The sequence below is a fragment of the Saccostrea echinata genome, unplaced genomic scaffold (genome assembly GCF_033153115.1).
Source record: "Saccostrea echinata isolate AGI-Se365-2 ecotype Australia unplaced genomic scaffold, CSIRO_AGI_Sech_v1 ptg000002l, whole genome shotgun sequence".
Lineage (NCBI taxonomy): Eukaryota > Metazoa > Mollusca > Bivalvia > Ostreida > Ostreidae > Saccostrea > Saccostrea echinata.
Genome location: NW_026889751.1, coordinates 11,106,456 through 11,178,544, shown reverse-complemented (window position 1 = coordinate 11,178,544; position 72,089 = coordinate 11,106,456). Strand labels below are relative to the sequence as shown.

Below are 72,089 nucleotides of genomic sequence, written 5' to 3'. Positions count from 1 at the left end.
CTTCAAATAGAAGTGATAGGTTGTACAGTTTATCAGAAGAGCGATTCAAGGCCCATGGGCCTCTTGTTGAAAAATAACACAAACCACCATATCAATAGAGTTTAAACTTGACTGAAGTCATAATATGTCTTGTTGGTAATAAAACTAGAAAAAAGTGTATATCTATACTTATGAATACAACAATCTGAAACTTCTAATGAGAATTAATTAATATAAAATTCAAATCTGGACATCATTTGATAGCATTATCTCTAAGGTGCCTTAATTCTTCTTCTTTTTTAATAAATAAAGAAATAGAAAACAAGTAGATAAAAAAACTAAGAAATCATAGTCTAAGAATAAAAATAGAATATAACTGAATATTATAGTAAAAGATGTAAATTTTTTTTATCTGGAAAATTGTGAATAAAAATGAAAAAAATGTTAAATGAAAATTTACTTTTCTGTTGTACAGTAGAAATTTTGTATAGTATTTTGACCTTGTTAATATCCTAGATCTGTAAGAAATTTGATCAAAAATAATTTATATACCTGAAGAAAATTTTGTATGAACATTTATCACAGTAATACCGGTACACAGAACTACCTATTGCAATCTTTACTGTAGCACTACTTGTATACATGTATAAGACTATTATAAATAAAATAGTAGGTTAGAATAATTGAATGGTGATTTATAGTATTCATTTCAGCTTCAGACCTAAAGTATCATAGAAATAAGTTGTTTTTTTTTTTTAAAAAGTGCTAGTGCCAAGATATTTTGTTTTTGGATACTGGATAATAGGATTATGTAGTCAGATAAGTGACTTTTTTTCAAATAAATGTCATCCAGAATGAACCATGCTTTATAGAATGTCTCCTTTTAATGATGTTTATAATTCTTCATCTTTAGAAGTTATTTTGCTTGAGAAATTATTGAAAATGTGATACCTGGTATACTTTTTTTGGTAGCTTTAACATGGGACCTATGCATGTCATTTCCATTAGCACCGAGTATTTCTTCTTCATCAATTATGGAATCATGCAGCCTATCCACATGTATGAATGGCTAGAGAAGGATCTCCAGGTTTGTTCTGCGTTTTACCTTACTAATCAGTTCCAGTCTCTTATAGTGTGCATTAACTTTTCTCATTTTTTAAAAACTTTTTCTCTAGAACTACTTGGCCATAAATGATATAAATCTTTGATTAAACTTTTTTTGAAACTATGCATCCCTGGAGCCAGGTGAGGACATGGAATCTTTAAGTTTTTAAGTCATAGGTACATTTATAAAATCTTCTCAGGTGATTATTCTTTGACTGTTTGAATGTCCTCTATCTGCTAGTTGAGTTTTATAATCCTGTAAGTTTTCCAACAATCTGTCGGAATTCCCGGGTACTAATTATGCTCCTTTATTATAGACCTATTTTTATATTCATGTGAAGCAGAATTTATTCAATATATTGTTAGGCCATTATTTACACACTAAAATGTCTGCTGTTTTTTTTCCATTTGCTCAATCATGACAAGGAACACATGGTGGGTGTGAACGGTCAACAGGGGATGCTTACTCCTCCATGGCACCTGATCCCACCTCTGATGCTTTTAGAGGTCCTTGTTTGCTCTGCTCCTGATTTGTATTGTTTCAATGGACTTATGAGCTTGATTACTGTTTTTCTATTTTCTAGATTTCTTTACACCCCCCCCCCCCCCCCCTTCCATCAAAAGTTCGATAGATGGAGTCTTAATGACTTTAAATGTCTTTTGTAAACCTATAGGGTTTAGAACAGACATTTTATTTGAACATTTTAGACTTGGACTATATTCATATCCGAATCATTTTAGTTATTAATAGTGAACTTAGTAGTTACAGTAAAATAAAATAAAAGGTTATTAAACAAGGATATACATTATTAGTGTGCCACATACAGTGACTTTATAATTGGATAAGGGACTTTATGTTCATGAACTATAATTATCTTGTTAGAACAAATTGGATTTTTTTGTTGGTACAATGAACTATTATTTTGTAAATCATTTTGTAATGGAATTGATCAGAATAGACCAGTCAAGTCCATCGATACTAAGTAATAAAATTTGAATGGGAATGCAAATTTACTGTCAAGATTCTTGACCAAGAGTAATAAAATGGGAACTTTGAAATAGATAAGTAAAAGAGCTTAGGGCTAGAACTCCTGTGGTGCAGAGATGGGGACGGAGTTCATAAATATTATTAAAGTAGGTATACCTGGATTGGAGGGTGGTGCCATGTTGGGGTTCATAGGTCAATGGACAGACCTACGGACAAAGCGTAGGTGGCATGGCAATGAGCCAATGAAAAGTATTTTTATATCTGGGACCATGAATACTCTATGAGCACAATATACCCTGTTTTGCCGAAAAATGTCTCTCTATTCTTTGACTCTTTTGGAATTTTTTTTGGACTCTAATTTTTTGGACCTCACCTTACTTATTACTTTTGGAGTTTTAATTCTATGCTCTTCTTAAATATTTGGGACGGATCTTTAAAACATTTGCTACAACCAGCTTATTGGTCTATTCTGGTGAAATTTCAGAAACAAGCATTTAAAAATCTATACGATCACGGTAGTTTAATAAACTTTTTTAAAAAACTTACAAAGTTTGTCATTGGCTTACACTTTCTATTTGTCTCTTTTAGACGTTTGGGAATTTATATTAATTTGGAATTACTTGTATTGAATATGGCCTACTATTCAATACATCTTGAATCTTACATTTTGATAAGTAGTACATACTTTAAATGTACATGTTGTGATAAGTACTTTTGTATTACAGGAAGCCAGCAAACCTGAAAACCGAGCCAAGCAGCCCTGGATCATGGCCATGGGACACAGGCCAATGTACTGCTCCAATAATGACCATGATGACTGTACCCACCATGAATCACTGGTAGGTTCACCATGAGAAGTGGTAACCATGCACTGTAACTTTATCATGAATCACTGGTAGGTTCACAATGAGAAGTGGTAACCATGCATTGTAACTTTATTTACCATGAATCACTGGTAGGTTCACAATGAGAAGTGGTAACCATGCATTGTAACTTTATTTATCATGAATCACTGGTAGGTTCACAATGAGAAGTGGTAAACCATGCACTGTAACTTTATTTATCATGAATCACTGGTAGGTTCACAATGAGAAGTGGTAAACCATGCACTGTAACTTTATTTATCATGAATCACTGGTAGGTTCACAATGAGAAGTGGTAAACCATGCACTGTAACTTTATCATGAATCACTGGTAGGTTTACAATGAGAAGTGGTAAACCATGCACTGTAACTTTATCATGAAGTAGGTTTACAATGAGAAGTGGTAACCATGCTCTGTAACATCACTGATACATGTAGGCCAACAATGTAAACTTGTTTGACCAGTAGATACATGTACATGTAGGCCCAGAGCTCCAGATAATTTTTTTGCCCAAAGTGTATTTACTCCCTGATTTTCAAATCAATGAAGATTTTATTATTCAGCAAAATGATTTAAGAGTATTTTGTTAATTTATTAATGTTTTGACATCCATTGTAATTTTGAGATTGTTACCGAAATCAAGGTATTTTAAAAGAGGAAAGATAAAACAAAAACAGTTCCTGGATTAATTTAAATAAAATTTTAAAAATGCCAACAAGATTTTTGCTATGTCTGAGAAACTTTTTTTTTTGACATGGAAGATCATACAGTAGGTAAAGTAACCATAGACACATAAATTTTTTCTCCATTTAAGATGATATCGTAGCAAGTCAAGAGTAAACCGAGAAAAAAAATAACGAGAGAAATCAGAAATTGTCAAAAGCCATCATAATAATAGAGACCTCAAGAGAATCTAAGAGAACTCTTAATCATTAAATTCAAATACATATTATGCCTAATGTCTCTCTACAGCAGTGTATTTAATTGGTCTTGAATTTAAACAGAGCTCGTTTTTTTTTTTTTCGATATGATTTTAATATGGTCTTCACTGTTTTTTTACACATAGTGTACTCTTTGATAACATTGCAGTATAAACTTTTTTTCTCCGGCAAAGACTCTTTTTTTCTCCAATATAAGCCATTGTTTTCTAACATTGTTTTCTATTACTTATACGCTTGTTACAATATCGTCTTACATAGACGACACAAGCTTTTGTGTGCTTCAAAGTAACTATGCCTAGTGCATAGTCTTTCTATATAAGAAATCAATTTTGATTAAAATCATTGAATTCTTTCTTCCGAACTGAAATCCGTCGTCGCCATAACTTAGAATAGTCCTAGTTATTGAAAAGCTTTTAAATCATTATTTCGTTACGAAAAAAAAATAAACACTGAGCTAACCTCAATTCATCAATCTCCTTTGCAGAGTTGTCGTTCGTTTCTCTCTCAGACACCTCTGCGATGGGCTCACGTCAAGATTTTTGACATAACGTAAAAAACATGACATTCCAAGGATTATTTCAAATTAAACTAATAGTTCTAGATATACTTAGTAAATATCTACATTAAAAGAGAAACATTAGTACAGGCATTTAATTATAATGAATTTAATTAAACGCACTATTTCTCGTGCTTATCACTGTGATATAAGAGGTGAATGTATGAGCCGATGGTAGTGTCAATTCATATCATTAGCTGAGTCGTACTTGTATTATTCAATCCGCCATACGCAGTATTTTCGTAGTGTAATGCTTATTTACGATTGCTAATGCGTAACTGTATGCCCAGTTTTAATTTTCAATGCATATTTTGTAAAATTCAATGCGTATTTCTGCAAATACGCACCTTATCTGGAGCTCTGAGGCCAACAGTGTAAACTTGTTTGACCACTAGAACTGCATTCACCATAGATATCTGGTAGGCTCACATGTAAACTTTTGGTACCACACTAACTGTATTTACCACAATTCACTAGTAAGCTGACAATGTAGACATGTGCAAACTGCTGTAACAGTACTGACTAGGGTTATGTCCAGTTTAAAATTGTAGTGACCCCCATTATTGCATTTGCTATGAATCATAAATGGGCTTTCAATGTAGTCTGGTTTTAATCCTTATTAAACAGAGTAAAAAAACTGGTAGATGTTGCAATTTGTCCAAAAAAAAAATTAAAAAACAAACAAACAAACAAAAACAGCATGCAAAAAAAAACCCAAACAAATAAAATCCACTGATTTCATCTTGTAGGAATATCTTTAAGTTCATTTTGAAGCAAACTTTCTTATTTTGCCAATTTAGAAGGCTTTGATGATGAAAAAAATATTTATGGTATCATGCATTGTACATGTAGGTGCGTATAGGGATTCCTTTCATTCATGTCCTTGGTATGGAGAAAGTCATGTACAAGTACGGGGTGGACATCATGTTCTGGGCGCATGAACACTCTTATGAACGCCTCTGGCCGGTATACAACAGAAAAGTGAGTAGAACAGATCAATAGACTCCATGTAATGTAAATGTTTAAATTATTTACATTTTGCTTTGCGACATGTTTTTTTGAAGATCAAGTGACCCATTTCATTAAACTTAGCATAGGCAGGTGATGAAACTAATAATTTATTGCTGCAACATAGATTTAATATATTTGCTTCAAAATGAGATTATAAACATTCAGAAGGGATATATGAGCAGTTTACAAGTATTTTTACTTAGTTTAACAGAATTTTGTTTAAAGTGTGCAATAGAATTTACAAATTGTGTAGTTAAAGATTACACTTGCTAAGTGTGTAAGTATTTTGTTTGAAGGTTTACAATGGAAGTTTAGCAGCACCATACACAAACCCAAAGGCACCGGTGCATGTCATTACAGGATCTGCGGTAAGTATTCCAACAGCCGTTACAGATCTTGAATTTCTTATCTGACAAATACCGTATACAGGGAAATTTTCGCTCCTTAAGTTCTTGTCATCAGTGGGCAAATTCAAAACAAGATTTATTCAAAAACAAAGTTATCTCTCTTTTAACACTTCTGTGTCTGCGAGAATTTAAAGGAGGTGAAATAATTCATGTGGGAAAGGGGGAAATTAACTTGGGGCAAATGGCCAAAAAAAAAAAAAAAAAAAAAAAAATGGGGCGAAAATAACCCTGTATACAGTATGCTGAAACTAATATTTAAATGAATTTTAATGGTTCTGCAAACAGGGATGCAGTGAGAAGCATGATCCTTTCCGAAACAATACAGCCGAGTGGTCTGCCTTTAGGAGTACAGATTATGGCTACACTCGTATGAATGTGTACAATGCTACTCATTTGTATGTGGAACAGGTGTCAGATGATAAGGTCAGTTTATCTTTTTTAAAGATACTGATGAACTGGACTCTCCCTCTCTCTCTCTCTCTCTCTCTCTATATATATATTTATACATGTATGTATATGTATATATTGATATATATTTTTATTTACTTGGTTTCTAGTATTTCTTCTTAAATATGTTGTTGTTTTATTTTCAGGATGGAAAAATTATAGATAGTTTTATGCTGATCAAAGATAAACATGGACCATACGTATAAACCTTTACCCATTTAACACAGTCAAGCAAACAGATGAAACATTCACATTGTTATTCAGATAGATTTTAGAGATTCAAAGGAGATTATGGCTGTGATAAGGGCATTTGTTGCCATATAGATATCACTTCTTATGAAATATTTGCAATGTTAGTTATTTTGTACTTTTTGAACTTTTCATTGCAAGTCTGGAGATTTCACACATTCCACTGCAGTGTGTTTAATATGTATATCATATATGTCTCATTTACAATTTCTGATGTGTAGATTTTGATAAGAAAGTCATAAACGATAGGTGTCATAGATCGGGGTTGATATAGATCAATGGTCACATTTCTAGACAGTCTTTCAGTAAAATGTCAGATCCTGTAATGAAATTAAATGTCATGATTTATGTTTCAGATTTATAAGTGGGGATGTTACCTATGAGAAAAAATTACAATCATGGAAAAAGCACTTTTGGCAGAGATAGATACGTGTCACTTCCTGTAGAAATGTCTGTCTGACCCCTTATACTGACCCCTCTCTTGGGTAAACACATTGATATTTTCCTCTCATATTATATTTGCTCTGAAATATATCCTGCTTAGTACATTTGTATTATTCATGTCTGCTTTGTTAATCCAGAAAAAAAATCACCCCAATTATAGGAGGTATTTGTTCATTCAGAAATGGAGAATGTTATTTCCTGGATTTACAATTCTCATATATACAATTAAAGGCCAAGTTAAATGTACAATAGATAAGGAATTGTAAATCCAGCAGATCACTGTATCTCCATCAACTTGTTTGTTACTTAAGTCCATCAACTTGTTTGTTACTTAAGTCCAACTTGTTTATACTTAAGACACCCTAAATTTATGCAAGAGTTTTCTTCCATATTGATCCTGCAGTGTTAATTATTTCATAATGTTTTTTGTCAATGATTTTCTGCTAAGCATGTAACTTAAATTGAAGCTTTTGTACAGTTTTGTTGATTTGTATGAAATTTTTGAAAATAGACAGGGAATGATGAATGATACAGTATTACAGTATTTTGTGCTTTCTTCATTGCATCCTGACTTCACTGTATGATAACATCTGTTGACTGAACACAGGCTCTAGTTTTAATAGTGAACTTAAGTCAAAGTCTTATGGTGCTCAATTTTTGCTGGTAAAATAAGATATTGCAGGAGATGAAGAAGGTTTACTTCACAATGGACTTAATTTTTAGTCATTTACAACTTGTCATTGTGAATGTTGTAATCAATCTTAAGATTGTTTTATGTATATACTATTAATTTATCATACTACTTGAAATAATTGTGATATTTTTTTTTTTGGGGGGGGGGGTAATAAATAGACTTGTTCTCAGAAACAAAACCAATAATGAATGTTATGTAAAAATATGTACACAAGCCACTGTATTCTTTTTTTAATCAAATTTTTTTTTAAAAATTGTCGAGATAATGCCGTAAATACATGTATTTGAAGGAGCCAGCATGAAAATGTGTAATATGTGTGAGCCGTTTAATAATTGTAAAATATGTCTCTTCATCTATCAGTTTAGCTGTTCTGCTTTTTGAACACTTTTATGTGACCCAATTAATTGAGTATCTTTCAACTTTAAGACTTTAAATGGAAAAGGATTAAAGGAAAACACTTACTTTGTTTTGGGTCACTAGGTCAAAGGCAAAGGTCAAAAAGACAATTGCATTGACCATTTCATGTTTACCTTGTGCAATATATGTGATTTGAATCATTCTTCTAACTCACTGACTTTTTACTTTACATTTTATACTACAAAGAAAAATGTTACCTTTAGATTTTGGAACATTAATTTGGTTAAAGGCCAAGGCCAAAAGTAAAAAAAAAGTTATTTTTTTTTTGTGACTGAGATACATCCTGCATACATTATAAATTGTCTTCCTACTTAATATACAGATCAAGGCTATTTTATTCAACATCACTTCAACAAAGATCCATTACAAAGGGTGATGACTATTTTAATATGGCCATTATATGTAGTTAATGCAATATATAAGTCAGTGTTAGAGTTAATACTTCATTCTCATCAAGATTCGTTTAGAATGTTAAGGTCGTAAGTCAAAGGTCAAGGTCAAAGTTCATGTAAATTGTAGGGGAGCAAAAAAATTGTTGTGCATACTGCAACATGAAATCTTCACGTTCACAAAACTCTGAGACCCTTTCTCAAATGTCAAACTGATGAAGATTACTTAATTAAGTACACTGTGGGACCCTCTTTGACCTTGTTAGTGTCCCAGCAAAAATGAAAATGGATGTCAAACTGTAATTTAAAAATATTTTCTTTGTTTGTTATTGTTTCTTTATGATTCAATATCTCAAGAATTATTTTTCCTAAATTTGCTGCTGTCAAATTATATTAGTGAGAAGTAATAAATGAAAAAAAATTCTCTGATTTTATTAAAATTGAATTAGATGAGATCATGGAGATGCAATGCTATAGTAATATGCGGTTTTTTTTCCAAAGGTCAAGCGGCGCATGGAATGGGGTGATTTCATTTTTCTCAGATAAGCGTGCGCCGAATTGCGCCGGTCTTATATTCCCAATAATGATCAATTAATTTAGATCTACGACTAACATTATTTGCGTTGTATCTAAGCAAAATAAAGTAAATAATCTCTGTCGTTGATCAACTTTGAAAATAAATAATCTGTCCTTGAATTGCATGAAAATACTAGTGTATAATCTGACTCGAGAAATTTTGTGCCCCCCCCCCATCAGCATCAAATTGTATTCCCCTTAGATGCAAACAAAGAAGATGCCGATTTATAAATAAATATATCTTCCCCGACTTATTTCTAAAACCGGCGAATTCTTCGCATTTTATTCCAAACCGGCGAGATCGGCATACACCGGTGAACCCATCCGGTTAAGGTAGTCCGATCCTCAGGTTCTGAAAATCAGGCATTGGATAATTGAAAATGCTCACAAAAATGTCTCCGAATTTTCAAAGTAATGTGAATTTACCCACAGTAGTTGTTCAAACTTCATCATTAAAGTAAATCATATTATATAGAAAAAATTAGTAAATCTCAAATAAATTTTCAGGAAATGCGAATAAAGACACCTACTATGCATTTTCTAATTGGAAAGTGATCAACAAAACATTTTAGGATGAAAAAAACTATAGGTATCCAGCCATATGAAGAAAATTGCATGATTTTTATACTTATACAGTACTTTAGTTTTTTCTGTGTACTTCAATTATTTTATAATGCATAGTTTATAAAGTGTTTCCTATCATTGCAAAACACCATAAATCATTTCTAATTCCATATCATGCTAATTAGCATCTGGTATCTAAGGCTAAATTAAAGGAAAAGTGGATTTCTTTAAATCTGTATTTTTAACATACCATAATAGGGTAAATATATCAACGTTTTAAGAGACTGTTTCTAAAACTTCAAAGAACCTTGAATCGCATGAAGATTGTTGTATGCAAAGATTTCATATTTAAGCTTCATTTTGACACTTTTTGAATTTAATTATAAAATAAAGAGTTATCCTTCTTGGCCGAGGATCGGATATCCTTAAATGAAGCGACAGTCTCGGTTACCAAAGATTGGCGGCGCATTCGGAGTACGCTGGCTTGACAAATGAAATCTGACCAATTAATGCCACCTAGATTTTGGTGAGTAAATTTCTACATAGTATGATTATCATTATGTCAAAGTCCCATGATTTTGTATTTAGTAAACAATTGAAGGTTACTGTTTTTTTGCCAAATGTGATTTTTAAATTTTTTTTAAAATTAATTTTTTACCACACACACACATAGTCGATTATCGACACGGATGGTTAGATACTATTTTTTCTTCGTACATGTAATTGGGAGGTTTTAATTAATTTTTGGATAATTGTGTCGTTCTGTGAGAGGTATCGAGAATATCAAGTCTTTAAATTGAGTTGTGGAACATAGCCTGTTATATTTTCGATATTTTGTTGTATAAAGATGACAGGAAAAATGAATTTTGATCATTCTGTTGCAGGGCTATAGACTTCATTAGATTTAGATACCGAGAAGTCAAAACGGTTGCCATGATAGTGTGAAGCAATTCGAAACTAAGTCGAAACCTATAAAACTAAAATAAACTGATACTGAATTGTCCTGAAGGGTTTTGGATTTGGTGGCGAAAATTTTTGGGAAAAGAACAATTTTTTATGAAAATTTCAACTCATTCCTAAATCAGGACAATTTCATGTATATCTTCGTGTCTTTCACAATATTCACATATATTTGTCTTAAAACCCTGGCTTATCAGTTGTAACAGCTGTGTAAGCAAATTATTGTGGGATTTACCAAGGCAGCAAACATGAAGTTAATAATTCCACTGATATTCTCAGGTTTGTAATTTGCACAATTTAAGGATCAATGATTGTCTAGACCAACGTCAGAGCTTTAAAAAATGTGCTAACAAGATGATAAACAAATCATATTACATAACTCTTATACAAGAAATTGTGGCTATTAACGGTGTCTGAGAGGGGGTGCCAGCAGACGCCTGACCCCCACATTCTGACAATATCTATGTACGTGTCTTACAGAATGTATGATGATAATTCAGAAAATGGAAAGATATATATATATATATATATATATATATATATATATATATATATATATATATATATATATATATATATATATATATATATATGTGTGTGTGTGTGTATGTATGTATGTATGTATGTATGTATTGAATCAATATAATTAGTATAAATCCCGCACCCAATAAAAGACTTCAGATGAAAAATAATTTCCTGACACTCCAACCCACTTCCAAATTTCTGTATCTACTTCTTAAAAATATTATCTATCCATTAAATATGTTCATGTGCGTCTTGATCATTAATTCTATGTAGTTATTTTACATTTAGTGTTTACAGTATGCACTATTATGGCGGCCCCTAAAACCAGAGGGATGTGTCTTAGTCTCTGTGGCAAGTATGGGGTGGACTGTCCCTCGGGGTACGAGTGTCGAAGCAATGGATGTGGTCACGAATGTTACAGACCTGCTAACTATGTCGTTCCCGAGGGTAATCATCTGTTTGGTCTTCATTTTTATTCCCCAGCCTTTAAATATTTTGAGACACCTTTCTTTTTTTCTTAGTAACACAAGGTATTTTGAAGATTTGATATGCATTTGCACTACGTGATCAACTAAAAATTCTACTTTGATGCTTAAAAATGTAACAATATCAAACAGCTGAGGAATTATTTTATATATGTCGGCTTTTTCTGTCGCTAAAGCTTTTTTTGTGTCGATTTTTAACGTAATGTAATAGTCCTTTTTTTTCTAAGAAATATTTATTGATGGGACACAGAGATAGACCTCGACAATCCAATAAAACTCGATCATTGCCGTATGGCGTTAAGGTTCATCATCCATCTCCTCGCTCATATTTTTTTCCCTTAACGCATTTTCAACATACCTTGCGGAACAAAATACGACAAGAATAGCCTTATAACTCGACACATTACATAGGAATAATACACAGGTACTTGGGTCTTGGTTTGTAAATATTTATACCTTATTAATATGTCGGAGGTCAATATTGTTAATTTTTCTGGTGAATATCAAGCCATATTCACACCCAAAACAGTCCATATAATCACTCTTTTTACATATCAATAAGATATACATATTTATAAACCAAAACCATGCCAAAACCCAAGTATCTGTGGAATAAAGTATGAGTTATCTCTCATATCAGAGGGTCAGTGAACCTTAAACAGTTTTCATTGCATTGTACATTTTAAGTCGAGATCGAATCATTATATATGTACTGATGTAATAACATTTTAGTTCTTACTTTGAACTACATGTATATTTATTTTAAATCTATAGGCGTTATTTAATATACAATTATAGCCTTTTGATGAGGTCAATCCCTAGATATATAGACCTTAGAGAAAGCATATCGATCGAGCACGAAGTGCGAGGTCAATATGCTTTCTCTAAGGTCTAAATATTTGGGGATTGTACCGAATCAAAAGGCTACAATTGTTTTATTATTTTTTTTAATCAGTAAAATCCATGTTTTTAATGCTCAATACTTTCTCATATAAGCCATTGTAATGTCATTCGCATTATGACGTCACAGTTAAGAGCAGCTGCAGTATTTGTTTTAGAAACATCCATTTTATAAAGACTTTTGTGACGTCAGCACTATTGTTGCTTCATAGAAGAACGTTTCCAATTTTAGAAACAGCAGGTTTATAATTTTTTTTTAGAAGCTTAAAATAGAAACACCCAGTTTATAACACTTTTTATATTATATCATGTGATCTAGTTTGAGCCAATCAGATAGCTGGCAATAATACAGAAAAATCAAAAAATATTTTAACGAGACTATCTTTTATTATATGATTGAATAATTCCTTTCTCTCTGATTGGCTGAGATCCAACAATGTAGAAAAAATACTATATTATATTCACCTGCACGTGACCTTCCAGGTGAATATATAAGGATTTATTTTTTCCACACTAGACTAAAAATAGATTGGGAAATTCCAAAATTGATGAAAATAGTTTTGGAAAGTTATTTCATGTGCCACTGACTTCCACTCATGATATGAACATAACATTTATTGGCACAGATTCTTGGATGAGGGTCGAGTATGGGAGGGTAGGGCAGTGCCCTTCGGGCTCGGTGAATATTGTATCTTATGTGTCTAAATCATCGTATTGACCTCTAAAACCAGCAATAATTGTATACTGTCTTCTGCTCTAGGTTGTACTCCACTTCATTGTGACCATCACTGTCCACTCGGTTACCAGGTTGATGATTCCGGATGTGACGTCTGCGCATGCGATTATTCCGCTCTCTCGCACTCCATGTAATTTTAATATTCAATTGATGCTATGATCATATGAATAAATAACTCATATATCTTCAGAATTGTATTTCCACACATGAATGGCTAATTCATGTTTTCAGGTAAAGTTTTTGTTGTTTAATTCTATCATGCCTGGATAGAAATGAATCATTAATTGAAATATTACATGTACCATGGTCCCAGACTTTATCATATTTAATTTGCATATTTTTAATTACAGTATTTAGAGGACCGTATTCCAGGAGCTTCTAAATCATTCATGAGAAAAATAATAAGTCATCGATGTTTGTAGATGATCCAAATAAATTTGATGATCGAAAAGGGATGTTATTTTCCGTATAAGTGGTGTCTTCTTCTTGTTTTTACACGTGAACTATGAATAATTAAAGCCGGTGTTCACTTTAATCATTTCTCTGTAGTCTTATGTAATCCGCGCGCTGATTCTTGATTTGCGTGACATTGACTTTACAGAAATGATGATCCTAAACTTCAGTGTTCCTGATAGAATTTTCTATATTTGATGTATTTGCATGGAAATTGAAACCATACAAGCCTTTCTCTGCAGATTTCGTTTTACAGTAATTTTCAAATAGGTCTACAGATCAGTTTTGAAGGAAGCGTAGTAGATTACTATCTATAGGAGTATGAATATTGGGTAGTAGTTGATGTGCGAATGGAATTGGTATCTTTTTTTTTAATTCAGTATTGAAAATCGATATCAGTTCAAAATTATTGTATTTTTTTTTAGGGAAAATAAAAAAAATGTTATGGATTCAAATAAGACATTTTAGAGTTTAAAAGAGCTAGAGTCACAAACCATCGAAATGTGCCTTCACTCAAAAATTAACGAGGATTTCAATATAGATAGTGAAGACTTTTAGCTTTACATTACTGTTTTTCTTTTTTAAATATTATTATTTTCAAGAAGAGATTTTTCAGTAGGGTATTGTTTTGATTGAAATTTGCGTAAGAAACGTCATTATTTGTAACGTATTTTAGTCATTACGTTACATCGCAACGTCGTTAAAAATTTATATGAATACATTTATATATTTAAAATTGAAATAGACAAGTATCTTTTAATTCAGGGACGTATTATAGTTTTTTTTCAAAATTAAGGGGGGGGGGGGCAAAAGTCAAAAAACGAACGAACAAACAAACTACAACAAAAGAAAACTACCAAAACTAGGAAACCTATTTCCGTATATGAAAGTTTTCTGTTTATAAAAATCTGCAGCGAAAGTCAAGTATGGTTTTAATTTCCATGCAAATAGATCTAATAAAGAAAATATATCGGGAACAATAAAGTTTCTGTGCTGTCCGATCAATGTCACGCGAATGAAGAATCAAAAGATTGCATAAGACTATAGAATTTAGTGAACACCAGCTTCAATAAATTAGAGTTAAAAAAAAAAAAGGAGGAGCCAAGCGCCCACTCCCTGAGTTGTTAGATAAGCCACCTGATGTGAAAATTATTAAATACACTAATCACATTCTAACTTTTTCCTGACGGTTTTTAGTTTGAAACGCATGTATAGTGGCGCTAAAACCCAGGAGTCAGGAAAACGACACCGAGATCCGAAATTTATAGAACACTGCCTATCTCTCGCAGTAGCAGAGATATAATGTTTACCTTTCCAGTACGTCCCATAGGATCAGGATTTAATTAAAACTATACCACAAAAAATAGGAAAGCAGAAAACTAATTAAGAACAATCCCAGCAAGAACCCTTGACACAAAGTCAACCATACTGATCATGGCGGAGGTATCGTAAGACATCCAATTATCTCTTAGTGCATAAACCTTTTATAGTGATATATGCTAATCTTTTTATGAAGACTTTATTGAAATAACGTTGAAAGAAAAACCATGTCAGCACTATTTGCCATACCTTTAGTATTTGTTCTTGAATAATTATGATGTTCCGTTGGGGACACTCGCACCTTAGAACTTTCGCCTTTAGGGCGAAGATGCGAGAGTGCGAAGTAGCAAAGGCGAAAGTGCGAAGTTGCGAATTAAGTTTTTAAGTTTCTAATTGAAGCTGTAAAGCCATGTGCTTTTTTTTTATTTGCAAATTAAAATGTATATATAAAAGAGTAGACTCTGATTTTGGATATGCTAAAAATAAATGCAATATACACAATTTAAGCGAGTTTTCAATGATGGGCGATTTTTATTCGAGTAGGGCGATTTCTTATTCGAGTACAGCGAATTTTCCTAAAGGCAAATTGTCCTAAGAGTGAACTCTGCATTCTGAAGTATGCGCACATCGCATCCGGTTTAACCTCGCTTATATATTTTCTGCGTGTATCTCACGATCTACGCAGACTGACTCACAGACAAGGAGGCGGACGGACAGACGGAGAGGAAACCTGTAGTCCCATCCGGTTTAAAAACATTTTTTTTAAAAAGGGGGGTCTGAGCACAAATCAATGAGAGGAAAAGAAAAGTGTCCTGTCTTCGATGGCTAGGGTCTGTGTAATGGGGTTGGGATGGGGGCTCATGTAACAGCAAATAAGGTGATATGTTCAATCAATCAGATAAGAACATGTAGTTGTCAAAGCGTCAAACTTTATCCTATCCAAATTTGTTGCTTTAAACTGCAGCAAAAAAAAGGGATGGGCAGAGGCCCTCTGGGTCTCTTTTTTTTAATTTCATCTTTAGAAGTGGAAGAGTGTTTCTTCTGCTCCTTGATTTATAAATATGATGAACGCGGTTCATTCATAAAATCACAAACTTTCACATGATAATGTCCATGTTACACTCCTGGTCGTCCGGTATTTAGTACATGTCGTGTAGATATATAATGTATCTATTATTTTCCTGGTTTTAAGTACGCTCACGTTATACAAACAGGATACGAGGATTCTCTGACTTCCTGATGGTAAACTTATATCGCCATAATGAAACAAAAAAATGTACCTCGTATGTCAACAAAAGTAAGGTTGTAGATATGAGGTGAAATCTAGGAAAGTGGAGATTATCATGAATACTAGAGGTTCCTCGGCTAAGTATCAAGTCTTGGAATCCTCTAGTCTAAAATGTTGCATTGTGGGAGATACAAAGTCTGGCAAGACAGCCCTCGCCTTTCGTATCCAGGCTCAGGAATTCAGGGCCGACTACTCTGCCACTTCTTTTGATAACTATTCAGGTAAACTCTTTTATTTTCTTAATTATTTAACGCCAAAAAATTGATATATTTTATTTTTTTTTAAATTTGAATGCAGTAATGGGCATGGCGAGAGGTTGGACTTTTATTTCCGCAATTCATTGTCGGGCCTAGTGTACACTACAAATAAAAAACCGGCATATTTAATCATTAAGGGGGAAAAGTTTGTTAAACATACGTCGATTTATAAAAATACATGATTAATATTGCAGAAAAGATGTTAGCTGTGAAGGCGAAACACAAACGATCATCGGTGATTGACTTTAATTAAAGCCTTTTCTCTTCCTGAAATATCGTCCTCCACATCCCCCCTTTCCCCCGAGATTTATAAAAACGATTTAGTGGTGGTGTCTTGAAAGTGTTTATATAAAAAGAAAGATTTTAATTTTCTTGTATAACAAAGACTCTGTGATGTATTAATTTGGTAACATCGACTGACTTGCTATGAATTAAAAGTGCCCCGTCCCCGTGTGTGTGTGTTCTCGATTTTAGCTCATATCTTCTCAGATATAAGATAAGATATATAAAATAAAAAATAAATATTAGCCAATGTTCTAAACAAAAAATATGAACTATGATATTTATTTGCCATATTTTGCAAAATTGGAGAATTTGATAAATTGGACATTTGGAAGCTTACACTTTGAATATGTTCATTTCAGCTATTCATGTACCTTTGATTTCATTGTCTAATCTTTTGATTCTTTTATACCTGGTATGAACCTGATATTTGGAGACATGTATAAGTAAAGTCTTCAATCTTTTTTTAACAACGAAGGTCATGGTCAAACTTTAAAGACCATCGAATTTTTCTTAGAACGCAAAAATATCTGAAACACACATGTAGATTTTCTTCACACAATAGTTCAATAGTTCAATTTCTAAATCATTACAAGTATTCTGTTAAATTTTTCTAAAAATTTGAATTAAATATCTTTTTTTCCTAACAAAGAAGATGGGTGAACAAGGCGTGCTGAATGCCATTAGCTTCAGATATTAAAAAAATCATATTCAATTTGTGAATAAAGTATTTAAAGTAAAGTTCTCATCATTGAAATTTATGAAATTATGATCAACAATTTTTTTCTGAGAAAAAAAAATTCTTTTATTTAAAAGAATAAAATGGTATTCGTGGGATTTGAACCCCTAACAATACATCCGGAGTATCATATTGCTTTGAGACTAAGACACTAACCACTACGCTACACAGCTCCTGAGGAATAGTGGTATTTAATCATGTTTATGATATGACCCTTGACTTTATCGACTTCAAGTATTTCTCGGAAAGATGAGAATGCTTTGTCATAAAAGTGTACTTTCAAGGTATAGTGAGTCTCTGCTCCATTTTTTTGTTAGCTAAAAAATGTATATTTTTATGCAAACTTTTAGGATTAACTTTCAAAAAAATGGAGCAAAGACGCACTCATATCGAAAAATTTTGTTAAAGTATGAGAAAATGATCCTTTTTGCTCTCTTTAGTGTGTGTATGCTATTTCGTAGGCAAATAATTTCAGTCTTTGTGAGATTTTTGTAAATTGTAGAGATTTTACATAAAGTATACTTTAATTTTAGATGAAATATCAAAGAAAATTTTGATATTATTGAGATTTTATTTTTCACTTCATGTTTGTCGCACTATAGGCACTTCGCCCGCCTTGTTCACCCATCTTCTTTTATAGTATAGCACAAAGCTATGTATATTCCATTTTTATATCATAGTGCACACAAATACATGTATATTCAACTGAGTTTTAGTAACAAATAGCCCCCCTTTATAATCAAATAGCACCACAAACATTTGTAATATAACAGATTAAAGATAATTTTGAAGCACATCTAATTTTGAATGTCTGATTTCACCATCCTCTTTCTGAGGTTTGAAATGCTGTTTTTGAAAAACTTTGTCGACAAAAAAGACTGCGCAGTAATTTTGTTTGCGAGATTTTCCACAACATTTAAGAATAATAATCATCAGAGTTTTCCACATTGTTGTCCAGAATGACTAATTAAGCTGTTAATCTTTTTATAAAATTGATAATTAATGCTGAAAATGATTAATAGCCTTTAGCTGCATGTACATCAATGAAATATTAATGTTACAATTTATTTTAAGGACACGTCCCTTTTCCTTCCAAATCCCCAGTCCACCAATTATACCGGCAAAGCTAAAACTGATAGCATTCCAGAAAAAATGTTAATTTCACACTTGATTTCCTATGTTAGTTGATAAACATACTCAAACAAAAATTGTTTTGTTTGAAAAAAATAATTACATCTTACAGTTTTAAGTGAAGCTCTTGAATTTCCAGTTTCCTTATACGATGCTGAATGCTCTTTGATCCGGTTTTGTTGCTATATCAAAACTTGGCTGTACGATGGCGATCAACAAATGATTTTCATAATTGAATTAAAAATCTAGTATTTTCTTCATTTTTATATAGATTTTCTGACAATTTATTTGCATGAATTAATTGTGACAGTTCCTTATAGAATCATCAGTTTGGTCTGAGTTGCCGAAGACATGTCTGCTTTGGTGGACTTGCCTTCTATCGTGGCAATATTTCACTTACTGTACATGTTTCTAGAACGCTTCTGGAAATTTATACGTAATATTTCATCATTTAGTAAACCATTTTTAATCAAACGGCATTTTTAGAAATATATTTATTATAAATGTGTAGGCAACATAGAAGCTAGGGCAGAGAATATAGGTGTGATCTTAAAACTCGTTTTTCATTTTATTTATTCTGACACTATAATCATCGGCGTAATTTTCTTATCGTCCACTCGGTGCCAAAAACCCCGACAGAGTATCAAGGAATATAGTATTTTATCGTTTTATGAACACGATTTGAAACCAATTTCTAAATAGGAAAGGGAGTATGGTGTTACATAGAAAATCTGACAAAAATATATATATATATTTTGGAATTACTCATGATTATGATAAAAAACGACAACTTGTGTCTATTCTTTCCATATTTTTTATATTTTGCAGTCACATCAATGGTTGATGGTACGCCATATCATCTTAGTTTATTTGACACAGCTGGAAATGTAAGTCAATTTGATAAAATCAAGCAGTTCTTTACGACAAGATTCCGTTGGATTCCCCATGTTAATTAACGTTTATTCTTTGATTTACAATAGCACGATATGGTCCAGCTTCGATCTCTATCTTATGACAAATCAGATGTTGTGCTTGTATGTTTCTCGTTGGCGGATCCTGTCATGTTTGTGAATGTGGAGAAATTCTGGGTGAATGAGATCCGCTCCTATCTTCCACATACCCCCTTTCTGCTTGTTGGTACTCACTTGGATCTAAGGGACCAACGATCTAGTGTAAGCTTTCCTTTTGAATTATATATAATAGACATAAACATATTAAAATATTAGTAATGGTCACAATCACTTCATAATGCGACAGAGTAATGATCTTTTTTTTCAAGTATCAATTTCAAATTTTCCCTTTAAACTACAGCAGAAAGTACTTTAAGTTTACCATAATACCGCACACGGAATTATATACTTTTGATATACTTTTAGACAGCAGGAGACAATCTCGTTGTTTCAGACATTGTGATTCCAAGAACACGTGTTTCGGATATGGCAACTCGTCTTGGCACTGCTGGGTATGTAGAATGTTCCTCTAAAACTGGCGAGGGGATCGAAGAATTAATAAAAGAACTTGTAGTGGCTGCCCACTTCCGGCCAAAAGAAAATACGACAAATGAATGTTGCTGCTCTGTGATGTGAACTTAAATGTTAAATAGTGTATGACTTTATCAAACTTGTAAATAAATAAATAATTTATGTGAATAGATAACCAGAAACTGGTCAACACAAATGTGATTTTTTTTGTAATTATACAATTTCAGGATATTCTGAACACAAATGTATACAAGCAAATTGCTACCGAGTATGCTGATCAGTGAGAAAAGAAAAGAGGCTTTGATAGCGTTTGATTACCGATAATATGTTCGGCGGTCTTAGAATGTGTAGTAATGAGTCCATTTAGAAATTTGCGCCTAAATAAGGCGAGATGATGAATGTTATAAAACATTTTGTCAAGATATTCACAACAGAGATGATTAAGCATGGATTTTCATTCCACTCTATAGAGAATGGAATGGTGAAGGTGTTACAATGTGTCATCGTAAAAGGTCGCCAGCTTCACATCTAGCGATATTTAGAATGCATGCGACTTGATAAATGTGTCAATATAGTACTTAGTTCGAGTATTCTGCATTAATTTCGCGTGTTATTCTCAAAATTTGTTCAATAATAAAAAAAATTGAACATAATCAAACGAATTTTGAGAAAACGAAGTACATTTGTATTACATGTATATCAAATTACAAGGTTCGTGAAATTTAATATTATACCCCACCCCACCCCGCCCCATCCCACCCTTGTGCAATAGATTAAGTTCAGTAACTAAATTAATAACAAATAAAATGCAGTCAAATAAAGCCCACAAGAAGATGAAGTTTACTAAAAGTGATTTTTTTTTCAGTTATGCATTTAACCCCACCACATCAGTCAGATATCATGCATGTCCATAATAAGCACATTTGACACACGGTTTCTGAGTGTTATCATTATTTTTTATTTTACAAGGATCTTTCAGTAATGTTTGTTCCAGGTAAAGGACGTTTTTTTTAATTTCTTAACGATTTTATAGTCAAATCAGCTGATAAATGAACATTGTGATGCATCAAAAAACCGCTTACTGCACTGGTGTTCATTCATAATTATGATAGATCCAATTTGGTACTTTAACAATAAAAGGTAGCTCATTCTCCATAGAATGAGAAACGACATATCGCTAGGAAACAATTTTTAAGGGTTTAACAGAGTACTTCATTTTCAAAAGAACTTACGGCTAAAGCCCCTATTTCGCTGTTGCAAAATTAATTATACAGTTAAAAATTTCCTGCATACGAATACCTTTTAAAATTCATGTATTTCATATATATTTTTTTTTCGCAAAATTACTTTTTGGTCTTAGTCGTACGTTAATTTGCAAAACGGAACCCTCGCACTTTGAAATACGAAAAGACAAAATTAACAACGAAACACGGACATACGTAGGCAGATTCCGGCATTTTTAAAACCACTGTTGTTGCTACTTGATAGAAATATTGTTAAAACGATTGAAGTGCTTCTGGAGATAAACATTGATTCTGAATCATACAGTGTATAGTTTTGTAAAACTGTGTTCGTGACTATCAACATCAGACACCATATTAACATGCTTCATCTAACTTCAAAGTCCACTAAAAAAGGACTATCTCTGGTATATGTCTGGGAGATCTTCAGGTCCGGGGCTAGAAAAAAAAAAATCAAAAATCTCCAAAGAGAGAAGAAAAATTGAATGATGATGAGACTTAGTGTTAAGAATGCTGTCGTTCTATTCCCAGTAATTTCACCCCCCCCCCTCCGCACCTCCCGCAAAGACATTAGACGAATGGATATTCAACTTTAATATGCATGGTTTAATGATTTGGGGATTATTTTGAAGAGATGAATTAATGAAGAATTACAAATTAGGACTATGGACTAAAATAGCGAACATCCCTACGCAGAGAATTTTGATCAGTAATTAATCTGACTTTCATTTATAAGTGGTGCCTATTTCCCGGATACTTCTGACGTTTTCTCCGTGAGTAACCCGTCCCTGTAGGAGAAACCCAGTGAAGGTCGGCAGATTGTTCTGGTAATGTATTTTTTAAAATTACTTCACGAGTTTCACTGCACATCAGTAGCGAGAAAGCACTTCAAACACTTCCCATAGAAGGACTTTATTTAGCATGTGCAGGGTTTGAACGTATGTGTAATTGTAATTATCAAAATGTATTTCCCCCGTGTTTACAATGTTTATTTGACTAGATGATAATAATTATAGATGTACTGATTTGACATCAAAGAAGGTAGAATGATGTCGTGTTTTGATATCTTTATTGCTGTCTCCAGCGCAATGCAGGAGTCAGCATTCTCTACAGAGACGACGAATATTTACTCAAATTTCCACTGTGAGTACAAGCTACGCTTCGCTCACAAAAAAAATGAAATTGAAGCCAATCGGTTATGATGAACTGTTTGCAATTGAAACTGAATATAACGAATGTTTATTTATAAATTTAATACAAATGGTAATAAAATTTATAGACATCTAATGCTCATTTATTTTACAGAATTAGAGCGGTGGTAAAATTCTGTGGATTTGAAAATACATGAACACCTTGCTATATTTTATGTTTGCAAACAAACTGAGTATCGCGTTAGCACATCTTGAAAATGTTTAGACATCTATGCAAAAAAGATATTTATTTATTTTCATTCTTTTATCACTAAGTGTTTTGAAAGATACGTTGAAAATCTGTTTTCTCAAACAGTTTATAATTTTATTTCATGTTTGGGTTTAAAGCATATACATCCATTGAATATTTTCTCTTTTCATTTCTTAGGAAAACCGATGGTTGTTTATTTGAAGCAATGAACACAATTTACGTCTGTAGAAGCCACCTGTATAAAAAGACTTTTTAGAAGTTCAATGGTCGTTCTTCCATCAATGTAACGTACGGATCTATTATACAGTTTACGTACTTTTATATGTTTAATAAAAAGACATATAAATATAAACAATAAAAATGCCTTGCTTTCTTTATTTATACCGGCAAGGATAAACAGTTCAAGATTGCAGAACAAATATACATTAGCCGGCTATGTAATTTTGCTGCAATGTTGCAACCGTTTGTTTATGCACTGGATTACTAGAATTATTTTTGGATGTCGTCAGTCGTATAACAGCTCCTGGCCGTGCCGACAAATTGTTTGTTTGTTTGTTTATTTTTTGTTTTTTTGTTTAACGTCCCTTTTGAGAATTTTTTCGCTCATATTGAGACGCCACCACTCGCCGGTGGAGGACTGCAAACTTATACTAAGCACCGAGGGCCATTGAGCAGTGAGGGATCTTTTTTGTACCAGCACCTACTGCGACACGGGACCTCGGTTTAAACGGTCTCATCCGAAGGACCGGTCTTTATCTCCGACAGTGGGATTCGAACCCGCGACGTGAGGATCAACTGCTATAACCACTGCGCCACGCGGGCGACGCCGACAATTGGAATACAATAACATAATAATATGTATGATACAGTATGAACAGACAGACTATCAAAATACCAGGAAGAGTTTTGGAAAATAGTTTGTCATAATCAAAGCCACCAATCCAGGATAGAAATACTTGTATTTTTTTTTCAAGAAATGATATAGAGATCGTCTCTTATTTTGTCAAATATCGATTATAAAAATGAAGTTTATTTGGTGCAAACTAAATGGGTGTTTAATGATACCATTTTTTATTGAGCATTATGTAAGGCAGGCATTATCGTTTTAAGAGCTTACATTGTAACTGTGTTTGACACATCATGTCATTCGAATATAAATATTAAGTTCTGAACAGTTATGACAAATTTGATGCAGCAGATGTAAATACAGTTTATGTAATGCTTTTAAACTAGCGGGGGAGTTGACTGAAGGGAATTAAAGCTGTCAAAATTCAGCAAGTGTAAATAGTGTGGGGGACCGTAGAAATGTCAAGACCAATATAGGTAATATGTTGACAAATCAAGGATAAGGAATTCGATAGAGAATTCTTTTAAAAAAAATCATTGTATTTTTATCTATTAGAATACGTGACAGAAAAACAGCTTTCTGGTTAGACCGAGATAAAATACGAATAGCTACACATTTACATGACTTTTGGGAGTATACTGTATAGCTTTATACATCACGATAGAATGAATTCCGGGAAAAAAAGGACCTACATTTAAATTTTATGAGGCAGTACTTATAATACATATATACACACACAAACGCGCACATGTTTGGATTTGTCAATGTCGAGCAGGTGCAGGTACTTTGAAATCATAACCAGCCGAAGGTCGGGCATTGGGATTTTTTTTTACATATAAGTATTCATTCTCTGTATTTTCCTGTATTAAAAGAATTGAAAACTTTTGCAGTCTGATCAGGCCGAGATTCAACTACATTAATGATGATGAATTGCTTATCAAGCTAAGTACGTTATCTCAGCGAAAATTTCCTCGGCATTGAAAAATCAGAGCAGTGATTATATAAGAAGGCTCAAAGCACAATGACCGAAATACATATTTCTATATATATATATATACATGTAGTCTATATGCATGTTTGAATAGGATTTTATCAGTGTTTTACAGACTTCATGTTTTCTCATGGAATTGTACATGTGCTGAAAAAAGCCATAATGTATCTTCACGTCCATATCCCTGTTCCAATCCAATAAGATCGCCAGATTTTTGAACTGCATGCACAGTACTAGTGTATGTATTGCTGTTTAAATGTCCTGCTCATTTTTGAATGCCATATTTTGTTTTGTCTTTTTTTCTTTAAATTTTTACTTTTTATTCTCATAATTTGATTTGTTTTCTTTTATTTTTATTATCCTAATTTATTTATTTGAGAGTTTAAACCACGGGCATTTTGTTGTTTTCTTTCAATTGTTCCGTATTACATGAAGCTTTGACCTAAAATCTAACTGTAAATCTAAGGTTGTTATCAATATATATATATATATATATATATATATATATATATATATATATATATATATATATATATATATATATATATATATATATATATATATATATATATTTAGCATGCTTATCATTCTGTATTCTTTTAGATCTATTCTGACCAAAACATGATAGTTAATATTTAAATTTTCTGTGTTTGGGAGTTTGTGTTTGCTTCATATGGTTACAGGAAGAAAATATACAAATAACCTTGTGAAGATATTAAATTTGTATTTTCTGTCATATTTTTGTCGAACATATCTAAAAGTCCTTGATTTACAATAACGTAAGGTGTATCATCTGCAAGAATTCTTACCAAATTTGATTTAGTCCTAGACAAGACAACTCAATCTTAATTTGTGAAATCCATATGTCATTTCGTAACGGCATTTGTCGTAGCAAGGCTTGAAAATACAAATTTTTGATGATCTTAATTTGATCCAATATTTAAATACTCCAAGATTAATTGGAGAATGCCGAATTCAGAATATATCAAGTTGCTTGGATTTTCTTCCGAACACCAAGAATATTCTTGCAAAAGTTTAAATGTACCTTTTTTTCTGAAGTAGAAATGATTACATTTCATTTATAACTGTCATGTACTAGTAATCATTTTCAACTAAAAAAGGACAATATACATGTAGTAACGAATTGATTTAAGTATATACATATCTCAACAATTGGTAAATATTTTTTAAAAAGGTTATTCTTTTTACTGCATTAGAAATAAAACGTATTTTCATTATTCAGTATATTATTCACGTTGAATATTTCTCGTGCAATTCAAAACCTTCAAAAGATTTACCCAAATTACTAAACTTAATTTGCTCAATAACAGCTGAGACTCAAAATCCAATAGAAAACATCATGGCACGTAACACTGAAATACCGAGGCTGAACCCAAAGATGCGAGGATGAAGAATATAGGCACGAATAGTTCTTTGACAATCTTGTTTCCAAATGAATATACTGTGTTGTAGTTATAGGACAAAGCGCGCAAAAATCGGTTAATATATGTAAAAGGTGCTGGCATGTAGTATGGATGTGCTTCCCTTGTTGCTTTGATGTATTTCAAATCATTGCACGGATATTTTTCATTCTTTTCTCCTGTCTTTTTCGTAATTAAACACTGCAGCACTAATCAGGAAAAATGTATCTTTTATTTGTATACAAGCATTTTATGCACAAAATGTTTGTATGAGATTGTGTTCAAGTAATTAAAAAAAAGGTAATAATGTACATTTGCATTTACTAATATTTGTCACGCAATTCCGTAGAAATTATGACGAACATCACTCCTCTCAAACAAGCTTCTGTAACCATAACATTAAAAAGACCATAGAGGGATGAACAAATTCCGGGATGTCCATCAATGCTTTCAAATTTATGAAACATTATTCCCATCTACGAAAAAAATTTAGTAGATTTTTTCAATTATTCTAAATGATTTGTTGCTTCATGGTTGGAATGAGTGCCTTTTATGGTATTATAATCAAATGATCCACGTTCAGTACACTTTATATACCAAACCCACCTTAAATTTTACTGTTAAATATCTACAAACTGAATAATCAATTGACACAATATAGGAAAATATTTATGGTAGGGGTAAGTTTTAATGTTAGATAAGAGATTGATATTATAATCACAGTGTTTGCATTTCACACTCCGCCCTGACACTCTACAATATAAACAGGCTAGTATATGTAGAAAATCTTGAGATAAATAAATCACTAACGAACTTAATCAACGTTTAAATTCAATTTCCTTTGTATTTCCTCTCGACCAACCAACCATCTAAAAGTTTCCAGTAAAGTAGAATATTGTCTTTTGACAACAATTAAAATGGTGATCGAATGAAGGGAAAACAAGTTTTAAATTTAAATGTTATGAATATTAATTAAATACTAAACAGAGTGAAGTGAAGCAAAGCAGACTTGTCTGAAACTACTGTGGAGCTATAAGGTTAATCCTAGACTCCCGAAGACACCGTCTAACTCCATATTGTTTTTTAAAAAAGCATTTAAAACTTTGAGTTGGGACAAAGAGCTAAGTTCACTTTATCCATAAAATTGCCCTGCCCATTTACAAATTAAGTGACCAAGACCCAGTGTTTCAAATATCAGTATGAAGTAGAGACTTAATGACTCATTTCCTGTTAAGAAAAATTCCTCTAGGAGTCCAAGTATTAAACAAGAGGCCCAAGGGCCACATCCCTCACCTGAGTACTTTGGCTAAAAAAAAGAGAATTAATCAGTTCGGTATTGAAAAGTATAAATATGACCAATCACAGCTCTGCTGTTCTCGAGAATAAGATTTTTACAGATTTTCCCATGTTTTCCAATGTTAAACTTTGATCACCCATTGTGGCCCCACCCTACCCTCGGGGTCATGATTTAAACAAACTTGAATCTACACTACCCGAGGATGCTTGGAAATAAATATGACCAATCACAGCTTTGATGTTCTTGAGAAGATTTTTCCTTTGTTTTCCTATGCAAAACTTTGATCACCCATTGTGGCCCCATCCTACCCCCTGGGGTCATGATTTGAAGAAGCTTGAATCTACACTACCTGAGGATGCTGCCATATAGATATGAATAATCATGGCTTTGCTGTTCTTGAGAAGATTTTTTAAAGGTTGTCCCAATGTATTCATATGTAAAACTTTGATCGCCAAATGTGGCCTTACCCTACCTCCGGGGTCATGATTTGAACAAACTTGAATCTACACTACTTGAGGATGCCTCCATATTAATATGACCAATCATGGCTTTGCTGTTATCGAGAAGAAGATTTTTAAAGGTTTTCCCTTTGTATTCATACGTAAAACTTTGATCGCCGATTGTAGCCCAACCCTACCGCCGGGGGTCATGATTTGAAAGAATTTGAATCTACACTACCTGAGGATGTTTCCATATAAATATGATCAATCACAGCTTTGCTATTCTCGAGAAGAATATTTTGAAGATTTTTACTATGTTTTATGTAAAACTTTGATCATCCATTGTGGCCCGACCCTTGAACAACAAACTTGAATCTACACTACCTGAGGATGCTTCCATATAAATATGACCAATCACAGCTTTGATGTTCTTGAGAAGAATATTTTTAAAGATTTTTCTTATGTATTCCTATGATCGCCCATTGTGGCTCCACTCTACCTCCGGGGTCATAATTTGAGCAAATTTAATTGAATCTACACTATCTCAAAATGATTCCACAAAAGTTTCATATTTTCAAGCACAGTGTTTCTTGAGAAGAAGATTTTTTAAATGATACCATTAATTGTTCATGAAATCTTAATTACCTCTCCTTGGAAGAAGGCGAGGCCCTTCATTTGAGCAAATTTGAATTCCCTTTACCCCAAGGATACTTTGTGGCAAGTTTGGTTGAAATTGGTCCAATGTTTCTTGAGAAGAAGCTTAAAATGTGAAAAGTAAACGACGACGGCGAAGACGACAGACAACGGACAAAAACTCACTTGAGCCTTCGGCTCAGGTGAGCTAAAAACGGACTTCAGTGAAATTGCAAAAATGTTCTTGAATTTTGTAGAAAACGTATGTATTTAAGTAAAGAATTGAAATATGAGTCCACCCTTCGATCCAAAAAATAAATTCATTTAAACATGTATTACATTTATTTAAAGTTTTAAAATTAAAGAAATTCAAAACTTTGTAATAGATATAGTTTTGAGTTTCTTAAATTGCAAAACTTTAATGTAACACAAGTGTAGTGTAATTCTCTTGATCAAGTTAATTATATATATGCAACATAGATAATCAGGATTAAATAAGTCCTGTCCATCTCCTGTAATCTCCTGTGATCGGACAATGTTTCAAACAATCTGACTCAGCAGATCTAGGGAAAGTGTAAGCGGCTTCATTCAAGGCCCAGGATTCATTTGATGAGACGTGTTGCAAGGAAAGGTATTTGTGTTTTCTCATTATGTGTGTCTCAAATTACTGCAGACGGACCATCTGAGTGTCATTATTTAAACAATAAAATGCTTTCTTTGGTTGTTAGTACAGGAATTAATGTTGCATCTGTTGCAGAAAAAATGCTTAACCCGCGTAAGCGGGTTCTGTATTTTTTTCTGTAATAGCAACAACGTTAATTCCCCTACTAACATAAAAAGAAAGACATTTAATTTATATCTGTACAAATAATCAATTAAAGTAGGATTGAGTAGATGAAATACTGTATTATTGATATGTACGCCATTGTAAGTTTCAGTGATGGAACAGCCACTGCTCAAGAAATCTGTACAGGTGATATGCTTATTGCTGTTTTCTGACTGATAAACGGCTGTGGTTTTCTTCAGATATAAAGGAGATAATATTCAGTGGATGTAAAATATAAAGGAATAAATAATATTAAACGGGTGTTTGAAACCCAGTGTTTAGAAATAGGTCAAGCATAGTAAAATTAACATATTTATGCAAGATTCGATTTCTGTGAAACTGATTTTTTTTTCTTTTATAGAAACAGTTTTGTAAAAGTTGACATTTGTAAGACTTCAAAAACATTGAACATGTTGAAATGCATAAAATGAAAATTGTTGCACGAAAAGATTTCAACCTCATACCCTTCGGGCTTTATGGGATTTGATCACATGACCAACCCCTATTTACATCCCGATAAAAGTTTTAAAATATTTTATTTCTTAATTAGATGCGCCTTGCTTGGACGGTGTTATATAAGGGGGGGGGGGTTGCAAATGAATTATATTTAATAAAGTATCATTTTTTAAACTCTATCGACTAAAAATGAGAAGTTCTGATTTTTCAGAAATTCCCAGGGCCAAAGAAAACCCTTAGTGAACCTTGTTCTTTACGTAATACATTGATATTTCGTGAATTCGTAGAATACTAGTAACTGCTAAAGTAAAAATACTAGTAACTGCTAAAAATAAAAATACTAGTAACTGCTTAAAATAAAAGTACTAGTAACTGCTAAAATGATTTTAAGAAAGCCCCTTTATCATTTTGCTAAATTTGAGATATTTAAAATTGATTAATGGATAGGCAGATTACAGATATCTGTTATCATTTTAAAAATTCAATATTTATTATTTATTTTTCATACAACAAATTATGTCATTCCAATGTCCATTGCGTAAATAAACATGAGATAAAGATTGATCCATGTACGTACTACACTGTGTATGTAATCAACTATACTCTTTTGTTGTGCGTTACAACGGACAAAGAATTAGATTAGTCTTCTAAAGGACTTTCTTATCTTAGCATCCTTATTATAACCATAACTACAGCTGTATTTTGGCTCTCTCTAATACTAATTCAGAAAAAGGGCAGATAATATTGATAATTTCAAAATACAGGGATAAGCATTAGATTCATATGGAATTAATGTATGTCCTTGGGAGTCTAAGCTTGTTGAGTTCTGGTTTAAATAAAGAGATGGAGCTCATTTTACCATGTCATGACAGTGCAGCAAGACTTTTTTCCCGTATAAAGAAAATTGATTTTTCATCACAGTTCACCAGAGACACAAGTCAATTTCCGCCACCATCAACTAATTTAATTCTTGCAGTAATTATAGACTGTATTGCCGAGTTACATCAACGATTTGGCAAACCCCAAATATCAGCTAAGAGTAGACAGACGTATTGCGTTTCACCAGAGCAATGCTGTGAATAAATCCCGGTACATTATCACTCTGATCTCAAGCTATGACGAAAATGCTCGTAATGTCGTTTTTTTTTTTTTTTTTTTTTTATATACAGTTATTCATGAAACAATACTCAAAGTTTGAAATGCCTGTAATGGAAGTATATAATTTATTTAGAATATTACTACATGTACTTTTGTTTGTTTAGCAAAATGCTTTAACCAATTTTTCCAGTAAATGCAGGCCAGTAGAATTGGAAGAACCAAATATTTTCAGTTTCATTGGGGGTTATTTGGTTAATATCCAAAACTGCTTCCGTTGCCATGGAACTAAAAATAGGTTTTTTTTCTAAAAAGAATTGAAATTTTACAAAAACTCTTGGAGAGTGTTTGCTCTCTGCTTTTCATTCAAATCCAATATTACAACGCTGGGGTCGAGGAGACATACTTATCCAACGGCTTCCAAAAGTCAGTTTTCCTTGTTTTGTTTCGTTTTTGGTTTTAGCATCCCCCTTTTTCCCCTTTGAAGAACAACTCGATTCATATACTAGTACTCACAAAATAGTATGTGGAACCTATCAAAAATATAAATTTTATAATTTTTTCGCACTCTTTGTAAAAAGCACAGATCCAAAGATAAAATACTAGGCCGGTAGTTGAGTCGAAACACTCATATTTCCATTAAAAATCTGTTGATTCTCATATAAATTTTTAGCCAAAATATTGTCGATATGCATGGTTTCGGCATCGATAAAATTGGGGAAATCGTACTCTGAGAACGAAAGAGGAGAAATTTGACTCTAGTGTGAGACTTCCGCTCGAGGTGGAGGGAAGTCCTGGAGTACAGATTCCGGGGGAAAGCTGGCTATGGGAGAAAACCTACTCTACAACTTCGGTACTCAAGAAGTTTAATTCCTGACTACTACAAAAACGAAACAAGGATGGAAAGCCATTTCAACAAGCATTCTGAGAGTATTACATTAGCAATACTAGTCCTTTACCGGCAAGTGTAATCTGGTTCCCATTAAAAATTGAATTGCCATAATTCCGTCAAAAATCATTGAAGCGGGACGAAATGCAAAGTTGGTCTATAACTCATCAAGGTTAAGTCACATACCAAAAATCAGCTCAATATCTGCAAGCGTTTATAAGAAAATCACGGAAACCCCTTAAAAATTAAAAAGGTCCTAATTCCGTCAAAAATCAATGAAGCGGAACGAAATGCAAACTTGATCTGTAACTCATCAAGATACACTCACATACCAAAACTGCGTTTAGGGAAAAATGCGGAAAACCAAGTGAGACAGACGGACGGACGGACAGACTCAGAGGAAACCTATAGTCCCCTCCGGTTTCACCGGTAGGGGACTAACAATAGACATCAACAAACTCCGTACTGTTTTTAAAGCAAACAACTGTCGTAGAATGCGGGAATGCGCATTCCACGTAGGAATCTGGAAGACTTTCACAAGATATCCAACGGATGACACAGGTACTTGTGGACAGGACCCCCCTCCCCCCCCCCCCCCGATATTCAACCTCGGGGCTTGTTGGGCATTTTTTTTCACAAATTATATTTATTGAACTTATTCATCATGTGTACCATAGGAAAAAATCGTAAAAACACCAAAATAATCGTTCCACACAAAAATACCCTACTATATACATTATAAGAGAGAAAGGTATGCCACTCCGGTTTGTTTCCGTTGTACCCCCACTGGTCTTTCTGGGTTTAAAAACATGTATTTATTTTATTTTAACCTAAAATGTCGGTTCACACTGTCTCTACATATATTTCTGTCTTAGTTCATGCTATCGGATTGACTCTGCATCTCGTAAGAATCCCACAATAAATCCTTAAACAGCATTGCAGTCACTGCGTTGAAAAATCCTTAGGTAAACGCAACGGAAATGCATAGAGAATATATTACCTATTATGATAACACCCGAGAGAGATTATTACGTCAGGCCAAAACTCTCTCGGACGTTATCCTGTTTTAAGTGACACATTCTTGGTGTACTTCCGTTGCGTTTACCTAAGGATTTTTATGTAGAGACAGTGTAAACCGACATTTTAGGTTAAAATAAAATAAATACATGTTTTTAAACTCAGAAAGACCAGTGGGGGTACAACGGAAACAAACCGGAGTGGCATACCTTTCTCTCTTATAATGTATATAGTAGGGTATTTTTGTGTGGAACGATTATTTTGGTGTCTTTACGATTTTTTCCTATGGTACAAATGATGAATAAGTGCAATAAATCTAATTTGTGAAAAAAAAATGCCCAACAAGCCCCGGGGTTGAATATCGGGGGAGGGGTGGGGGTGGGGGTGGGTGTCCTGTCCACAAGTACCTGTGACGGATGATAAACTGCAGAAAAGACATTCTGAGTATTAATGAGTGAAGTGAATTTTCTCTTGATATAGGAAGTGCCGTATATTACTATTTAAGAAGAGACGATGCAATATATCATGTAAGAGTTATAATAGTTATGAGTAAAACAGCAAGTACATGTAATTCTTTGTGGAATTGCGACAACATCTGTCACAGAAATTTTTACGCAGAACAACATACAGCTTGTGTCACTAATTCAGTATTATGTAACCGCAAATGATGATAATGATGAAGAAAAAGACGAAATATATTGCCTGGGATTAAATAAGGCATTCCAACACATAAAGTCATTGTTGTTATGGGTGATAGAAAGGTGGCTCACGACAATTTAGGAGCATAGGATTTTATGGAAAGAATGAACAACAACAGAGAAACGGACTGCAATGTATATAACAGCATGGCTGCGAGAGGATCATTCTTTCACCACTAGAAAAACACACCTTAAAATCGGCCTCTCCAGTTGCAGAGTATACTGTTAAAAATTCACATCATGCATATGATTAAAGAAAGTATATATAGAGAACGTCTAAGTTAGACGAGTGCCATATGTAAATAGTGAACACTGCTTTGTATTGAAAATATTAAACGAAAGTTGAAGCATTCCAAAATGGAATTCGATAGGAAAAGAGACTAAGAAATAGAAATGTGGAGAAAGACTTCTAATTAGAAATGAAAAACAGATTTTCCGGCTCTGAATAACATCAGGACATTTAAGAAGATCAGTGGAGTAGCAACCGAATCACAATGAAAAACAGTACGTTATTTAAAAAAAAGTTTTAAAAAACACACAAACAAAATACAACACATGAGAACTTGCAAAAGAGAAACAAGAAGATTTAAAAAAAAAACAAAAAACAAACAAAACAAAACAAAACCAAAAAAAAAAAAAAAAAAAAAAAAAAACTGAGTGCAAATCGAGTCATCAGAAGAGAAGACCAGAAGGCCGTCTGTTGAAATAAACAAAAAAGTTTAAAGTTATTGTAAAGAAGTTGTCGGCGAAAAGCCAAGATTGCCAATAAAAAAAGCCAAGAACCGATGGAAATACCAACTTTTAAAGTTAGAATTTTAAGTAGAAAAAAATCAAACATGGCATTAATCCGCTTCCGTATTCGTCAAGAACCGACGAAAGATTACTTAGAAAAACAGGCAAAAATAGCACCAAAAGACCCAAGGACTCTACACATCATAATAAAAAAATTATATGGCAGGCATGAATATCAGAGATAAGAATGGTTCGAAGAACAAGTTAAGAGATGACAGGAACACTTCTGATCTCAACAGAGAACACTGAAAACACAGCAGAAAATGAAAAGGGACAGTCTTCAGAATTAGATTTTGTTTAGAAATAACCGAGGATAGGATCAGAAACTGAAGAACAACAAAGCAGCCTGGCTAGAAAAAAAACGGGATTGAACTGATAAAGCAATGAAATAAGTGTTCTCTTTAGAAACCCTGAGAAAATTTACTATAATTAACTATAATTTACTATAAAGATAACTATAGTTTACTATAGTACATAATTAAATACTTTGATACTTTTATTTACTATGATACTTTAAAACTTAACTTTGATGCTTTGATTTATTATGAAACTTTATTCTTGAACCTTTATGAGATTAAAGGCCTTCATTAATACATATACATATCTAAAATTCCAAAACAATAATGTAACTTTTGGAAATAATATGTGACTATACAATATTTCATTATACTATAAAAAATCGCTTAAAAGAATGGGAGAAAATGAAATATTATTACAGGAAAACAACTTTAAATTCCTAGTGAAAGTTCTTTGATTTACCAGAGTAAAAATTATGATACTTTGATTTACCATAGCTTACTCTAGTACTTTTTTGTTAAGGTTAAGCTTTTGGAGGAAGAGTATGTGCAAGAATAGCGGAAAAATACTTTCGAACAAAGAGGATCTAACACAACACAACAACTAGAGGGGATCACACTACTATCTGTATCAGGGAAAATTCTGTCTATGGTTATACATAATACACTGAAAGAGAAAGCGGATACCATCTTAAGGAAAGAATAGAGTGAAAGAATAGAGTGGTTTAGAAAGAATAGATTTTGTGTTGAAAACATATTCTTCTAACAACATCGAACAAAGTCTAGAAATGAGGTCATCCTTGAGTATAAACTATGTTAACTTTGAAAGGAGTTTGACTGTATCATTCACACATTCTGATTATAATGGATAAATAGAATATACTGTCAATATTCATTCAAATAGCAATGAGAAATGTATGAAGGGTTCAAATATTCATTTTGGAGAAGAATTCTTGAAAGAAAAACTTCTGGTAACAACAGGTGTACGTCAGGGATATATCTTATCACCGTTCATGTTCTTTATGGGTAATAACAGGTTGATGAAGAATGTGACAATGGAAATTCCAATTAAGCACTGAATATTATGACTTCATTGGAAGGCATCAAATGACATGATAAGTAAGCCATGCACAACAAAATATTCAAAAAAGTTAAATGAGTAAAGCAAGCTAGGACTATAGATCAATCAAAAGAAATGAAAGGTTATAAGCATTAACCATAAAAGCAAAGAATTCAAAACAACAACAAAGATCTCAAAGAGACAGATTATATATGTTTTATTAGCTCGTGAGTGTTGTATTGTTGAGATTTTAGAGATATGGAAGAAAAAGTAAAAATCAGGCAAAGCAGCAACAACAAAAACTGGAAATCAAGGAAAGCATCAAGGAAACCTAATATATACTTCGTATTATATTAAGTAATATAAGAATGGTTCATTTGTGTGCTTCTGAATTCTGGAGATCAATCTCACAAATTCTGTGAACAATACGAAGTGTAAACAGGACAAAACATGGATCCCTGGAAACACGAAAGGTAGGACCAGGTCCCTACGAGGAGTAAGAATCCCCTGTCGACCCATCACACCCACCGTGAGCAAACAAGGAAAAAGAAAGCAGATCTCATAGGAGTATAAAAGAAATAAATGACAAGATTGGATTTGCAAAAAGGCTGTGGTAGAAAGAACTTGGATAATAGATACTGCTTGGTGCCATGTCTAAGTTTAGGTAAAGAGAGTATAGCAAAAACGAGAGATGAAATAGACACATTACCTTGAAAGAGAAAACCAGGAATACCAAAGGCCACATAGTGGACCATCGAAACGGGAATGAAAGGGACAGGCTACGACTGGAATGTAATTACCAGAGAGTACCAGTGGATATACTCGGCAGTACCCTATTGCCATTTTATGTGTAGTAATGCTCTAGGAAAATAAAGGTAAGGATACCAGTCAGATTTAATTTTTACATTTTTGACAATCTAATTAAAATTAGATCTTCCATTCGCTCCCCGATTTTTTATATGTCGCTCGCGACATATAAAAAGTCGGGGAGCGAATGGAAGATCTAATTTTAATTAGATTGCATTTTTGATGTCATGTTTAAATTTACACCAATCAGGTTTGATTACTGAGATACTGTGCTGTGTTCATTTTCCACCAGTCATTAGCGGATACCGTCTTTTTTAATATTTCACTTCAGTCAGCTACAATTAAAATACTCATATTCTACTGATTACCAGTACATTTTAAGCCTTCCAGATACTTTTGTAAAAGGCGCTAGTACTGATTCGTTTACATTTCTTGTAATCAAACACAATGAATGCAGTGATGCTCTCATATTTTTTCAGAAACATTCAATGCAAAAGAATTGACATCTGAACATTTTATAGCAGTCAGATACATTTATTACTCCGTTTCTGTCTCCTTTACATTTTCTACCAGTCAGATATAATGATTTTACAAGTACTGGCAAACTTACAATTTCTACAATTTAGACACAATCAATTCACGAATGCTGTCATGTTTATATTTTATACCAATCAGATATATTAATGGTAATTTACATTTTACTTTTATCAGTCAATCAAATCATCAAATCGTAAATCACGTCACTGCCCGTGTAACTGTAAGATTCTGGGGAGTGCAGAGTCAGGGTGACATACAGTCCATCCAAGCGATGTAAACCCCGACCTTTCTAACTGTAAATTATTGTGTCTCTAGCTGTCTTTCTAGCTGTTCGTTTCTCTAGCTGTTACTTTGTACTGACTGTTCAATGACCAGATATACATAGAATTCATTGAACATAACTCTAGTCTTTTACTACATTTATGATTAGGTAATTTAACATTTTTACAATGGATGTCATGTAGAAATTCCGAATTATTAAATTCTCAAGTTAGCTAAGAACACAGTTACCAAGCTTTAAAAATTACTACAGCTGTATTTTGGCTCTCTCTAATACTAATTCAGAAAAAGGGCAGATAATATTGATAATTTCAAAATACAGGGATAAGCATTAGATTCATATGGAATTAATGTATGTCCTTGGGAGTCTAAGCTTGTTGAGTTCTGGTTTAAATAAAGAGATGGAGCTCATTTTACCATGTCATGACAGTGCAGCAAGACTTTTTTCCCGTATAAAGAAAATTGATTTTTCATCACAGTTCACCAGAGACACAAGTCAATTTCCGCCACCATCAACTAATTTAATTCTTGCAGTAATTATAGACTGTATTGCCGAGTTACATCAACGATTTGGCAAACCCCAAATATCAGCTAAGAGTAGACAGACGTATTGCGTTTCACCAGAGCAATGCTGTGAATAAATCCCGGTACATTATCACTCTGATCTCAAGCTATGACGAAAATGCTCGTAATGTCGTTTTTTTTTTTTTTTTTTTTTTTATATACAGTTATTCATGAAACAATACTCAAAGTTTGAAATGCCTGTAATGGAAGTATATAATTTATTTAGAATATTACTACATGTACTTTTGTTTGTTTAGCAAAATGCTTTAACCAATTTTTCCAGTAAATGCAGGCCAGTAGAATTGGAAGAACCAAATATTTTCAGTTTCATTGGGGGTTATTTGGTTAATATCCAAAACTGCTTCCGTTGCCATGGAACTAAAAATAGGTTTTTTTTCTAAAAAGAATTGAAATTTTACAAAAACTCTTGGAGAGTGTTTGCTCTCTGCTTTTCATTCAAATCCAATATTACAACGCTGGGGTCGAGGAGACATACTTATCCAACGGCTTCCAAAAGTCAGTTTTCCTTGTTTTGTTTCGTTTTTGGTTTTAGCATCCCCCTTTTTCCCCTTTGAAGAACAACTCGATTCATATACTAGTACTCACAAAATAGTATGTGGAACCTATCAAAAATATAAATTTTATAATTTTTTCGCACTCTTTGTAAAAAGCACAGATCCAAAGATAAAATACTAGGCCGGTAGTTGAGTCGAAACACTCATATTTCCATTAAAAATCTGTTGATTCTCATATAAATTTTTAGCCAAAATATTGTCGATATGCATGGTTTCGGCATCGATAAAATTGGGGAAATCGTACTCTGAGAACGAAAGAGGAGAAATTTGACTCTAGTGTGAGACTTCCGCTCGAGGTGGAGGGAAGTCCTGGAGTACAGATTCCGGGGGAAAGCTGGCTATGGGAGAAAACCTACTCTACAACTTCGGTACTCAAGAAGTTTAATTCCTGACTACTACAAAAACGAAACAAGGATGGAAAGCCATTTCAACAAGCATTCTGAGAGTATTACATTAGCAATACTAGTCCTTTACCGGCAAGTGTAATCTGGTTCCCATTAAAAATTGAATTGCCATAATTCCGTCAAAAATCATTGAAGCGGGACGAAATGCAAAGTTGGTCTATAACTCATCAAGGTTAAGTCACATACCAAAAATCAGCTCAATATCTGCAAGCGTTTATAAGAAAATCACGGAAACCCCTTAAAAATTAAAAAGGTCCTAATTCCGTCAAAAATCAATGAAGCGGAACGAAATGCAAACTTGATCTGTAACTCATCAAGATACACTCACATACCAAAACTGCGTTTAGGGAAAAATGCGGAAAACCAAGTGAGACAGACGGACGGACGGACAGACTCAGAGGAAACCTATAGTCCCCTCCGGTTTCACCGGTAGGGGACTAACAATAGACATCAACAAACTCCGTACTGTTTTTAAAGCAAACAACTGTCGTAGAATGCGGGAATGCGCATTCCACGTAGGAATCTGGAAGACTTTCACAAGATATCCAACGGATGACACAGGTACTTGTGGACAGGACCCCCCTCCCCCCCCCCCCCCCCCCGATATTCAACCTCGGGGCTTGTTGGGCATTTTTTTTCACAAATTATATTTATTGAACTTATTCATCATGTGTACCATAGGAAAAAATCGTAAAAACACCAAAATAATCGTTCCACACAAAAATACCCTACTATATACATTATAAGAGAGAAAGGTATGCCACTCCGGTTTGTTTCCGTTGTACCCCCACTGGTCTTTCTGGGTTTAAAAACATGTATTTATTTTATTTTAACCTAAAATGTCGGTTCACACTGTCTCTACATATATTTCTGTCTTAGTTCATGCTATCGGATTGACTCTGCATCTCGTAAGAATCCCACAATAAATCCTTAAACAGCATTGCAGTCACTGCGTTGAAAAATCCTTAGGTAAACGCAACGGAAATGCATAGAGAATATATTACCTATTATGATAACACCCGAGAGAGATTATTACGTCAGGCCAAAACTCTCTCGGACGTTATCCTGTTTTAAGTGACACATTCTTGGTGTACTTCCGTTGCGTTTACCTAAGGATTTTTATGTAGAGACAGTGTAAACCGACATTTTAGGTTAAAATAAAATAAATACATGTTTTTAAACTCAGAAAGACCAGTGGGGGTACAACGGAAACAAACCGGAGTGGCATACCTTTCTCTCTTATAATGTATATAGTAGGGTATTTTTGTGTGGAACGATTATTTTGGTGTCTTTACGATTTTTTCCTATGGTACAAATGATGAATAAGTGCAATAAATCTAATTTGTGAAAAAAAAATGCCCAACAAGCCCCGGGGTTGAATATCGGGGGAGGGGTGGGGGTGGGGGTGGGTGTCCTGTCCACAAGTACCTGTGACGGATGATAAACTGCAGAAAAGACATTCTGAGTATTAATGAGTGAAGTGAATTTTCTCTTGATATAGGAAGTGCCGTATATTACTATTTAAGAAGAGACGATGCAATATATCATGTAAGAGTTATAATAGTTATGAGTAAAACAGCAAGTACATGTAATTCTTTGTGGAATTGCGACAACATCTGTCACAGAAATTTTTACGCAGAACAACATACAGCTTGTGTCACTAATTCAGTATTATGTAACCGCAAATGATGATAATGATGAAGAAAAAGACGAAATATATTGCCTGGGATTAAATAAGGCATTCCAACACATAAAGTCATTGTTGTTATGGGTGATAGAAAGGTGGCTCACGACAATTTAGGAGCATAGGATTTTATGGAAAGAATGAACAACAACAGAGAAACGGACTGCAATGTATATAACAGCATGGCTGCGAGAGGATCATTCTTTCACCACTAGAAAAACACACCTTAAAATCGGCCTCTCCAGTTGCAGAGTATACTGTTAAAAATTCACATCATGCATATGATTAAAGAAAGTATATATAGAGAACGTCTAAGTTAGACGAGTGCCATATGTAAATAGTGAACACTGCTTTGTATTGAAAATATTAAACGAAAGTTGAAGCATTCCAAAATGGAATTCGATAGGAAAAGAGACTAAGAAATAGAAATGTGGAGAAAGACTTCTAATTAGAAATGAAAAACAGATTTTCCGGCTCTGAATAACATCAGGACATTTAAGAAGATCAGTGGAGTAGCAACCGAATCACAATGAAAAACAGTACGTTATTTAAAAAAAAGTTTTAAAAAACACACAAACAAAATACAACACATGAGAACTTGCAAAAGAGAAACAAGAAGATTTAAAAAAAAAACAAAAAACAAACAAAACAAAACAAAACCAAAAAAAAAAAAAAAAAAAAAAAAAAACTGAGTGCAAATCGAGTCATCAGAAGAGAAGACCAGAAGGCCGTCTGTTGAAATAAACAAAAAAGTTTAAAGTTATTGTAAAGAAGTTGTCGGCGAAAAGCCAAGATTGCCAATAAAAAAAGCCAAGAACCGATGGAAATACCAACTTTTAAAGTTAGAATTTTAAGTAGAAAAAAATCAAACATGGCATTAATCCGCTTCCGTATTCGTCAAGAACCGACGAAAGATTACTTAGAAAAACAGGCAAAAATAGCACCAAAAGACCCAAGGACTCTACACATCATAATAAAAAAATTATATGGCAGGCATGAATATCAGAGATAAGAATGGTTCGAAGAACAAGTTAAGAGATGACAGGAACACTTCTGATCTCAACAGAGAACACTGAAAACACAGCAGAAAATGAAAAGGGACAGTCTTCAGAATTAGATTTTGTTTAGAAATAACCGAGGATAGGATCAGAAACTGAAGAACAACAAAGCAGCCTGGCTAGAAAAAAAACGGGATTGAACTGATAAAGCAATGAAATAAGTGTTCTCTTTAGAAACCCTGAGAAAATTTACTATAATTAACTATAATTTACTATAAAGATAACTATAGTTTACTATAGTACATAATTAAATACTTTGATACTTTTATTTACTATGATACTTTAAAACTTAACTTTGATGCTTTGATTTATTATGAAACTTTATTCTTGAACCTTTATGAGATTAAAGGCCTTCATTAATACATATACATATCTAAAATTCCAAAACAATAATGTAACTTTTGGAAATAATATGTGACTATACAATATTTCATTATACTATAAAAAATCGCTTAAAAGAATGGGAGAAAATGAAATATTATTACAGGAAAACAACTTTAAATTCCTAGTGAAAGTTCTTTGATTTACCAGAGTAAAAATTATGATACTTTGATTTACCATAGCTTACTCTAGTACTTTTTTGTTAAGGTTAAGCTTTTGGAGGAAGAGTATGTGCAAGAATAGCGGAAAAATACTTTCGAACAAAGAGGATCTAACACAACACAACAACTAGAGGGGATCACACTACTATCTGTATCAGGGAAAATTCTGTCTATGGTTATACATAATACACTGAAAGAGAAAGCGGATACCATCTTAAGGAAAGAATAGAGTGAAAGAATAGAGTGGTTTAGAAAGAATAGATTTTGTGTTGAAAACATATTCTTCTAACAACATCGAACAAAGTCTAGAAATGAGGTCATCCTTGAGTATAAACTATGTTAACTTTGAAAGGAGTTTGACTGTATCATTCACACATTCTGATTATAATGGATAAATAGAATATACTGTCAATATTCATTCAAATAGCAATGAGAAATGTATGAAGGGTTCAAATATTCATTTTGGAGAAGAATTCTTGAAAGAAAAACTTCTGGTAACAACAGGTGTACGTCAGGGATATATCTTATCACCGTTCATGTTCTTTATGGGTAATAACAGGTTGATGAAGAATGTGACAATGGAAATTCCAATTAAGCACTGAATATTATGACTTCATTGGAAGGCATCAAATGACATGATAAGTAAGCCATGCACAACAAAATATTCAAAAAAGTTAAATGAGTAAAGCAAGCTAGGACTATAGATCAATCAAAAGAAATGAAAGGTTATAAGCATTAACCATAAAAGCAAAGAATTCAAAACAACAACAAAGATCTCAAAGAGACAGATTATATATGTTTTATTACCTCGTGAGTGTTGTATTGTTGAGATTTTAGAGATATGGAAGAAAAAGTAAAAATCAGGCAAAGCAGCAACAACAAAAACTGGAAATCAAGGAAAGCATCAAGGAAACCTAATATATACTTCGTATTATATTAAGTAATATAAGAATGGTTCATTTGTGTGCTTCTGAATTCTGGAGATCAATCTCACAAATTCTGTGAACAATACGAAGTGTAAACAGGACAAAACATGGATCCCTGGAAACACGAAAGGTAGGACCAGGTCCCTACGAGGAGTAAGAATCCCCTGTCGACCCATCACACCCACCGTGAGCAAACAAGGAAAAAGAAAGCAGATCTCATAGGAGTATAAAAGAAATAAATGACAAGATTGGATTTGCAAAAAGGCTGTGGTAGAAAGAACTTGGATAATAGATACTGCTTGGTGCCATGTCTAAGTTTAGGTAAAGAGAGTATAGCAAAAACGAGAGATGAAATAGACACATTACCTTGAAAGAGAAAACCAGGAATACCAAAGGCCACATAGTGGACCATCGAAACGGGAATGAAAGGGACAGGCTACGACTGGAATGTAATTACCAGAGAGTACCAGTGGATATACTCGGCAGTACCCTATTGCCATTTTATGTGTAGTAATGCTCTAGGAAAATAAAGGTAAGGATACCAGTCAGATTTAATTTTTACATTTTTGACAATCTAATTAAAATTAGATCTTCCATTCGCTCCCCGATTTTTTATATGTCGCTCGCGACATATAAAAAGTCGGGGAGCGAATGGAAGATCTAATTTTAATTAGATTGCATTTTTGATGTCATGTTTAAATTTACACCAATCAGGTTTGATTACTGAGATACTGTGCTGTGTTCATTTTCCACCAGTCATTAGCGGATACCGTCTTTTTTAATATTTCACTTCAGTCAGCTACAATTAAAATACTCATATTCTACTGATTACCAGTACATTTTAAGCCTTCCAGATACTTTTGTAAAAGGCGCTAGTACTGATTCGTTTACATTTCTTGTAATCAAACACAATGAATGCAGTGATGCTCTCATATTTTTTCAGAAACATTCAATGCAAAAGAATTGACATCTGAACATTTTATAGCAGTCAGATACATTTATTACTCCGTTTCTGTCTCCTTTACATTTTCTACCAGTCAGATATAATGATTTTACAAGTACTGGCAAACTTACAATTTCTACAATTTAGACACAATCAATTCACGAATGCTGTCATGTTTATATTTTATACCAATCAGATATATTAATGGTAATTTACATTTTACTTTTATCAGTCAATCAAATCATCAAATCGTAAATCACGTCACTGCCCGTGTAACTGTAAGATTCTGGGGAGTGCAGAGTCAGGGTGACATACAGTCCATCCAAGCGATGTAAACCCCGACCTTTCTAACTGTAAATTATTGTGTCTCTAGCTGTCTTTCTAGCTGTTCGTTTCTCTAGCTGTTACTTTGTACTGACTGTTCAATGACCAGATATACATAGAATTCATTGAACATAACTCTAGTCTTTTACTACATTTATGATTAGGTAATTTAACATTTTTACAATGGATGTCATGTAGAAATTCCGAATTATTAAATTCTCAAGTTAGCTAAGAACACAGTTACCAAGCTTTAAAAATTAACACATTTTGGGATTTTTTTTTTAATCAGATATTTAAGGAATGAATTTAATAGCTACCCAAATTATACTGGTATAACCTGGGTTAGGGCAGTTTACGCGACGCGGTTTATAAAAAAGCGTAAACTGTCCCAACCCAGGTTATACCAATATAACTTTGGTAGCTATAAAAAGCGTAAACTGTCCCAACCCAGGTTATACCAATATAACTTTGGTAGCTATGAAAATTCATTTTTTATAATTTAACTTTTCATCATTAAGTGTAAAAAAAAAAGAAGAAGAAAATTTCTCCTTCAAAACTGCCTTCAAATTGTACGTATTTTAAAAGTAACGTCAAGCGGATTGATACGTTTTTGACGTAAGTCATTGTGACATAGGCAGCTCATTCTATTTTTGTTTATCCAATCAAATGACGCATTACAACGAAAATTGAATCATTGCTGTATAAAATTTTGCTTCTTTCCTTTTTTTGGTTTGTGCTAGCTTTTTAAATAAAATTTTGCAAGGAAAAAACCATTTAAAATGCAATCAATTTTGATTTGAATAAAATTTAAAGAATATAAAGTTACACGGGGAAAACGGACATGATGAATTCTTGAACATTTGTCCAGGTTTTATTTCTGAAACTTCATCAGGGTGGCTCGACATATATATCCAAATAAATTCCTGAATACCCCAGACTAAGAGTGGGTGATGCTAAGTTACTTTCAGGAAAGCAATCGAGGAATTATAAAAACAATCTACACAAGTATAGGAAACAAAGAAATATGACAACGGAAAACAAAATAATAGTTTATTTCATGAACATGGAGAAAAAAATCTTATAATACCTGAGACTACTCTACAAAAAATAATCTGGATTCTAAGACTTTACCAGTAAAAAAGAATTTCGTGTTTCAGATATATCTTTTTCTATTTCAATCAATTTAAAATCTTCCATATTTGCTTATTTTTTCACTTAATTTCACAACATTGCTGACAATTTTATCTAAATCATAATTCAAAATATATAAATATTTTTAAAAAAAAACAGACGAAATAGTAAAATTTTATTGCACAAAATAAAATTTCATTGTAAAACATTGTCAACAACTATTCATGTTATTGGGTTTGTCAAAGAAGGAAGTATACATAAACTCCCAGAATTCTTAATTTTTCTTCAAGGAATGTTTCTGACTTATAATATAGATAAATGTAAAGTTTTGCTCTTTATTAAACAAGAAATTAATGTTTTCCACAATTAAGCATTTGAGATTTATTGTGGTTTAAAATCCAAACTCTCAAAAGAAATAAATTTCAGTTCATATGATGAAATGTGAATAGAAGTTAGCAGCACACTCAAATTCTACATACATATATGGCCCTGTCCACAAAATATTTGGTCACATTTTGTTGTGTTAGGTAAAATGATCAATAGGCAGTGAATATTTATTCATACAATTATAAATTAATAAATCGGTTGCCACAAATAAAAATGTAGGTATAAAACATTTCATAAAGGTTCTCACACGTCACCATAATTTAAGCCAATAGTATATGAGATACAAAGTCACGTGACATTCATTCTCTTATACAATGTACTGAATATAATAAGCAGAGGAAGACATATATTACTCATCTGCCTAGACCAAATGAAGTTAGTTGGTAAAGTTATTCGATTACAGTCACGAAGCGTCAAGTCCAGTTTGCTTTCAGTTCAGAAACAAATTTCATCCTCTTGTATTACAAGAAGAAAGATGCTCAAGTGATAAAATGCGAGAAACAAATGACATTTTTAGGCATTATTGACACAGATATTGAACAAAATATATATATTTATATATATACCATATATGTGTAAAATGCATTTTAAGATGTATTCATAAAATATAGATACAGATGTAAAAAATTATATTCTACTTTGCTTGGAATTCTGATAACGAAAAAAACCCCATGAAAATAATGATATAAAGCATTTTCAGCGTTCGTGCTTATGAGCCTACGAGCCAAAATACAGAAATAAATTATTTTGTTTCCTAAATGATGAAGAAAGGATGCAGAACCTAGTATCGAGTTTGGTGTCAGTTCATTTTGTCTATTGTCCGGTTTTATGACACAACAAGTCCACCTTCTATGACCCTGTTAAGGTAATCTTGGACGTCATACCATTCCTCTTCTGGCATGCCCATTTTAAGTAAAGGCCGTTCATCTCCCTCCCTCACTGCTAGAAACGCTCTACGTAGGTTATCTTCTTTATCGCCTAATCCCACAATCTCACCCAATTCCCTCAAATTTGGTGATACTGTAAAAAATAAATTTATATATTTATTTATCAGTCAAAATTGGCATTTTTTTTTTAAATATATGTGAGTAGATCGTCTCAAGTCCTGCAAGTCACTGCATAAACTAGCAAACATTTTATAGTATATGATGTACACACCGACTAAGGCATGGGCTACAATTTCTGCAGATGCTCCATTAAACAATTTAGGAAGTATCCAATCTTCATTCCGCAACAAAAAATTTTCAAGTTCTTCTTTTGAAGGTCGGTTTCCTGAAAAAAAGAAATGTGATTTTATTTATTGGATAGTATTAATTGATAATAAGTTCATTGTCATCAGAAAACATCTGGCACATGAAAACAAATTCATCATTTTTTTTTTTTTAAGTTTCCATTTTTAGTTTCTGCTAGAGAGATCAAATCATGATTCAATAAAAAATACTGAAACATACAAAGGTATTTAGATAGTAGAAAAGAATGACACATTTACTGAAGTTGTAATGAAGACTAATGATAATAGCTCTATTTATTTTGAGCAGTTCGAGAAAGCATCATCCATTTTCATTAAGGGAGCTGTACATATTAAATAAGGGCAAATAAATGAGATTCGTACTGGCAGTACACATTTGTGGATCTTCGTCAAACCCATCCGGACAGTCTGGCTGCCGATCACATATATTTCCTAGAGCTATGCAGATCTGCTTGGGGGATCGACATAGAAATGGGGACTCAGGTGGGCACGGATTTGCTATTTAAAAAAAATATATAAATATTGTTATGTCATCCGATATTACAATTTGGATATAAATACAACTAAATTTTTTGTCTTGAGGAGCTCTCTAAATACCACGACTACTACTTAAAAAAAAAAAAAAATAAATAAATAAAGAAGAAGAAAGCTGTGAAAAATAAGCCTTTCATCTAAAACCACCTGATTTATTAATCAAAATGCCTTAAAAATTCAACTATGATGAATAAAACGATTGTGAAGTTTAACAGCAAAAAAAAAAAAAAAAAAAAAACCCACTGTGTATCTTTATTTTAAAAAATCACACCTTTTGATATTCTTTTGCAATAAATGATGGGGGAAAAAATACAGACACAGATTCAAAAGGAACATTCCCCCTTAACTCTTTTAGACCTTCGTTATTTCGAAAAAACTAGATATCAGCGCAATTTACATTAATTCGACAAAAATAGGTATAAGCGCAATAGATTACATGTATCTTTAATTAAATAATAGTATTTTGGGGTCCTTAGATTTAAATGGCAAGTGTTGGTATTGTTTATCATAGTAGAAATAGGATAATACTACAGATCACAAAATGAAATTTGCATTTACCAGCTGGATCAAGAACTAAATTGTCAAGCATGGTGCTCAAAACACTTAAATATTTTAAGATATCGTAATTTTTTTTTCATTTACTGTTTCTTAATTTACTTACTGATTGATATGATAAAACAAAAAATAGGCCTATAAATATGTGAAAAAGAAGCCTAACTTGATGCATTTCACGATTGTTAATGTGTAGTTCAAAATGCGTTTCTTCAATTACGCAACATGGTGACTCAGTTCATGTGAAAATGTCAGGGTTTTTTTTTTTCTTCAATAGGCCTTGGTAGAAATTTTAGTGCCGTTTCATGTCTTTTAAAAATAATATAGTCAAATTAAGGCTAATTTAAAATTCAAGTTTAAGTCTTATAAGACCTGTTTAATATTTTAGTTAATTCATACAATTTAGCTTGCAAAAAGTCATGCATTTGTCTTTAAAAAATTTGCATAGCCATAGAGATGTTCTGGATCAAAGATAAAAAGTAATTCCTATGCCTTCTTGAGATTAAGTCTCTAGAAGATAAAGTGTAAGATATGGGTAATAAAAATAAATTTTATAAAACTCACGCGCACAAAAAATATAATACTACTTCATTTAAAATCAGATATGCAGTTAAGATCTTTCATTTCTTTTGATGTGTCGGACTTGCATCATTACGAATACACCTGGACTCTCTCTGTTTTTCTTGACAAAAGTATAAAATATAAATGTTAAAGTAGACTTACACGAATCTCCTCTTTTTGGTAGAAAATCTGCTCTTTTTGGTAAAAGATATGGTTTCCTTAATCTTGAAAAATCCACACTCATGCCATAAGTTACACATGCACAAAAAATACACACAAGTAAACACGGAAGGTCTTGTCGCCAGGCTGTTTTCATCTGAAACATGATTTTAAAAAAATCAACTTAATTTGCATTAATTCACCATCTAGTCTGATCTTGGACCAGCAAATGAATGCCGATTTTCATTGCGTTTCTACAACCAATAGTTTATCAATTTATGAATATTTTACATGGAAAAAAGAGAGCTTTTCCTATAATCTGTATGTGGTATTGAATGCTCATCAATAAATCATAACAAACGCCATATAAAAGCAGGGATAAACGAGTGCAAACATTAAATACCTTATACTGTACTAGTAACCGAACAAAGATGTACTGATAGATCGTAATAAGGGGTTTGTGCATGTTGCCCCACCCCTTCACACACGTAGCAAAGCCCTGAACAACACATTACTGCATGTACTGAAGGTGCGGGTCACATACATACCAACACTGGTTTGTCCACATACTGATCACATACTGACCAACATTGGTTGTCCACATACTGACCACACTGGTTTGTCCACATACTGATCACATACTGACCAACACTGGTGTATCCATATACATACCAATATTGGCGTGTCCACATACTGGTCGCATACTGACCAAATACTGATTTGTCCATATATAGTTCACATACAATACAAACTAATCATTGCTGTGTCCTCGTATACAAAAAACGCTTCTAACAAAAAATAATCTCAAAAATTCTTGGACCACAATATAACCATAAAAAACATAAAATAAAATGAAATAAGCTTATAAAATAATCCACTAACATCTAGTTTTGGTTACCAATTAATTTTCAAAAGACGTAAACGAGATAGAGATATTTTAATTCCAAATGATAAATGACATGCCTTTTTTAGGTTTGAAAACTTTCATACCATCGGAGACATCTTGAATGTTAGTTACATAACATTGCAAATACAGATTTGGTTATGAATCAATTTTTACCAGTAATTAAAAACCACTTCACAAAAGAAGATAACGTGGACCAGTATCTTGCGATAGGTCGTCAAGGTACACTTCTTTGGAGTGGAGATTGAATGTGTAGTAGTTATGCCACTTACTATTTACGCTTTAGAAGCAACTGAATGATGAATTGGTTTATGAAGACCCACATTCCAGTGAGGTGAAATACAACGACCTTCATGTACCAGTTGGGAGAAATGCAGAATTACCAATGGGAAGAAAAGCACTTACCATTGGAGGAAATACAAGAACTTCATAGGCCAATGAGAAGAAATATACAGTACCAGTGGGGGAAATACAGGGATCTTCGTGTACCAATGGGAAGAAATACAGTTACCTGAGAGGGAAAATACAGAGATATTCATGTACAAGTGGGAAGAAATACAGATACCAGTGGAGGAAATATAGAGATCTTCATGTGCGAAGAAAGTTACCAGAGAGGGAAAATATAAGAGATCTTCATGTGCCAGTGGGAAGAATTACCAGATGGGAAAACTATAGAGATCTACCTGTACCAATGGGAAGAAATACAGTTACCGGAGAGGAAAAAATATAAAGATCTTCATGTACATATACCAGTAGGAAGAAATATGCAGCAGTACCAGTTGAGAAAAATACAGAGGTTATCAATGGGAAGGAGTACGGAGTTATCAGTGGGAGAAAATAGAAATCTACTAATCGGAAAAATACAGAAGTTACTGTATTACAGAATACAGAAAACCGCTCATGGAAAAAAAAAGAATTACAGTGAAAAATTTCCCGTGAAAGAAATACTTTGAACTCCACTGTGTCCATGCGTCTTAGGAAAATGCTAAAACTGAAATTGCTACACCAAGATACAGACTGGTTTAGCAAAGAATATGCAACAGCGACCTTTTTCACTAAAGCAATAAATTGCATGTATCGGGAGAGGAAAAATGGGGTTTCAAAATTCATTAAACACACTTACAATACACGAATATCACATATTGTTTTTATGTACATATTATAGTCCAGCAGTATTGTTATTGAACAATCAAAGTTATCGACTGATTGAAACCGTCACTTTGTGTGAAACTCACATACACTATAATCACTGACAGATTGCAATGAAATGAATTATTCATACGATATTTAAAGATACTATCTCATTTGTTATGGTATTTAATTTAAAATTGCTTTTCAATGTTTAACGGCTCCGGGCAATTAAATTTGTAATTTCTCTCATACGCTAACGTATACTATATTATGTATCTATCCATATGTTTTATTTATTATTTATCTTTTTTGGCTTTGCCTTATTCTACCATAACAAAGGAGTTAATAGGATTTGAATAATTAACGTAATTGATATTCTCTGTAGAAATTAATTAATTAATTATAAATTTATTGATATTTTCTGTAGATATTAATTCTGAAACAAAAAGAACTGCGTACCTTTTGATACTTAATATATCTTGACTAATAATATTTACCACATAAGTTCTAGGATAATACGAAACCGCAAGAAATAAACGAAAGATCTGATGCTAGCTTCTGGCAATAAAAATGTCACTATGATGCTGCTGAAATGATGCTTTTGTCGAGGACCCTCATCAATTCAGCCTGTCCTTATTAGGATTCACTTGGCTTGTACATTAATCACATGGACGTGACTGTACACAAAGACTAAAAAAATATACTTCGTATCTCAAGATTTAAAAAAAAAGAAGAAGAAAAAAAACCTGAACGATTCTTAGATTGTGATATACAACTTATTCATCGTAACATTGAACATTTCTCAATGAACAGGGAAAAAACGTCTTTTTTGTTTGTTTGTTTGTTTGTTTTTTACTTGAAACAGAATGGTTTATGATTAATTAATTTGAATATTTTTTATTACTGTAAACTAAAAATACACGTTTGGAGGTTACATGTAATTCTTTCAGTTCTTTGAATATATGTACGCTGTCCAAAAATGTAATCAGAAATACATGTATTTAACCTTACCTAAACCATTTCATTTTCACGAGCCCCCCAAAATGCGGTCTAATGTTTGAGGCCGAGTATAGTCTCTCAGTCTACAATCTATTGCCTCGTGAATATATATGTTAAGAAGCTTATGTTTGGAATCAATACAAGGAAGATGAAAAAAGTAAATCACTACGTAAACTAATAACATGACAAACTCATCAAAGAGATTGAATGTTCTAAAATGAAACCACGTATGCATGCAACAGTTGTTTTGTGTGGATCAATCCTAATACAGTTATTTTTTTTATCCCGAGACCTTAATCTTTTCCAGAATTATAGGGCGCGAGAACTATTGGGAAACAGTCATTCCAATTGGTATGACATGTGTAATTTTGTGTTATACTTCTATTCCTAAAAATGCATATAAGGTAAAAGTTATAGTTGATCTTAACCAGCAATTTTTTAAAGGCCCATGGGCCACAATTTTCACCTGACAAAATGAATATGTAAATGAAACCCAATAATCGTCACCATATATAAACTTTAAGTAATTGTTAGCATTTTAAGGGGGGGGGTCATGATAAGTCTACGTAGTACTTTTGTAGTGTCGTTTGTTGATTTTTAATTGAAAATTAAAACAAGTACATGACTAAGAAATATAGTCGTGTACCTATTTTAATTTTCAATTAAAAATCAGTAAACGATAGTAGTCCATAACGTGATGCTGAAGCCAATACCTTGTGTATACAACAACATTTAGTTATTCACTTAGTCTGCCTGAATGTAGCGTGTTGTATTATATATTTTAAAAATAGAAATTCCTATATTCCAAATAGTGGCCCGGTTTAAAACGAAAAGGAAAACATGAACTGAACAATTTTAAATTTACACTACATGGGGAGGCGAGCGTATTTTTTTTCCCTATTGTTGTGCTCAACTATTTGAAAGGAAAAAAAATCTATGTACTCTGTGTGGGAATGGTTGAATACATTTACATAACTCTGTTTTTGTTGTATTCTTTACAAACAATAGAACTCTTAAATTACCTTTGCTTCTGACTGACATTTTAAATATTGAAAATTGCTAAGTGTATCAAATAACAGTTAAGCTTTATAGTCACTGCTTTCTGCTTTATGTTTGGTATATCGTCTTTCATACGACATTATGATAGTTGTTTTAGTAAGATGTAATATCTGATAAATTACGCTCATTTAACAGAGATCTTAAAAATGTTTCCGTGTTTCTAAAGTTTTGCTGCGTGGTGAGACAAATATGCGACCAAAGTTTTGCAGAAATTACACAACACCGAGGTTCTGGCATCGTCACAATGAATTTTTAATTATGATTAGTGTCAATCATTGATGCGCGACATATGACAAATTGATTCAATTCGTGACTTTTTTTGATAAATATGCTTCATCAATAATGAAAAATCAATAGAACTCCCCATGAATCCCCCTAGACACTTCAATCTCCCGGTACCTAATGTAATCAATATGAACCCATGGAGCAAATACACACTTGTCAAAGTCTCTCTTGTGAGGTTTCTGAAATATGGGGAAACTTTTCCCTCGTTCCAGGTTCAAAAATCAAAATTACTTCATTACGTAATAGTTAAATGTTTAAGGGCCAATAATCACGTGAATTGCAGGGATAAACCATTTCTTTGCGCATAAAATAAGAAAAAGTTGGATGCAATTCACGAGATCATTTTGATGGCAATTGCATTAAAACTAGATCACATACTTAAAAGAATCAAAATAATTTAAACGAAATCACGGATATTAATTTTGCCATTCTTGACAAATTTAAAGGAATTAAGCAAATGACATTTAAATTTAAAGTGCCGCTTCTGTAATGATGTTTTTTATAGTTGAATATAAATGAATAACATCCAAAATTTTGGTGTATATTTATATATATCCTAATGTGTAAATAGTTGTATATGTATCTCACTTCCATCCTCAATGACCATAGGTAAGTGGTGCATGGTAGTGTAGGGTAGGGTACACGTAGCTGCAGATCTGTAGCTCGCTGGTCTGTAAAAAAATGCGATGGACGACCAGAGAGCTACAGTGCCACCCGTTGAAAAAAGTGTATATAACGCACTAGAAAGTGCGCTGTTTCTCGATTTATTTTTCACTGCAATCTCAAACTATTAAAACCGTGTGTTTATTTTCACTATTTCCACATCAAAACATTTCCTATAACCGTTGTTAATAGTCTTCCTTAGCATGAGATTGAGACCATAAAGAACTTGCCTTTTTATACTGCCATTTTGGGTGACCAGACAATTCGGCCCAACGTTCTTTATTTGGACGTCAACTACAAGAGTAGTTCATAGAAGTCAAAGGAATTTTTTTTGAAATCTAGCTTTTGTGCAGTTGAGGTAAGAATTTGGAGAAATAAATTCAGAACCAAACGCAATATACATTTTTTTTCTATGGATGGCGCTGTAGCTCTCCTGTCTGTCAATATGGTACATTTCTGCGGCTAAGTGTATGGCGGCGCCGCGTAAATTCCCTTGCCATCGAAAGTTTTTTGACTTGCCTTGTTGGTCGAGCGGTCTAGCAAGCTGTTCCTGCACTTCTAGGAGAAAAGTTTCGCAGGTCGAGAGTTCAACTCCGGGTTTGGGATCTATATACATCATTGGTATGAATACAGAAAAATTCAAATTTATTCCGAAGACTTGTTTGACTTCGTTTGTTTGTTTGTTTGTTTATTGTTTAACGTCCCTCTCGAGAAATTTTCACTCATATGGAGACGCCACCACTTGCCGGTGGAGGGCTACAAATTTTGACCTATACTCGGCACTGAGGGCCATTGTGCAGTGAGGGATCTTTTTCATGCCAGCACCTACTGCGACACGGAACCTCGGTTTTTAAGGTCTCATCCGAAGGACCAGTCTCCACGTCCCACAGTGGGATTCGAACCCGCGACGTAAGGATCAACTCCTTACTCCGCGACTCTAGAGCGAACGCTTTAACCACTGCGCCACGCAGGCAACTGTTTGACTTCGTAAACTTGCATATACCGAGTAAAACTTAAAAAGGCTTGTAATGCATTACATAATACTGCGCCCAAAATCTTTGAAATTTTGTTCAAAGTAAACTTTTATACAGTGAAATTTTAATGATATCTCGAAAATAAGCCAGTAAGTAATTTATTTATTTAATTAAACACCCGGCCCACCGGGCCTTAATATCACTGTTGTACAAAAGGTAACATTATACACACATGACAAAGGAATCCATTTTATTTAGAATTAGAGCTTTAGAATTTAGAATATAAGCAATACTGGAATATTATACATATGTTCAAAAGTACCTGTAATAAATACGTAATATTTTCTCTCTTCAAATAAACTTCATACATATAGATAACTTTTTTCTCGTGTGTATTTCAACACATTTGATGGAGCACTTAGATCTGAGAAGTTAATATCAACATCAAGGGACACATGAGATATATAGTATTCTTTTATGATCATCACATTTAAGAATAAATTCTTTTCGAATGACAGAAAAATATTTCTCCCAAATAGATATTGTAAAAATCCTAACACTTTCAAATTTAATGAACTAATAAACTCAAATAATGTAGAAATACAAAAATCATTGTCAAAATTTATTAAGAAAATTTTCAAAACTGTCTGTCATTCTTGAATCCTCCATATATATAACTGATTATATGTTTACATTTGTACCTCATTCTTTTCTTCTTTTTTTCTTTATGTACTTGTCTATTTTTTTTACCCTTGACTGTAATTTTTGTTTACATATATGTATATATGTACCTCTTGTACCAGTGATCTGGTTTTGAGTGAATAAAGAATTGAAATTGTAAATATTAACGGTTAAGATAAATCATATTTTCTATTTAACAGCAAGAATTTATCGCATTTGGTAGTGACTACTTTATAATCATTTGATCCTTTCTTTTCAATTTTTATTGTGTTATAAAAAGACGTTAATGGTGTTTTCATCCCATTATTATTACAAACTTGAAATAAACAATTTTAAATACTGTACAGATAAAACCCATTTATTATTACCCATACGCATTTAGCGTAACGAAATTTCATTCTACAATAACTCCTTTTTTCAAAAAGAAAAAAAAAGTCATTCAAACTCAATAGTGAATTTCTTAGGTACATCTACCACAGAGGAATTCTCTTTACACACCAAAGCAAACATCGAACTTGCTACAAATTGGCGAATGCTATATAATATATATTATGTTTAATTTGAATGCGGATAATTAAGTTACCTTAACTTACAGCTTCATTCAATTTCACATCCATGCCTTAGAACTTCTACACACAGTTTTAAAAGATTTCAGAGGAACTAGAAATATATTACATTATAGAACGGGCCAAAATCAATAGACACCATTTGTCATTTGTTAAGTTTTTTTTTTAAATAAAAGATTTGAAAAGATTAAATTAAAAGATTTTCAAAGCTGTTTAAAGATTTTATGAAATGGAAAGCTCAACAGTCATACCATATTTTACTTTAATAATGCTAAAATTGTTTTAATGAGACGAAATGTCTTCTTCTACTTCGATTTTTCTCTCGAGCAAAGCTTTTAAGAAAGCATATCTAACAAAAAGGCAACTCCTTTAAATAAAGTACCCTAGTCGTGTCAATATCGTATATGTACTTACTCTAAGGTTTTTCCAAAGTTTGTATTATACGGAATTGGTCATTGTCTTTCAGCGTTTTGGTAAAAGAGAGTCATTTTAATCGACAGAGGTAAATTTAGAGTCGGTGGAATTTTTATTTTAACGGTTACAATTCAGTCCCTCAGGAATTGCCCAATACTAAGGCAAAAGATATCCAGCTGCTTTTTGACGATCTAGAAACATTCATTGTCCCCCGACCAAATACCTAATGCAATAGCGATTTGCACTCGAGTTAGAGAAAAGTTACAGACGTATTAAAATTACCTGGTGTATATATATACGAGTTAGTGCTTTTCATAAAAATCGGATTTGTAAATATTTGAATGAATGATATACTTACCGAATAAAATTAAACGATTTATTGGGTAAGATGAACGATGCGTTATCAAACAAAATTTTGGTAATTATTTAAATATCATATATAGAATTAAAATACATATACAGTGGCGCCTCGTTAATCCGGACGCCTCCATCCCCAACGAAATCTTCCGGATATATGAATCGTCCGGATAAGTGAATCAATTCTTATAAGACGTACCCTCTCAAAGCATGTACATATGAACATAGTGGTATCAAGTGTGAAGGCAAAGAAAACACCATTATTTTACCTTGACTTATTGATTTTTTTTTTTATAGTTTTAAAAGAAATTATCAATATTTAAAAAAGAAAAAAAAATTAAAATGAAGTTTACACGATGAAAAATGGATAGGCAGTTTTATGTTGAGACTTCCTTTTCTAACATAGGAAACTTTACTCGCCTTCTATTTGACGTGTAGTTACATGGGCTGACCAAATTTTGATCTGCTACTGTTTTATTTTGGCACATTTTTTTTATTTATTCAAGCTCATATTAAGTAGAATTGTTCATTTTCACCATTGAGAATGTTCAAATGACACACCGCGTATATTCACTACATTGGGAAGTAAGTAACTAAACACTGTAATCAGTGTACGTATTGCAAACATTCAATAAACACAAGCCATATTCAGGATTATCAATACTTTTTCTACAAACTCTAAGTTATATATACCTTGAAAAAACGTGATCGGCATTTATAACTAACGCCAGTAACGTATTTCTTAGTGCATTAAATAGAAATATATTTTTTGGAATTATGTATCATAAAAAATTGTCTTATGAAAAGAAAAAAAAAAAGTTTCAAATAATGTACGTTTTGAGAATTGGAAAATCGTATTTTGATAAACTTACGCAACTCAATACCACAACGAAGTCTCGTGATTTATTATTCAGTAAAAAATTTCATTTACAACTCTCCAAAATTCTCATAAATTTATATACCGTTAGCAATTTATTCTATTCTGAACGGATAAATATTTAATTAATGCTCAGTATATGCTAAATTCTTCGGGCATATAAATCTGAGATAAACACATGCTAATTATAGACGCTATTGTTTAGAGGTCACAGGTAACCGCCTTCAAACTGACTCCACGGACAATGTTTTTACAATAATTATCACTACTGCAAGAAAGGTGTGAAAAGTCGTTCCTCGAAAAATTACCGTCCGGATAAACGAGTCTTTTTTCAATGCAATATTACGTTTTGTAGTAGAAATTGACCGTCCGGATCCGGAACGCGAATTTCCGGATTAATGAAACAGAATAACGTGGAAAAAATCGGTTCCCAGAAAATATCATCCGGAAGGTGAAGCGTCCGGATTATAGGCGTCCGGATTACCGCGGCGCCACTGTATATTACAGTGTATCACACTAAACATTCCGTTGAATTTTTTTTTTAAAGTTAAATTAAAAGACTTTTAAAAGTTATTATTTAAAAAAAAATAATAAACCTGATAGGAATATAAGCTGAAATCTCATTAACTATCTCTCAGAATTATTAAAAGTATTAAATCAAGTAAATCAAGGCCATTCTATTATTAACCTTTTCCAATTTGTTATTCTTTTTCTCTTTGGTGAAAAACACCACAAATGGAAGAATCTATCACAAAAAACGTCATTTTGTTGTAATCATCCACAGCTTACGGATCCCTCGTAAATTACAAACATCCATATTTTTATTCATTTGGGCATCATTCGACGTAATTGAACTGCTTGAAAATTTGGATTGAGAATACGGGCAGATCAATGAGAGGTATTGTTCAGGTGTTGTGGCCTCTGGCTCCATAGACAGGCAGCAGCAATTATATGATGATAGACACCTATACAGCTCTGCATTATATATTCATGATTATTATGCTGTATAGCCCTTGGTGTATATGGCCTTTCCTACGGTTGGATGATAAGCTTAATGCCGTGTTCCTCGGTTTTTGTTGACCATTGTTATAAATCAATTGGTTTGACATGCATCAATATCTTATGGGATATTGATACAATATACAAAATGATTGCAATCTTTTATTCTATAAATCGATTGCTGTAATTCTTAATGCAATTTTTTTCATGTCACACAGGAATTGACGTATAATATATGAAAATAATTGATATATACTTATTATAAAAGTTCTCAAATGGGATAAAATCTGTCTCACACCACCACTTCTGGTAGAAATATGGAAATTCAATACAAAAATCACCACTACCTTAGGTATACCTCGATCTCTTGATGATGGCGCTTAAATTGGCATTTGTTGCCCATGATGCAAGCAATGCTGGCGACAATTTGCGTAGCTTATTGCAAAGATTATAAAGATAGAAAAGGTAAATGAAACAATTCATCTCTTATCGCATCGAGTTACGTTCATCAATGCTCCACTTAAAAGTACTGAACAGATATTTACTGCGCTATTTAACACCAACGGACACCCAATACTATTCTAGTCTCTGCCATAAGTAGCAAACTTCAGGTCAACACTTCATTTGAAAAAAAAATACTAATGAGTTGCTTGCTCAGCAGATTATACAGATTCATAAGGGATTTGATATGTGAATCTAAATTCACACGGACACTTTTTTTAGAGTGTTAAATGTGAATGATAATTTCTGGATACTCCTGAAATTAATTTAATCACTTTTTTAATTCTAACATAACTACATATTTCAAGATTAAGAATGATAAGATACCTAATATTATGTAAATATGTACATGTACGAACAATATTACATGTTTCATTTATTTTTTTACAATCTGATTTTAAAACGATCATTATTAAAGGATTACACTGGTTTTTCCTTGTAGTATTCTTTTTTATTTATAACTATTTTTATCTTTTTTTTGTTTTATCAGTGGAGATGATATTAAAATATTATAAAATGCAAATAACAATGATAACATTCTTTATGCTTCTTGGTTTCTAAAACACGGCTTTTCCGTGTAACAACTCTATCTATCTGTTTATTTTAGGGATGAGCCCAAATTTTCTCAAGAGAAAACAATCGATCTGTCGTGTCATAATGTTCCAAATGTTCCTCCAGCCAGCATACTATATACATCACGCTTTCAAAAAATGTTTGTGGTTTTGTTGTTTATCTCTGATTATTTGGTTTATGGAATAAATTTCAACAAAACGCAAAAAATAAAAATAAAGTTAAAAAAAAAGTGGACAGAAAAGAAGAGAAAAAGAAAGAAAGAAAATATTTGCCTATTGCTCTTCTATTGAATAGTTCAAATATCAAAATTCGACATTTGAGGACAAATTGCCAAAAATATCTTTCCTACGTTTTGTCACATGTCTTCCTCTGAATTTTAATCCTTACCTCAAGTTAATTGGCTTTCCGAATCTAGATATAGCGAATATTAAACACGACGAATTTCTTCTTGGAAAAAGACTTGATGTTTGTTCTCATGGCTAAACAAATAAACCGACGGAGTGGAAGACGTTTCAGAACGCAGTCCCTCAAAATTAACGCAAAATGTCAACATCCATGAAGGGAGAAAAGCGATACCGGAATGAAATATTTATCTAATCTCGTCTTGTATTGACAGGGGGCCTTCGTTACAATGTTTCTAATTTATTTGCACAAAAATACTGGTTTCTGTAATGTTTATCGATTGCAAATTGTTGGAGATGAAAAAATGTCCTTATTTTTAGATACAGTTTGAACTTCTTGAATGCAAATATAGTTTAATGTATTATTCAACATTGATAACTGTACCAATAGTTCATATGGTTTGGGTGGTGATGGATGACCGATAGACTGGCTCCAAACAATCAGAATTTAATTCTAAGAATTGCCTAAATCGTATTTCGAGAGGAGAGAGTGAGTATGAACGATACACTGGTCCCAAAACGTAAAATTATCTTCTAGAATTGTCAAAATCCTATTTCTGGGGGAGGTAGGGGGCGCTGATGTATGAACGAACTAATCACCTAAGAGATCTATCTCAGCCACTGTAAAACAATATAATATAATTTTATGCCATATCTGTGTGTATAATTGCACACATATTGAAGCACTTGTATGATCTATTGTAACATTATAGAAATTTAACACATGCGGCAAACAAATCGATGGTAATTTAACTTAAGCGATATAGCGATACGGATTAAATTACTCGGGCCATCGCTCGCTTTGAGATTTCTTGTCCGAAATGGCATTGCCAATGGTATGGCCCAAGAGAATCTGTGTAACGTCGGCAGTGAAACAGGCAGTCCGTTATTGAATCAACAAATCCTAACGATCGAACAAAAGAACTGACAGAAATTCAGTTTATTACGTATCAATTAACGCTTATTATTCCTCTGAATGTTGGATTGTAGACCTTGGACAAAAGGTGGCTAATTTCTGATTGCGAGATCGACATATTGTCGACATGACGAACTTTTCAGAAAGAGGTCTCGTCATGCCGATTGCAAACACTATATTGGACGTAGGTAGCAGGAAGGGGGATGCACAAACCCTGACATATTTTTCGACACTTGCTGTAAAGATTAATTGCTCCCCCAAAATAGTTATAGATTTCTGGTATAATTTTGGGAGATAAGACCCCCTTTTTGCATATAAAGCTATTTTTACTGTACCCCCAGCAACCTGTATTTGTGCCCCCGACCCCTTACTATGATAAAGCTTCTCTTGGGCTTGAACGATATTTATCATCATTATGACGTCACTTGTATCCGTGAACACTTCTTATTACCGGAAAATATTTCATAAAAATATGTATTTATTCAAAAGCAGTATAGAGGCAATTCTAAAAAAAGAAATGTTGTACATAGAAGATTGGTTTAATAACGACTACTATAATAGATGCTCAGTATCTATTAGCACTGTATGCGCAAAGAATATCACTAAGAAAAAGAGGTCAGATAAAAAAAGATAATAATTATGCAAAAACATTTTTTCTAATGGTCGATGTCAAATTTGACTACACAGAACAAAGATGGGCAAAATATGATTTTTCTCGGATCGGTGACGAAAACTTATCTCATGGTTATGTTTTCTAGAAATATGGAAATTTTGCAATAGCATCAAAAACCTCAAGAGCGCCATAACTGTTCTGATAAACGATAATTGTCAAGGAAAAAAATATTAATTCAGACAAAACTCCTGGAGCTTCTGTGTGGAGTAGATTAAAAGGAATTGAAGATACAATTGAGAATTGCGTGGAAGGCAGTCCAACAGGTCTGATTAATTACAGGGGGAAAACAATCATGAAATCATTGTTTTTTATTATTTCTTAATTAACAGTTGATAAGAGAATGTATTCACATCAGATAAAATTCCACAAAAAAACCTTGCATCATCATGATCCATTATTGTTTACAGGTAGCTTTGATGCAGCTACATTACGAATGTCCGCGCTATGAGGGCGGCCACCCCGTACTTCGTCACTTTCTCTCTCTCTCTCTATTTCTCGGCTCCTGCTATTTTGTACACGATATCAAACATTTGCACGTAAAACACCTTTTTCACCGCACGTTCAATTATACGGTGGAAAAAAAATCAATCCATATTTTGTTGTTTTCCAAATGCAAAAATGTCAATAGGATTTTGAGATGGAACGTGGGATTTTCTCTCCGAATTGTTCTTTTTTATCTCGGAACACCATCATATCATGTTCAATATTGGAGATGTATTGTCTAATCCGTTTCAATGCGTTATCATCATAGTGTTTTAAATTCAATAGCTAATCCTTTAATTGAACTCAGCGAAGTATAAGCGACAAAATTGTTAGAAACAAATGTTTCTAATACATTTAAGTTAAAATGAAATGATGGCGATAGAAGCAAATGGCTACAAGAAACCACAGAATTGAAAAATGAAATTCGATTCAGCAATGCATACTGATTTGTTTGGTTTTTTAATGTTCTTATTTTATTTATTATTCTCATGTGTTTTTTGTTTTGTTTTGTGTTCGCTTGTCAGTAAGATAATATGGCAATATTTAATTTCTTATTTAAATATCTATATGCCTTTATAAGGATAATTAATACTATACTTCGAGAACAGAAACATCTCTGTTTACTACTTTGCATTACCTTCGGGAATGAACTTATTAAAAAGGGAATCTCAAGTACAAATACTGAAAAATGCAAACGGTGATACTGCACAGTGAACAAATTATGATTTTTTTCCTTCAGAAAGTCTCACTGGATTCCGTGCCTCGTCTGTCTTTCACGGCTATGGAGTGTCTGTAATATTTGGAATAGATGTTCAGCTCCGGATTGTCTTAATAAGGAACGATGTCTTGTGGTGTGTGAAGAACTTATCGTGAGCAAAATCAGCTTTTTATTGTCTCCGCGGTCTTTGCTTACCAGAACACGCTATTGGCGGAAATCTCGACAAATGTGACCCTGGGTTTTTCAAAGGCTGTTTTAATGGCAGTGATTTGATAACCTATGCCAGAAAATTGTAATGGACTTGGGAAATAACAGAGGAAGAAACTCCGTGAATGCTAATTCTATTTTATGAAAATCAGAAAATCATATATACTTTTAACCGGGCTATCCTTTATAAATCACCAACTAGTGATATTTTATCATAACAAATTTTTTTACAGAAATGAATGCGTCCCTCTTTCCCATATATATACCTGGCTATTTCTTTTTGACCTTGAGGACTTGTCCTGAATCAATTGAAAAAAAATGCTTCTTATGCAATAGTAAACTATATATATATTGCTCGAAAGTATTTTCCTCAAAATAGTTACAAGTTGTGACATAAGAAGATTTAAATTATAATTGGACGTGGTATTGTTCAAAGACCTTGACCTTGAATTAAGACAAGCTTTGAGGACATCAACAAAATGCTCAAGATTGAAGTCTTTTCAAATAGAAACTCTAAAGCTTTACCCGGGTCCGATTTCAATATTTATTAGTAGTGACGTTGCATGACCTTTGAGATATGGTCCAGAGTCAACATCATGACACAGCTGAAAGTTTACTCGAGGTTTGATTCATTTCATATAATTAAGGGATCGAGTTCACTTTCTCTTTATCAGTAACCTTAACCTTTAAGATTTGACTGCATTAAGGTCATTAGATACCTTTAAGTCAAAGGTTACAACATATTATTGTTTGCATGCATTCCGGAGTTCATGTGAAAGACAGATAACTATATATACCTTAAACCAAGATGTTTTGTTGGTTTGGGGTATGCTCAGAGAGTGTATAATACTGAACATGTCAATCAAAATAGCCTCCATCCCAACTTCGTTCGATTTAAAGAACATAGGGAAAAGAAAGTGTGGGGATCCCCCCTTTTTATATTTACAAGTTTTATCATAGTGTCTTTAACTAATTAACAATTTTCAATTACCAATATGTAATGACCCGTACTCATTAGCAATTGAAAATTGTTTTGTAGTTAAAAACATTAGGAGAGGGTATCATGTCATACAATCCCCTCGCCAAAATGGAGTCCTCTACCTTTGCCTCTGTTCACAAATCTGTAATTAACTCATATTTAGAAGATAGATATTAAAACTTTATTCACTTTTAATAAATCATAGAAAATAGTCGATTTTTGTAAATTTTTGTGTTGGTGTTTTATTTTTTTTAAATGAATGCATTTTACTATAAACTGTTCTCATTTTTTCATCTTACAACAAGTCTACATTGATGTTTAACTGAAATATACAAAAAGTGAAAACTTAGAAGTCAATCAAAAAGATATTTTCTGTACGTTCTTTGGTCAGTTGTTAACATTTTCTCGTTTTACATATATTCACTTTTGCTATTTAGCGATAAATAAAACGACAGAAGGCATTTTGAACTGATCTTCATATTAGGTTGTACACAGCGTGTTTATTAATTTTTCTGAGCAGGATATCCGTTCTACTGCTCTAACAAGGACGACATTCCTGATTTCCATTCATAAAAATAATTTTAGTACATAATTAATCAAACAATTTCTTTTGTACGTGTAAGCTGACTTTTCATACAAGTTATAAACATTTATATTTCCAACCCTTTAGGCACAGACCAGAGGATTGTTCGAAGATGAAAATTCTTCACAGAATTACAGGTTATAATATCTCGATTTAAAACAGAGATAAGCAAATGAACAAACCATATTGTAGTCAGCTGAAGAGGAGTGTACGGGACTTCATGTATGCGTAAACATGTGAGGTAATTAGGATGAAATTAATTTAATTGTCTAAGAAAACCTTGAATAATTCAGTAGAGGGAAGGAATAATTAGCTAAGTAGTTTCTTATACAAGTTTTCTTCAACTGTAATTTTTTTTTTCTAGGAACCTACATTAGATAAGACTCGACACCTTGTTGGGTATTGGAGGATTTCAAAGTAAATCATTTAAGTTGCTTTTTTCACATGAAAGGGCTAAGAATGCCTACTCAGAATCTAATAATTTGACGCATTTTATGCCACAAATACGAAGGTGATAATCGTTTTACATAATAATACTATCAACAAAATGTCTATGTACAATGATAAAGAATTAGATATTTGGATCCTATAGAAAAATTTTATTGTGAAATGGATGGAAAGTTTAAGTAAAACAGATCAACAAACTAAACAATTCAAATCAAACTACACTAAAACCTTCCCTATTTCATACGTCTTAATGATTGTCACAAATGTGAATGTAGTGTCATCTAACTATGTAGATAAACTTATTCATTAATTAATTAACTCTGTGAAGTTCCCATGACAATGAAGAATGAAGAGTCACAGATGTCTGACTAATGGTCTTTATGATAGTTCCCATAGTCATACATCTCAGACTGGAATATATCCAACAAAAAAGAACTGTTCCTAACATATAAGCTTTCAAAAATTGTTTGACAAATTCCAGCTTCGTTATTCATGAAAGGTTGAGTTTTGTGCATGCAGGATAGACTTCAGAATTTCATTTTAACCTCAACTTTTGCCCCTTTTTGTGTTTGTGACCTCAATTTAGCCCCTTTCAGGTATCAATGGCCTCAGTTTGGCCCCGGTCTGATTTTTATGACCTCTATTTAGCCCTGGTCTTGCTCTGACTTTAAAGAGCCTCCCTTAGTTTACATATGATTATATATTTTGAGCTGGGTGGCACAAAAGAATTATTTCTGAATAAGTATACCCTATTTTACCACAAATATTCTTCACTACCTCCCAGGGGAAGAAATCTATCTTAATGTACGACTGACAAACGAAGGGGAAAGAATTGTTATAAGAGAAGACTTTCTCATGCAATGGTAGCTAATTAATTAAGAAAAATACTCTTGAAAAAATTTGGTTTATGTATACAACTGACTTTATCAAACGCAGAATCTGTCACTGTAATAATACATGTTTACTAAATCACCCAGGATGATGTGAATCTTGCATCTAGTACGCATTTGACCATCTAGCAATCACGGTCTCTAGTACATTACATGTAAAACGACAGTTTGGGGTAAAATGGTGAATGTATTTCAAACATTACATATTGTTAATTGAATACGCTATGGAAATAAATGGATCGGTAAGACCTTTTCATATAACACAAGGAAATATCCCCTGTGACATAATACTAATATATACATGTATACCATACAAAAAAACATCATTCTAAGTGCTCTCACGCACAGTTGCCGTATTTTATGTAGAATGTTAAAAAATCTATATCCATTTTTTGCAACCTTTTATCATTTTGTTTTTAAATACAATAATGCTAAATCGATTTATGTACACTTATATCAAATTATCAATATTACAAATACTTGACATTTATTACACGTAGATTTTAATCTCATTTTTCGAAGGATTGGAATCCCGCAATACAGTCTGCATATGGTGTAATACTCTCACTCTGTATCAAGTTTGGACCTTCTTTAGAACCACACTTCCTCCGATTATTACTATTTTTCTTTATGTGACTTTTCTTTTCAGAGGTACTTATCTTTCATTTTTCTTAGTTCTCCCAAATAACTGAAAAATTAGCATAGTCTAGGAAGGGTCCTCTTAATACAATATAGAAGAAAGGCCAACGGAATCTGTCGGTAGTCAGTGTTAACACAGAGAAGTATTAACTGCACTCTGTCATATCCTTGCCTGCATTTCCTGTCTCATACATTATTAAATTTTACGACTTAATGGGACTCCATAAAAAAGAAACCCAAGCACTCTTTATCTTAGCGGATTAAACATATCTGCATGACTTCGCTTTGCTTCTAATATCCAATGAGATCAGAAACAAACGGGTTGTAATAGTTTCTCATGTTATCTATATACACGTCATATTAATCTACATAAAAATATTCCGTAAACGAAATCTAACGCCCCCTTTAATGTATCAGTTGAACTGTTGTTCACATTATTCAACTTGCCTGAAATCTTTTTTTTTTTTTTTTTTGAACTCAAAAAATGTCGGTCTCTTATAACATTTCACAATATTATTAGCGATTATCAATATGAATAAGTAATTCACACCATAGGCCGGAGGAGAATTTTTTTGTTGATTACAATGGGGAAAGAGCTGCTAACAGTCTTTTTTCCCGATACGACCATTTAGCGTAAATCAACTTTGTTGGAAATGAAGATGCTTTGAGATCTGAGGCTTTTTGTTGCAGGAACAACTGAATGGCTAGGGACAGAAGATGCAGTATGAGCTTCCTTGATTAATCCCCCATTTGTTGTTAGGCCCTTCACCTGAGGAATTCCCCGGCATCTCTACTTTTATAACAAACTATCGTTTCCGTGGACAAAGTGTACAATAGGGACTATTTCAAAGCCCATTTCTGTGATCTACCGGCTTGATTCACAAAGATGTATTGGTATTTTATTAATTTTTTTATTTGTTAAAGAGTACTCGTATATGAATAATTTGGACATATACTATAATTAGAATTGTTAATTGAAGAAAGTTATAGTACTCTTGTATATAGGTCAGATTTGAAAATGATTGTTTGAATACAATTAAATTTAATATTTTTACTAAGATGTATGTAAGAAAACGTACTTAACACATTATCAACAATGTTTTATATATATCTTACATCACAAATCAATAAAACATGGAAAAAGTATTTGATAATATAGTCTTTAATTATTTTACATTTGTATAATTCAGTTACTTAGTTTGAATGATCCATCATTATCTTGTTTAAAAAATTGTTCACAAAAACTATTAACTCGGGGGATTGGAAACAAATATCATTTCGGAGATATTATAGAAGAAGAGGACAGCGAGGCTTTTTAATTAGATTTACAACAGATGTTAATAATCTTGATTGTCAATCCTATATTATTTCTCACACAGTGGAATAAATCTTTTTATTAAAAAACGAAACGGAAAAAATAGTAAAATGAAGGATTTGTGAGTGGAAATAAAACAGTCTAATGCCATGATGATTTTGGAAATTTAGAAGGAAAGTCAAGAAAATATGTACATAAATCTGAATGTGCAAAACACAACACCAAAATACTTACTGGCTTAATTTCCAATTGTCCTTATATTAATCACAATCACTCAAAATACAAAACTATTATATATATCATTCCAATACGTTTTCACCATACCTTTTTAGTTAATAAAAAAATATCTAGTCCTCCTTTAGTTTTTGCTGGAATAATTCAATTGTTTTCCCTCTTGTATGACTTCAATTACCAAAAAATTTTTACAAATATTAATCGCGTTTCAAAAGTTCCGAATGCCTGGTACCGATTATCACTGCGCATGCTATATAACGCTTCTGAACAGCAGCGACATCTCGGAGAGTTAACAGAAATGCTTCTGTTCTCGCCTACACAGGGATTATGAATAATAGATACACAGCCTTAGTAGATCTGGACCGAGGAGACGCAGACGACCGCTAGTCAACGCGGGAAAAAAAGTCCGGAAAACCAATAGCTTAGACAACGGACGACGTGCGAAGCGTTATCTTTTGACGTAAGATTATTTGCATCTAATTTTCAAGTAATTGGTAAGCAATAACCGAATCCAGAGAGATGCTATGGTTTCGGACCGAGAATTGTCTCTTGGGTATTTCTTTAACAAAAAGAGAATTGTATTTTGTGGCAGGTACTCTGAGAAAGGTGATATAATATTCAGTAATGAATAAATTATCATGTTTGGTTTGGCCTGGTCTGCTGAACAAGGAAATAAGTGCACTTGGTGAAATAAAAAAAAATTGACGAATGGCATTATTTTGTTATTTATGTCGTTGATTCGGCATACAAGTTATTTTTTCATATAATACAGTTTAGAAGTACATGTATATACCATGGTTACCCGAAAGAAGTCCAACATTTCTGAATATATTTTTTCTCTTTTCCAAAAAATAAATAAATAAATAAAAATTTTTAAAAATGTCATCGTACTTTAAGTATTTTTGGGTGTAATCTAAGTTGGTCATTAGATCTTGATCTAAGTTAGTCTTTAAATGAAATAAATTACCCTGATTAAAAAGTGTATGATCATTCAATGAATTTAATGGAAATAGAAATCACAATCAGAGTAAAAGTGAGTTATATATTCGTTTTTAATTAATTCTATCATAGTTTACGATGCGGATATACTAAAACATGTGGATGCCTGGATTATATTGGTCATCATTGCAAGCAGTGAATTGTAAGCACTATCTACAACGATTTCCTCACGCTCGAGGGTTAACTCTATGTACTAGTATTTCTAAAGGTGTCCATCGTTTTTTGTTTTTTTCAATTTTAGGTTTTTTTGGGGGAAAAGTACCGAGTCATTTGTTTCCGAAAAAGTGCTATTGTAAAATTTTCTGAAAAGTGAAAATGTTAATTTCGGGGGAAAAAATTAAAATTTCCTGAAATTGATTTTTTTCCAGAAAAGAACATCCAATATTTTGAAAATATCCTAGTGCTTCCCCCTCCCCCGAAATGTCCTTCATTCATATTTATGACTAGTCTTGTTTATTTCCACAAAAAAAGCGACAGGTTTCTGGAACATTTTCTTATTCTGTAATATGTTTTAATTTTTTTCTTCCTTTGCAATTAAATAATGTGCTACGGACACCCAGTATGTGTAGAAAATGGAAAACATCTTGCGAGACATGGTCCAAGATTAGAACAATGTGCTGTGCTTTTTGAACATTTGAAGGAATGAATTGTGTTTAAAGCATTGGTTCTTCTCTTTCTGATACTCTGCTGTAAAAAATAAAGAAATACATGTAAAAACAATTTCGACGATAATTTTTCCATAAAAAACAAACTGCATATGATATAATAATTAAACTAGCAGTAATCAATGTTGCTGGCTAAAGTACATTGCATCACTTCAATGCATAAGTTGTGTTTAAAATTTCACGTGCCAAAAATCCAACCGTGAAGAATCAATCATGACTATTTGATTTTAAAGTTATAGCAAATCCATTTATTGATGAAAAGGTTTTTTTTTTTAAATTTCCAATTGTAAATGTTCAGGTAAACTAGCAAAAATTACAAAACTTAGCTTTTTACAGTATAATTTTATGTCTAGACTGAGTCGATAGCTTCAGCAAAGCCAACCTTAAATGATCTATTGTTCTGTACTTTATCTTCGCAAAAAGATATTATCTGTTTGAAATAGATATTACAAATGATTTGGCAGAAGCTAGCATGTGTATAAAAAAAGATATAACAACCGGATGTTATCCTCAATCACAAGTAACCCCCAACCTATAGCAAGCATCTAAATCTTTTTCACTTCAGCAGAATGTAATTGTATTACGTAATATTCGATCAAATGCGATTTGGCATTATTTAAGGAGAAATTGTACTATTGAGAAATGGAGACGTTTACAAAGATAATGTAAAACTAGATGTTGTCATAAGACAATAATACCCGCACGTAGGTGTTTGCCTCTAAATATACTCACCTTCATATTTAGTAACCAGAGAAGAAGCCACAATAATTCTATAATTTATAGATTAATATATTAAAGGCAGTTTTCGACCCCCATCGCCCTCAGAATGGCAATCAAAATTCCGGAATCCAAATGCACATCTACATGATACCCCCAGTCATAATCCAATATATGAATGGGCTATTGCGAAAAATGTAAAAGGAGTTCAGGAAACAGTCTTTTGTCGAAAAAAGGACATTTTTCGACCCCTACTAGGCCCCTAGGGTGAAAATGAAATATCCGAAAGCTTATTGCACATCTACAGGACACCACCAATCACCTTCCAAAAGATGAGTTGGCTAGTGCTAAAAATGTCAGCGAAGTTCTCAGGGAACAAGGTTTTTGTCGAAAAATGACACATTTTGACCCTAATTCACCCGGCTGTAAATTGAAATATTAAAACCTTAATGCACATCTACTGGGCACTCTCAACCATACACCAAAATATAAATGGGCTATATACTGCAAAAAATGTAAGAGGAATACAGGGAACCAGGTTTTTGTAGAAAAACGATGATGGCCCCTAGAGTGAAAATGAAAATTCTTGTAAATCTTACTGCAGATCTGCAGGACACCACTAATCATATTCCAAAAATGAGTTGGCTACAGAAAATAATTTAAGAGGAGTTCAGGGAACCAGGTTTTGCTAGAAAAACGTCGTGATTTGACCCCCAATTACCTCCCGGGGGTAAAAATCGAAATTCCAAAACTAAATTGCACATCTACAGGACAATCTTAATCATATTTCAAAACATGAATGGGTTACTGTACAAAACGCAAGAGGAGTTCACGGAACCTGGTTTTTGAAGAAAAACAACACACTGTTTTTAACCCCCCCATATGGCCAGAAAGGGTAGAAATGAAAATTTCAGAATCTTTTTGTCCATGTTCAAGGCACCAACAATCATATTCCAAAGATGAGTTAGTTACTGCTTTATATGCAAGAGTACATTTAGTTTGAGGAAGAAGAAAATGTGACAGACGGACGGAAAACGATAACAACAATATACCTTAGCTTTCTTTAGAAAGTGCGGGTATTGGTCTCCCTAGTTATACCTTATAAAAGAAACGTAAGCATTTCCATGAAAATAAGTCATTGTATCGTTATTTTTTTTCCATAAAAAATGTTAAACGATTTCAGTGAGAAGATATTTCCCCCTCTTTATTTATTTATTTGGTTTGTTTGTTTTGTATGGCTTTATTTCATTTTGTGTGTGTATGTATTTCTAATTTATCAATCAAATCGCCGTTTGAGCGTACAATTTTAATTTTATATGAAAAATTACGTACAGTTATCTTCGAAGGCCACTTTATTCAGAAAAGAACAAATCAATCATTTTATGGATCATTTTTCGAAAATTTCACCTCTATCGGATGAATGTAAAATATGAAAAC

General features: G+C 32.9%; 4 protein-coding genes across 5 annotated transcripts in view; 3 read left to right on the top strand and 1 right to left on the bottom strand.

Moving 5' to 3' along the window:
• The window catches only part of LOC133177919 (acid phosphatase type 7-like), a 15,399-nt gene extending 7,865 nt beyond the window's left edge, over positions 1–7,534 (top strand). The window contains exons 8-13 of the mRNA XM_061312766.1: positions 952–1,066; positions 2,797–2,910; positions 5,285–5,413; positions 5,740–5,811; positions 6,136–6,273; positions 6,444–7,534. Coding sequence (XP_061168750.1) covers positions 952–1,066; positions 2,797–2,910; positions 5,285–5,413; positions 5,740–5,811; positions 6,136–6,273; positions 6,444–6,503 — 628 coding nt within the window. The 3' untranslated portion in view covers positions 6,504–7,534. The remainder of the gene's footprint in view (positions 1–951; positions 1,067–2,796; positions 2,911–5,284; positions 5,414–5,739; positions 5,812–6,135; positions 6,274–6,443) is intronic.
• Positions 7,535–10,823: 3,289 nt separating this feature from the next.
• Positions 10,824–13,385, top strand: LOC133172420 (cysteine-rich motor neuron 1 protein-like). Its single transcript, XM_061307304.1, has 3 exons — positions 10,824–10,869; positions 11,404–11,562; positions 13,261–13,385. The coding sequence occupies exons 1-3, from the start codon at positions 10,839–10,841 to the stop codon at positions 13,368–13,370; spliced, it is 300 nt and encodes a 99-aa protein (XP_061163288.1). The 5' UTR covers positions 10,824–10,838; the 3' UTR covers positions 13,371–13,385.
• A 2,856-nt stretch (positions 13,386–16,241) lies between these two features.
• Positions 16,242–20,383, top strand: LOC133200307 (cell division control protein 42 homolog). The gene is made up of 4 exons (XM_061336129.1): positions 16,242–16,518; positions 19,535–19,593; positions 19,687–19,878; positions 20,083–20,383. Exons 1-4 carry the CDS (start codon positions 16,353–16,355, stop codon positions 20,290–20,292), a joined length of 627 nt encoding a protein of 208 aa, XP_061192113.1. The 5' UTR covers positions 16,242–16,352; the 3' UTR covers positions 20,293–20,383.
• A 24,883-nt stretch (positions 20,384–45,266) lies between these two features.
• LOC133200292 (neuropeptide prohormone-4-like) lies at positions 45,267–68,570 on the bottom strand. Of its 2 annotated transcripts, XM_061336123.1 has the most exons (5): positions 68,362–68,570; positions 48,807–48,960; positions 47,361–47,495; positions 46,907–47,020; positions 45,267–46,768 (listed from the first exon to the last, which is right to left on the bottom strand). In XM_061336123.1, the coding sequence occupies exons 2-5, from the start codon at positions 48,958–48,960 to the stop codon at positions 46,575–46,577; spliced, it is 597 nt and encodes a 198-aa protein (XP_061192107.1). In that variant the 5' UTR covers positions 68,362–68,570; the 3' UTR covers positions 45,267–46,574. The 2 variants fall into 2 exon arrangements, with proteins under 2 accessions (XP_061192107.1, XP_061192100.1); XM_061336116.1 differs by lacking the exon at positions 68,362–68,570 and having other exon boundaries at positions 48,807–49,017.
• Positions 68,571–72,089: the final 3,519 nt, after the last annotated feature.

What these genes read in the sequence shown, in the direction of transcription:
- LOC133172420 (XM_061307304.1), top strand. Translation starts at nt 10,839, where the DNA reads ATGAAGTTAATAATTCCACTGATATTCTCAG. An exon ending in AATTCCACTGATATTCTCAG is followed by an intron (nt 10,870 to 11,403) that starts GTTTGTAATTTG and finishes TTTTACATTTAG; the next exon opens with TGTTTACAGTATGCACTATT. An exon ending in TAACTATGTCGTTCCCGAGG is followed by an intron (nt 11,563 to 13,260) that starts GTAATCATCTGT and finishes CTTCTGCTCTAG; the next exon opens with GTTGTACTCCACTTCATTGT.
- LOC133200307 (XM_061336129.1), top strand. Translation starts at nt 16,353, where the DNA reads ATGAATACTAGAGGTTCCTCGGCTAAGTATCAAGTCTTGGAATCCTCT. An exon ending in TTCTTTTGATAACTATTCAG is followed by an intron (nt 16,519 to 19,534) that starts GTAAACTCTTTT and finishes TATATTTTGCAG; the next exon opens with TCACATCAATGGTTGATGGT. An exon ending in TAAGGGACCAACGATCTAGT is followed by an intron (nt 19,879 to 20,082) that starts GTAAGCTTTCCT and finishes ATATACTTTTAG; the next exon opens with ACAGCAGGAGACAATCTCGT.
- LOC133200292 (XM_061336116.1), bottom strand. Translation starts at nt 48,969, where the DNA reads ATGTTTCAGATGAAAACAGCCTGGCGACAAGACCTTCCGTGTTTACTT. An exon ending in ACCAAAAAGAGGAGATTCGT is followed by an intron (nt 47,496 to 48,806) that starts GTAAGTCTACTT and finishes TTTTTTAAATAG; the next exon opens with CAAATCCGTGCCCACCTGAG. An exon ending in TGTAGCCCATGCCTTAGTCG is followed by an intron (nt 46,769 to 46,906) that starts GTGTGTACATCA and finishes TATTTTTTACAG; the next exon opens with TATCACCAAATTTGAGGGAA.